Source organism: Oncorhynchus tshawytscha, linkage group LG26 (genome assembly GCF_018296145.1).
Source record: "Oncorhynchus tshawytscha isolate Ot180627B linkage group LG26, Otsh_v2.0, whole genome shotgun sequence".
NCBI classification, from domain to species: domain Eukaryota; kingdom Metazoa; phylum Chordata; class Actinopteri; order Salmoniformes; family Salmonidae; genus Oncorhynchus; species Oncorhynchus tshawytscha.
In genome coordinates this window covers 31,186,344-31,257,337 of record NC_056454.1, presented here as the reverse complement: position 1 = coordinate 31,257,337, position 70,994 = coordinate 31,186,344, and the positions used below count along the sequence as shown (strand labels likewise).

Below are 70,994 nucleotides of genomic sequence, written 5' to 3'. Positions count from 1 at the left end.
ATTCAGCAAGTACAAGAGAAGTTGTTTTGAAGGAAGTTGAGATATACTGTAACTGCATTCATAGAAAATCTCTCTCTGTGTGTGCATGTGGTCAGTCGTGGTGGCACTGCCTCTCCTCTACGGAGGGACACTGTCATGACATCACCTTATCTAAGCCCACCACACAGACACTGCACTGAGACAGAAAGCAGCGGGAATAAAAGCAGATATGGCAGTCCTCTCATGATGATGGACACTATAAGAGTAATGAAGTACCAGGGAGTGACTCAAACAGGCAGTAGGACCCCTCTGCTCTTCCCAGGTGATGACCAATATCCCCTTACTATCTTACTTCATCTCCCACAAGAAGTAGTCCTTATCGTGGCATAAGGATACAGGGCTGCCTGTGTAGCCCCGTACTATTGAGACACCTCTGGGTCTTAGTAGTGACCTCCTATCAACATGTGACCGATATCACCTTCATCTTAATGAGCCCCCAACACTGGCAGCAGAGAAGTCAACTGGTGGTGTAGAGGCACAGTCAAATAAGCCACGCTGTGTCTCCCTCTTGGCCAACCTGAACCACCTGCTTACCAGCAGGCTCCATGTTCCATTCAGGGGTCCCCATGGGCCAGAGCTTGGGGGGCCCTGAAGGGAATAATTGTGGACGGGTATCCAACTCGGATGCCCATCCACAATTAGGTAACCTTTTCAGCTGTCCTGATATGGCAGACTTTATACATCTTTACAGATACAGACTGGTGTACTGTATGTGAAATAGCTTATGAAAAGAAGGGAGAACACACACACACATTGTGCTATGAAGTTTTCAGTGCCTATCTAGGATAAACGGTCAAGTGATATTACACACTGCTCTGCAGACATCTTCAAGTCTGGCTGTTATCTGGACAAGGTAATAGACCACTCCAGCTAGTGTTTCCATATTGTGTGTTATAACTGGTCCTTACAACCCTTTCCCACCCTCTCTAAAAAAAGATATGCTTATTAATTATTTGTGAAGCATATAACTCTCTGTGTGACATTATACTTCATGTCTAGTGTGTAGGAGAATGCTAATTTCATAGTGGTGGACATGGTGCTGTAGGCCTTGGAGGGGGTCTGTGTCAGAAGAGCTGTGGGGCACTGGGGAACCATACAGGGACTCAGGGGCCAAAACCTGCATCCACCCCCCCCAAAGACAAACTCTGTTGTGTCCACTGACAATGGATATAAAGTGGGATGGAAGAGGGGTTATTAAAGTTGAAATTAAGATAGGCAAGATTTTTTTTTAAATGTAATACTCTTGTATGAATTTCTTTCATTGTCAACCTCTCTTATTAACTATTGTTATTTATGTGTAGTAAAGTCAACCAACCAACCCAGTCAGATTATATATGTGGTCATAGAGGATTTGGAGAGGAAACCATTTAGGGGTGTGGGAAACAAAGCCATGACAGAGAAGGATGTATCTGTGGGACCATGTGAGAGAAGAGTGTTCTCTGAGTTAATGTGGTTCATATCACATGTTTGTATTATGTGATGGGGATGCACTATATTATTGGGCAGACAATAGATAAATAACCAGGAGCACTAACATGTAATTTAAAAGTTAAAACAAACAAACAGCTACAACCCTATCACACATCTGATTAACCATGATAATATTCCTCATAGTCATCATACAACAGCCTAAAATACCATTCCTATTCATCTTGTCTTTTTAAAATTATGTATTTTATTAACCCATCCTCTTCAGAGGACAAAAATAACTTTTTTGTTATGTATACGCTACATAAATTTTACATATAAAATCTTACATACATGATACTTTTATATACAGCATTCACGTGACATACACAAAAAAATATATATACACACAGTATATATATATATATATATATATATATATATATATATATATATATATACACACACACATATACATACATACATACAGTCGTGGCCAAAAGTTTTGAGAATGACACAAATATAAATTTTCACAAAGTTTGCTGCCTCAGTTTGTATGATGGCAATTTGCATATACTCCAGAATGTTATTTTAAACTGCAAAACCCTTACGCACCACTGCACTTTGTATACCAGGGTTGGCTGGCCTTCTCTAGTCACTCGAAGGCTCAGTCACTGGTATACTTTTATTTACAAAGCCATTTTGGGTTTACTACCTTTTTATATGTGCATTTTTATTGTTCAGAAATGTGGTGGGTACTCTCTTCATTCGCTGGACTTTATCCTGCTAACTGTTCCAAATGTCCGAACTGAATTTGGTAAAAGGGCTTTTATGTACTCTGTACCATCGTCTTGGAACGCCTTACAAAATACTTTTAAACTGGAAGAACTTGTCACGATTGGTGTTTTAAAATCAATGATGAAGGATTTTGAGGCTGATTCCCTGTCCTGTCAATGTTTTTAATTTGCTGTTTTACTTGTAGTTTTTCATGTTGTCTGTCTGTCATTTTTTTTGTAATGACGGTGCTGCCTATCTTGGCCAGGGCGCTCTTGAAAAATAGATTTTAATCTCAAATGAGCCCTTCCTGGTTAAATAAAGATTATTTCCTGGTTAAATAAAAAATAAAATATGAAGAGTGATCAGATGAATTGCAAAGTCCCTCTGCCATGCAAATGAACATCATGCCAGTGATTCTCTCGTTAACACAGGTGTGAGTGTTGACGAGGACAAGGCTGGAGATCACTCTGTCATGCTGATTGAGTTTGAATAACAGACTGGAAGCTTCAAAAGGAGGGTGGTGCTTGGAATCATTGTTCTTCCTCTGTCAAAAGGAGGGTGGTGCATTCATCATTACTTTGCACAAAAAGGGCTTCACGGGCAAGGATATTGCTGCCAGTAAGATTGCACCATTTATCGGATCAAAAACCCCTAGTCGCGCCCTGACCTACCCTACCATAGAAAATACAGGCTTTCTATGGTCAGGACGTGACAGTATCCCCCCGCCCCCAAAGGTGCGGACTCCGACCGCAAAACCTGAAACAAAAAGGAGGGTTAGGGGGTGTCTAGTGTCGGTGGTGGCTCTGGTGCGGGATGAAGTACCGCTCATCCTGCGGATCCAGCCATGGACCCAAGCTGAACACTGTGCCTGGACTGGACCTAGATACCGAAGAAGACTCTGGCCTTGGAGCTGGACTGAACGCCGAGCTTAGACTGGGCATCGGCGCAGGGGAAGGCTCCGGCCATGGAGCTGGAGGTTCCGGACCGTGGACCGTCTCAGGAAGCTCTGGACTGGGAACCGTCGCCGGATGCTCTGGACTGAGGAGGCGCACTGGAGGCCTGATGCGTGGGGCCGGCATAGGTGGCGCCAGACTGGTGACACGCACTTGAGGGAGAGTCCGAGGAGCAGGCACAGGACGTACTGGGCTGTGAAGACTCACTGGAGACCTTGTGCGTATAGCCGGCATTAATTGTACCCGAACTTTAACACACTTCTCAGGACGATTACGGGGAGCCTACTCAGGTGGCACTAAACTGACAACACGTTCCTTAGGGCAAATGCCGTGCATCCTCCACCAACTCAACTCTCCCATTTCTCTCTCCTCCAAATTCTCCCTCTTCTCCCAGACTGGCTCTGATTCACTCCTCGGCTCCGCCGACTGCTCCATTTGCCCCCCACAAAAAAATTATCTTGGGGTGTCTGTGGCCTTCCTCCCCGACGTCGTCGCTGTCCTCTCATGCTCCTAGGCGACTCCCGCCAAGGAAGGCGATCCTGTCCTGCCAGGATTTTCTCCCAAGTCCAGGATCCCTTCCCATCCAGGATCTCTTCCCAAGTCCAGGATACTTCCTCCTCCTGGACACACTGCTTGGTCCTTTGTTGATGGGATATTCTGTCACGTTCGTTTGTAGAGATGGACCAAGGCGCAGCAAATGTAGAGTTCCACATGCTTTAATAATAGTGAAACTTAACAAAACAATAAACGAACAAACCGTGACAACAGAGGTGCCAAAGTGCACTAACTCCAAACACAGTAACATAAACAATATCCCATAACCCACAGGTGGAAAAATGCAATTTAAGTATGCTCCCTAATTCGAGACAATGATTACCAGCTGCCTCTAATTGGGAATCATACACAAACACCAACATAGAAAATTAAACCTAGAACCCCACATAGAAATAATAAACTAGACTAAAACCCCTTGTCATGCCCTGATCTACTCTACCATAGAAAATACAGGATTTCTATGGTCAGGATGTGACAGAAATGCTTGTAATTATACTTTAGTATTCCATAGTAACATCTGACAAAAATATCTAAAGACACTGAAGCAACAAACATTGAAAATTAATATTTGTGTCATTCTCAAAGCTTTTGGCCACGACTGTATATACAAAAGTATATGGACACCCCTTCAAAATAGTGGATTCTGCTGACAGGTATATCCACATACATATTTTTCAGCCATGCTGTGATGTTTTACATGAATGTTGAACCCTTCTAATCCCATAGTATCCACAGATTGTGAGCTAATGATGAAAACCTTTCCTACAATCATTACTAAATTGTTGATTGACTGTCTATGGCTTTCCAAATCGCCCTACTGATTTCATATTGAGTCTTGTGCCCACCCCCTCAAGTCCATACTAAGTTCCCTGTGCTCTCCCATAATGCTGTGCTCTGCGGAGGGCCTTGCCCAGCAGCTAGTGTGTGGCTTCAGGAAACAGTAGTTTCCCAGACAGGAGCTGAAACAACCATCAGAGCATCAGGACCTCGCTGCAGAAAGTGAGAATCACGGTGGTTACCAAATGCCCCCCTGCTGTTAAACACACATCAAAGGCCCATTTTAACAGAGTTATTTACAATCAAATCGAATGTTATTGATCACATACACATATTTAGCAGATGTTACTGCGGATGTAGCGAAATGCATGTGTTCCTAGCTCCAACAGTGCAGTAATATCTAACAATATACAACGTTACACACAAATCTAAAAAGTAAAACAATGGAATTAGGAAATATAGAAATATTAGGACAAGCAATGTCGGTGTCCTGAGTATAAATAAATATATATATATATATACAGTACCAGTCAAAAGTTTGGACACACCTACTCATTCAAGGGTTTTTCTTTATTTCTATATTTTCTACATTGTAGAGTAATAGTGAAGACATCAAAACTATGAAATAACACATTTGGAATCATGTAGTAACCAAAAAAGTGTTAAACAAATCCAAATATATTTTAGGTTCTTCAAAGTAGCCATCCTTTGCCTTGAGGACAGCATTGCACACTCTTGAAATTCTCTCATACCTCTTTACCTAGAATGCTTTTCCAACAGTCTTGAAGGAGTTCCCACATATGCTGAGCACTTGATTGCTGCTTTTCCTTCACTCAGTGGTCCAACTCATCCCAAACCATCTCAATTGGATTGAGCTCGGGTGATTGTGGAGGCCAGGTTATCTGATACAGCACTCCATCATTCTCCTTCTTGGTCAAATAGCCTTTACACAGCCTGGGGGTGTGTTGGGTCATTGTCTTGTTGAAAAACAAATGATAGTCCCACTAAGCGCAAACCAGATGGGATGGTGTATCGGTGCAGAATGCTGTGGTAGCCACTCTCCTGTGAGGATCAGAATGGGTCAGATCCGACTGGCGGGGGTTGACAGTAACAAGGCCTCTCTCCCACAGAGGGGGAGGGAGCTGCTGGATGGTCAACAGTTCACACCCTGTTGTAAATTACAGGAGAAGGAGACTTTCCCCCATCCAGTATTTAACCCAAGGAATGTTCTTACACAACCAAACTAAGCCGCGCTGCTTCTTGACACAATGCCCACTTAACCCGGAAGCCAGCTGCACCAATGTGTCGGAGGAAACACCGTACACCTGACGACCATGTCAGCGTGCACTGCGCCCGGCCCGCCACAGGAGTCACTAGTGCGCGATGGGACAAGGACATCCCTGCCGGCCAAATCCTCCCCGAACCCGGACGATGCTGGGTCAATTGTGCGCCGCCCCATCGGTCTCCCGGTCACGGCTGGCTGCGACAGAGCCTGGAATCGAATCCAGAATCTCTAGTGACACAGCTAACACAATGATGCAGTTCCGTAGACCACTGTGCCACTCAGGAGGTCCGGAACAATAATTCTAACATAAGAACGTGGGGAACGGTCAGTGGGGAGCTGTAGAAAACTGATGTCATATTGGTTTTCATTTTGTGATGTCATAAAACAAAGTATGGACAAAATACTGTTACTTGGAAAGTGTATATACCCTTTATCTGTCAAGTTTCCATCCAATATGTTGTGCATATGATATGAAAAAAATAATGAATGTATTTTTGTTAAGATAGGAATGCTATTTTAGGAGACAGAGAGATTACTTCCAATCATATCCTTTCACATTAAGTAGCCACACCCCAAGTGAGGTCAGAAGAGCGTGTCAGCCTGATGGAACCGTCCTTTTCTACCAGAGTGCTTAAAAGGACGGGCTAAAAATGAACATTGTAGACCAGGAAAGACGAGGAGTTGCAGGCCACACGCTGAATCTCAGAGACCAGGAAAGATGGGGAGTTGCAGCCCATGTCTAAAGTGGTTTAAATGCTTAATCTTGAATAATCAACACGAGGTGTAGGCGAGAAGCTCATCCCCCAGTCAATCACAGGACAGCTAATCAGCCGTACCAAAGTTAGATATCGAGAAGAGTGAATTTAAGTGAGACAATCCTACTATGCTCATCACCAATGGGAACATTGACATAGCTGGCTCTCTTCCAGACTGAACAACAGGAGAAGAGATGGGTCCAGACCCTTCCGGACAATCAGCGACAGAAATAAATGGCGAACAAAAGAACACACATAAATGCATTAATGATTTCTTATTCCAAACGGGCGGCAGTTCGTGTGCAAACTATATGATTAATGTTGTGTCTTGACTATCTGTAACGATTTTTGTTGGTGGAAGGAGAGGAGGACCAAAGTGCAGTGTGGTACATATCCATAATACTTTTTATCCAGAATGAATACACGAACAAAAACAACAAAACGATAACCGAACAGTTCTGACAGGTGCAACAAACACTAACCAGAAAATTATCACCCACAACTCAAAATGGGAAAACAGGCTACCTAAGTATGGCTCTCAATCAGAGACAACGATAGACAGCTGCCTCTGATTGAGAACCATACCAGGCCAAACACATAGAAAAAGAAAACCTAGACCTACAACATAGAATACCCACCCACATCACACCCTGACCAAACTAAAAATAGAAACATACAAAGCAATCTACGGTCAGGGCATGACACTATCATTGAGTTTGACTGTTATTTTATAAAATAATTACATACCACGTTAAATTATTACGCAATTAAATTAATCATATAACAATTCATTAAGTAGTAATCTGGGGCACCACAGGAAAAGTTATTTAACGAGTTACTATTGCCCGACTAAACTCTAAAGATAGAAATATATTTTACATCAGTCACAGTGTCACGTTCTGACCTTTTATTTCCTTTGTTTTGTCATTATTTAGTATGGTCAGGGTGTGAGTTGGGGTGGGCAGTCTATGTTTGTTTTTCTATGATTTGGGTATTTCTATGTTTCGGCCTAGTATGGTTCTCAATCAGAGGCAGGTGTCATTAGTTGTCTCTGATTGAGAATCATACTTAGGTAGCCTCGGTTTCACTGTGTGTTTGTGGGTGATTGTTCCTGTCTCTGTGTTTGCACCAGATAGGGCTGTTTAGGTTTTCTCACGTTTATTGTTTTGTTAGTCTATTCATGTATAGTTTTCTTTATTAAAGAACCATGAATAGAAACCACGCTGCATTTTGGTCCGCCTCTCCTTCACCTCAAGAGAACCGTTACACACAGTCAATTCATTAATTCTTATTTACCTTCGGTCTCATTCTGAATGACGCAAAACTCTTGGATATCTGCACGAACCCTAGCCTAAATGATGAATCAGCGATACACAAATTGGCTTAATTATTTATTTACGGACTAAATAATCACACAGAATTACATAAACAAACAAATAGGATAGCTTAAACATTGATTACTAACACGATGCAATGAAAAGTCCCTAGTGGGCTAAACCTATATTATGGCTTGTTACACAAAATGGCAGATTCAAAAGAGAGGGAAAGGGAGACGGAAAGGAATTCCACTAACGTACATATAGCTGATAACTATGCTCATGGAAATGTGAATACTTTACACATGAACGGCTGCTCATTCGAAATAATTGCAATGTATATTTTTATGTGTGTATGTCTTTGCTGTCTCTCTGTTGAAAACACTCAATCCATCTACGGGGGTAATCGACAGAAAGTCTGGTTGTGTAAGTCTCTGGTTGTCCACCAGAGATCACCATGTCTTTTGTAGTTCTATTTTGGAGTGTCTGTGAGAACGAATCTTCCAGAGGAAGTGTTTGTTAGAATGGATCTTTCAATGTACCACCCAGTGGTTCGCGGCAGAGTTTACTAAACTAAAGTACTTAAACAGCTGCAGACTGAATGTTCCTGTGTAGTCTTCTTCTTTCAGAGTTTCTTATAATTTCAAGATGCAGCCACGCTCCATGTTTTTCTGGTCTCATAGAGTCTGACCATTCATGACGTCCGGTTCAACACTGTCTGCCTGCTTGGTCTGATCTTGTAGTTTTCTTAACCACTTGTAATGTATTCAGCTGGCGCTGCAAGTAACTGGTCTATAGAGAATTCTTCAGTGGGTCCTTTTAAACACTTGGGGAAAAAGGGCGTTCCATTATGTTTGGCATAAAGTCTGTGCTCGCATGGTTACTGACTGGATAAACTTGACATGAAAAAACATTTTCTCATTTAGAAGGCAAAGATCACATTTCATCTTTTCACAAATAGTTTCGGATTTAATCCTATAAATTCCACAACATTTTGGATGTAAACCTGACAAATGGGAAATATTTAAGAGATTCAGTTACGTTGTTATACCGTCCTTAATGAGATCCCAAAACAACAACTGATCTGACGTAATTGTTCTTTAAGTACCCGCGGACCATTCCAACTGTTAGATTACAGAAATATTGTTTCATTATTCAACCTTTTTATGTTGTAGTTTTGGCAGGAGGAATCTCCTTGTAACAAAAGGTTTCTTTCCCAACCATCCTGCAGAGTATCTACAAGGTATTTACGACCGTCATCAAATGACCAACTTTACCCCTCTCCCTCGCTGTGGGAGAGCGAGAGAGAGAGCACTGTAGAGCAGACTGACTGTAACCTGATCCTTCGTATCCTCACAGGAGAGTTGTGACATTAATGTGAGAATAGTTCTAAAATGTATCCACAATAAGTTTCCCTCTTTCTCTCGCTCTCTCTCTCCCTCTCCATGTTGTTGCGTAAAAAGCCATATTGTGTCAGTCCGCTAGGGACATTTGTCTCATGTAGTAAGTGTGTGTGTTTATTCTGTGTTATTATTTAGTTAGCTAGTAAATAAATAATTAAACCAATTGGTGTAGTACTGAATCATGAGTAAGGCTGGGTTTTTTGCAGATGCATGAGGTTACGACTGTTCAGAATGATGACATGACTGTTTTATGGATGTGATAGGTAAAGACACTTAGAGTTTAATTCGGGAGATGGTAACTCTTTAAACAACTTCTTCCGTGGTGCCCCAAATCCTAATGAGTCAATTTTTACATTATTAATTTAATCGGGTAACAATTAAACATATTTAGTTGAATAAATAAACACGTCATCAGATTAATGAAAGTAAAGTCATGACACCATGCTGGTTAAATGTGCCTTGATTTCTAAATAAATCACTGACACTGTCACCAGCAAAGCACCCCCACACCATCACACCTCCTCCTCTGTGCTTCATGATGGGAACCACACATGTGGAGAAAATCCGTTCACGGTTGGAACCAAAAATATAATATTTGGACTCATCAGACCAGATTGGCACCTGTCTCATGTCCATTGCTCATGTTTCTTGGCCCAATCAACTCTCTTCTTATTATTGGTGTCCTTTAGTAGTGGTTTCTTTGCAGCAATTCAACCACAAAGGCCTGATTCACGCAGTCTACCCTGAACAGTTGATGTTGAGATGGGTCTGTTGGGATGCAATTTCTAAGAATTTATCCTCTGCAGCAGAGGTAACTCTGGGTCTTGCTTTCCTGTGGTGTTCCTCATGAAAGCCAGTTTCATCATAGCGTTTGATGGTTTTTACGACTGCACTTGAAGAAACTTTCAAAGTTCTTGACATTTTCATGACCTTCATGTCTTAAAGTAATGATCGACTGTCGTTTCACTTTGCTTATTTTAGTTGTTCTTTCTATAATATGGACTTTGTCTTTTACCAAATAGGGATATCTTCTGTTAATTAACTACTCCGATCTTGTCACAACACAACTGATTGGCTCAAACGCATTAAGAAGGAAATAAATTCCACAAATTAAATTTTAACAAGGCACAGCTGCCAATTGAAATGCATTCCAGGTGACCACCTCATGAAGCTGGTTGAGAGAATACCAGGAGTGTGCAAAACTGTAATCAAGGCAAATATTGGCTACTTTGAAGAATCTCAAATATATTTTGATTTGCTTAACACTTTTTTGGTTACTACATGATACCATATGGGTTATTTCATAGTGTTGATGTCTTCACTATTAATCTACAATGAAGAAAATAGTAAAAAAATAAAGAAAAACCCTTGAATGAGTAGGTGTGTCCAAACTTTAGACTGGTATGATACAGTGCCTTCAGAAATTATTCAGACCCCTTGACTTTTTCCAAATTTTGTTAGGTTACAGTCTTATTCTAAAATTGATTAATTTGTTTTTCTCCTCGTCAATCGACACACAATATCCATAATGACAAGCAAAAAAAGGTTTAGACATTTTTGCAAATGTATACAAATAAATATCTAATTTACATAAGTATTCAGACTCTTTACTCAGTACTTTGTTGATGCACCTTTGGCGGCAACTACAGCCTTGAGTCTATTTGGGTATAATATGATGTTACAAGCTTGGCATACCTGTATTTGGTGTCTCTCATTCTTCTCTGCTGAACCTCTCAATTTCTGTCCGGTTGGATGGGGAGCGTTGCTGCACAGCTTTTTTCAGGTCTCTCCAGAGATGTTCGATCGGGTTGAAGTCCGGGCTCTGGCTGGGCAACTCAAGGACACTTAGAGACTTGTCCCAAAGCCACCCCTGCGTTGTTTTGGCTGTGTACTTAGGGTTGTTGTCCTGTTGGAGGGTGAACATTTGCCCCAGTCTGAGGCCCTGAGAGCTCTGGAGCAGGTTTTCATTAACGATCTCTCTGTACTTTGCTCCGTTCATCTTTCCCTCAATCCTGACAAGTTTCCCAGTCTCTGCCCTTGAAAAACGTCCCCACAGCATGATGCTGCCACCACCATACTTCACTGTAGGAATGGTGCAGGGTTTTCTCCAGACGTGACACTGCATTCAGGCTAAAGAGTTCAATCTTGGTTTCATCAGACCAGAGAATCTTGTTTCTCATAGACTGAGAGTCTTTAGGTGCCTTTTGGTAAACTCAAAGCTGGCTGTCATATGCCTTTTTACTGAGGAATGGCTTCTGTCTGGCCACTCTACCATAAAGACCTGATTGGTGGAGTGCTGCAGAGATGGTTGTCTTCCTGGAAGGTTCTCCCATCTCCACAGAGGAACTCTAGAGCTCTTTCAGAGTGACCATCGGGCTCTTTGTCACCTCCCTGACCAAGGCCCTTCTCCCCTGATTGCTCAGTTTGGCCGGGTGGCCAGCTCTAGGAAGAGTCTGGTGGTTCTAAACTTCTTCCATATAAGAATGATGGAGGCCACTGTGTTTTTGGGGACCTTCAAAGCTGCAGAAATGATTTGGTACCCTTCCCCAGATCTGTGCCTCAACACAATACTGTCTTGGTGCTCTACAGACAGTACCTTTGACCTGGTGGTTTGGTTTTTGCTCTGACATGCACCGTCAACTGTGTGAACTTATATGGACAGGTGTGTGCCTTTCCAAATCATGTCCATTCAATTCAATTTATCCCAGTTGGACTCCAATGAAGTTGTAGAAACATCTCAAGGATGATCAATGGAAACAGGATGCACCTGAGCTCAATTTCGAGTCTCATCGAAAAGGGTCTGATTACACATGTAAATAAGGTATTTCTGTTTTTTATAAATTTGCAAACATTTCTAAAAACTGGTTTTCGTTTTATCATTATGGGGTATTGTGATGAGGGAAAAAATTTATTTAATCCATTTTAGAATAAGGTGGAACGTAACAAAATATGGAAAGGGGGAATGGGTCTGAATACTTTCCAAATGCACTTTATGTGATGGGATGTATAGATATTATGGACAGTATATGGATAGAATATGTAGAATATCTGAAGAATACATAGGATAGAATAGTATATGTACAGCAATAGTTAAATAGGATGGCCTTGACTAGAATACAGTATATCCATATGAAGTACTGTAAGTAGAACAGTATGAAAACATTATTAAAGTGACCAGTTGTCCATAACTATCTACTGTACATAGAGGCTGCTGCCCTAAGGTGTGTGGTAGAGGAACCGGGTGGTAGCCGATAAGTGACAGTGACTAAAGTTCAGGGCAGGGTGCCAGCTAGTGGTGACTATTTAACCATCTGATGGCCTTGAGACAGAATCTGTTTTTCAGTCTCTCGCTCTCAGCTTTGATGCACCTGTACTGACCTCGCCTTTTGGATGGTAGTGGGGTGAACAGGCCGTGGCTCGGGTGGCTGAGGTCCTTTATGATTTTCTTGGCCTTCCTGTGACATCGGGTGCTGTAGATGTCCCGGAGGGCAGGCAGTATGCCCCCGGTGATGCATTGGGCAGACCGCACCACCCTCTGGAGAGTCCTGTGGTTGCATTCGATGCAGTTGACATACCAGGCGGGGATACTGACTTCACTGATTATGACTATTCCTACAGGGGATGGGCGTGTGCACAAATTGAACATGGTTCTCATTGAGTCATGGTATTACTCCTCTCTGCTCTCTGTAAAGTACATTTGTTATCTTTATTTCAATGTGAATCAATCTAGTGTAACAGTCTATATATCAATTTTCCTCACAATTCTGTCTCCTGCCCAGGCGGAGGAATGTTGCTCCCTCCCAGAAACCTCCCCTGTATAGGCTGTGGAACTGAAGTAGAGCCCAGTAAGTAGACAATTTACATTTTAATTCCCTAAGCATGTCAAATGAAAGAAGCAGGTACTAAGTCAGGTACAGACTCTCCCCATCCTACCAAAAGCCATCATGGGCAGAAGAGAAAATGCTGTATAGATCTAATACCAGAACAGGTTGTTTAAATCAAACTACTGTAGGATTGTTTTAACCTGTATTTACGTTTCTTAGAATTTTAGAAATACAGTGCTCTATCTGCTGCTTGGTATCACCTAAACATTGGAACACAGTGACATCTATTGGAGATTTGAGTGAATCACCTCACATTCTAATTTCACATAAACAATTAGTAGTCTACTACTACTTATTATTGGCAAAGGCCATAAAGCAATGTCACTCACTTTGATATCAGAGTGAAAACATTTCGACCACTGAGCAATCATTATGCTGATTCCCACATCTGTAATATTTGTATTGGTTGAAATAGCCTAAGCAATCTGCTGAATAACCCCAGTTGACGAGGTTTGAAATATCATCCATTTTACATTTGTTACTGTCTTATAACTAACTTTCACAATTCACAATAAGACATGTGTATTTCTATACTCACCTACATTAAAAAATGAAAGCTCCAAAATTATTGTCAGAAGTGGGATTCGAACCCACGCCTCCATTCGGAGACCAGAATGCCCTTTCCAGGAAGGATTTTCACCTTGAGTCTGGCGCCTTAGACCGCTCGGCCATCCTGACAACTCCGAGTATTCCTGAGAAAAAAGAGCATTTCTTCATATGATCGGGTGCGGTACTACAGTTTTCGATTAATTCACAATATGAAATGTATGATATCGTGAAATGTATGATATCGCTAGTTGGGAATTTCCATTTTGTTAGCAAATCTAGCTAGTTCACATTTTGTTAGGAAATAGCTAGCTAACGTTACTGGTAATATTGCAAACATCTCACAGCTAGCGTTAACAATTTGCTCAATGGAAATTAGGAAATAATACATAACTTTTCTTGTGAAAATTAAGATTTATGGCTTTGTCAGTGGCTGAACATCATACCAGATATGGCACTTTACCGGCTTTGCTTTCCTCTGGAGTGTTGGGATATATTTTCGTTTGTTGCTATTTTCACTAATTTAATCTACCCCAAAAAGTTTGTCAGAAGTGGGATTTGAACCCACGCCTCCATTCGGAGACCAGAAACCCCATTTCTATGGAAGGTAGAACCTTGAGTCTGGCGCCTTAGACCACTCGGCCATCCTGACAACTGAAAGGAAATGAAGTCACACCAGTTATAAAGATAGACGTAGCAGTGCCCATTTTATAGGTTTGTTGATGATGTTAACTGTTTGGGTAGTTAGTTTCACTACTAAGTGTACTTTACTATACACCAAACACTTGCCAATATGAACACATTTGTCATTTTTAGCAGTAGTTTAACAAGCTGAAGAGAGAGTCGTGTTGCACCACGTGACCGTGTGTTTTCACCACCAATTGGACGACGAGTCATTCATTGTTATTGTAAAAAGAGGCGTGTCTTGTTAGTGTCGTTATGACATATTACACTAGTCGTTTGGCTCGTTAAAGGACTTTAAGAATACACAAAGTGAGTATAGGTATTTGGTAGAAGGCCTATTGCGCATAAATCGAAGGTTGGAATTGTAGAGGTTCTGACTGACACTCACGTCTTCACAGAGACTAATTGACAGACAGGGATGGGCAAAAATTACATTACAAAAATAACACAAAGATCATGTATCAAAATTAACTAAGAAATACATGTATTTTGTAATGTATTTAATTAAAACGTTTGGAAGTAGCTGAACAGCAACAATGTCTCAGTAACGGTTCCAGAAACGTTTTACTTGCTATGTGATATGTTGTTGTTTACCTAGCTTAGTGGAATGCATTGACTGTAAGTCAGTGTTTGGTAAATAACCAAAATGTATATATGAAAATGTACATTCCAAAATGAACTGCAAAGCACACTGGGTTTTATTATTTGCCTTGTTTCGGTCAGAGCTCATTTCAATAATACACAACATGCTTTGGAATTGTTCATTTTTACATATTCATATCTAGTTAATTTAGCAGACACTCTTATCATACTATAGTGCCATCATACTTCTGATACGAATGTAGCGTGAAAGTGTTATACAAATGATTGAATGCATATTTAAAATACATGTAACAGAAATACTGCCCATCCAGTTTATTTTATTAGCAGTCATGCAATTACTATTTCGACCATATTTTTTTCTTCATGGTAGTGGTGGGTGTGTGCTCTGTGCTTTGCATAATCTTTGGCTAATTTCGTATCCAACAGTAATCTATCTCCGTTCCATAATCCCCAATAATGCCAAGGACCTTGTTGAGATGTGTTGTTCTTGTGTTCTACAGAAGCAGCAACTAAACATTTTAATCCTGGGGACCTGGATGTGAACCTGAGTGGCAGATATTTTGTGATCACTGGGGCCAACAGCAGCGTTGGAAAAGCTACTGCCCATGAAATAGCCAAAATAGGTACTGTATAGGCAACATTTAATGCCCTAGAGTTGGATAAATTCATACAACAGTGAGTGAATAGATGTTTTCCATCATAAATGTATGGTACCATTTCACCATACAGGATGTCTATACAGTCCACCTTAAGATTCCTTACAGTCATAGTGGGTGATAGGGTAGATAATGATTAATTGTGGAGTTATGAGTGCGCCCCAGTCCAGATGGCACCAAACCGCAATGTGAGGTCTCATAAAGGTTTATGTAGACATACAGACTGACAGACCAATCATGAGGGACAATATGTTGTTAGATTCCCCCTCAGGTGGAAGAGGTGCTTTAAGGTAATTATAGTTTACACCGTTTTTGATATAGGATTGTGTAGTTAACATTGGGTTCTTTTGGGTTTTATTGCTCTACAGGTGGGACGGTCCACCTAGTGTGTCGTAACAAGGGACGAGCAGAGGAGGCAAAAGAGGTCATTGTGGAACAGAGTAAAAACCAGGTCAATCAATCAATCAATCAAATGGTTTTATAAAGCCCTTTTTACATCAGCAGATGTCACAAAGTGCTATACAGAAACCCAGCCTAAAACCCCAAACAGCAAGCAATGCAGATGTAGAAGTACGTGGCTAGGAAAAACTGCCGGCTACTCACAACTGCTGTTCAGGAGTTGCATCCAGCGGGCTAAATTGTCATGATCAGTGGCTTCAAGTTTGTAGCCTTACATTTTTTACGAGCTGATCATAGTGAAAATGTAAAATTCTTCTGCATTTCCCTCTGTGTAAACACATTGCAAGTAGGCTCAGAATAACTCCCCCTGATAAAGTTGGGTAGCTGACATACATTTAATATTTTAAACTTTCATTCAGACCTGAAAATAATCCCGATTTCAACATCTGGAAAATATATATTTTAAACATTTTTGCTTACTGGGACTATTCTAGTAGAGGAGGCAATTTGATTATTATCGGCAGAATGTCCAGCACCAGTCCCAGGTGAGTAGGAGTAAATGACCTGTCAGTCATCAGTCTGCACACTAAACAAACACCACACACATCTGTTCATGCCCAGTGACTGCCTGGTGAGGTATGAAGGGCCATTGAGTGGAGTGTGAACAGGTTCTTCAATTTGTGGCTTGTTCATGGGGTCATCCTGAGCTACGTGCTGCACAGATTAGCTAATGTTTCCATGATAAGGATCTAAGGACCCAGCTGGGTGGAAGTTGATATATAGATCAGATAATCTGCAGAATGCAGTCTGTTTTGATAGTTCCTGCAAGTCATATGTTTTTATGCCTCCGGTTTGTTAGATAAATAACCACTGTTTATATACTTAAGTCCTGGCCAAGATTCTTCCATTTTTTTCAAGGCTATCACTCCCACAGAATTACATGTTTGATTTCTTTGTAATCCAATTTTAATACTATAATTGATCTTGCCAACTGCCAGCAGAATAGTGCGGACTTATTTTGTGGTTCTTCTATGTTGCCTTATCTTTTTCTTTGACATTTTCTTTCTCTCTGCAGAATGTCCATGTTCATATTGTTGTCATGTCCAGTGCAAGACAAGTGTGGGAATATGGCTGAACGTTTTGCAAAAAGCAACATCGTACATTTACTGGTAAGTATCTGTTGGGTGGAGGTATCCCTCCAAGCCTTACACATGTGTCAACCAGTGGAGGCTCCTCAGAGGAGAAAGAGAAGAACCATCCTAATCAGTGAATAAAAAAATTGTGAAACATTTTAAACAGTTTTATTTAAAACTATACTAACTATATGAACATGTCACCAAATAACTGATTAAAACACACTGAGGTAGCACCATGTTGTAGCCGGAGGAGAGCTATTTTCCATCCTCCTCTGTGTACATAGACTTCAATACAAAAGCTAGGAGGCTCATGGTTCTCACCCCCTTACATGAACTTACACAGTAATTATGATGACTTCCGGAGGACAGTCTCCAACCTATCAGAGCTCTTGCAGCATGAACTGACATGTTGTCCACCTAATCAAAGGATCAGAGAATTAATCTAGTACTGAAAGCATAAGCTACAGCTAGCTAGCATACAAACTGGTGAGTAGTTGACTCAGAGATATAAAATAGTTGAACAGTTTTGAACAAATTAATTTATTCTAAATTAAGGAGAAGCAACAGAGAGAGAGAGAGAGCTAGCTAGCTATATTTTGTTGTATTTTTTTTCTCACTTTCACTTTCTTAGCTAGCTAATGGAGCTAGCTAATTTAGCCTACTCAAACACCCTGCTCATAAAGAGAGGAATTCTATTTATGCTAGCTAGCTGGCTAAGGCTATCCAACACTGGAACTCTTCCAAGTCAAGGTAAGCTTTCGGTTTCCTTATTTTATTGCCACTGGGGCCCGCCGGTGTAATTGCTATACTGCTTGCTGTACACTACTGTGTCAGTGTAGTGGGTTTACTAACTCGTTAGTTCCAGTAGCTATGTTGACAATGATGTTAGCTAATATGGTGACAATAGCACACACAACAGTATCATCGGCATACAAGTGCAGGTTACAATTTAACAGACAAGTTGATATTGTTCATGTGAAAAGTACAGGACCCAGAATTGACCCCTGCGAGACACCTTTCATAATATCCAGGAAACCTGATTTAACACCATCAGTAGATACACATTGAGTTCTATCTGTCAAGTCATTTTTAAACCAGTTACATGCAGGCCAATTGAGGAAAGCCTCTAAATTAGCAGTGAGTGATCAACAGTATCGAAAGCTTTTGACAGGTCAATGTTGCCTATTAGCCATACAGTTAACCACATAATTTATAACTATGGATGCATAACTATAACTAGGGAAGCATGTCTGGTGCAATAACAAATGCACCTCATCAAACTAAACTTCAAGTAGATCATTTAGGCACTGATCAATCTTTCAATATTAGAAGGTAATAGTAAAAAAAATAACTGCAAAAACGTCTTTAAAGCTTTCCTTTAATTTTTTTGTATTGTAGTCTAAACTAACATAACACCAAAGAAATACAACCTTACTTAAGTGCTTAATCTAAAGTAAGTCAGTCATTAACTTAAATAAATACTGATTGAATCAATGAATGATTAAACTTGTCTATGAGAATAATACTAATTTGATAGTTTATCATTCTCCTTGAGAACTTTCATCAGAACAACTTTGAAAATAATTTCAAAGCTATTCCTCCAATTTTGGGGAATATTCCTGGTAGGAACATTGTAGCTGCAGTCCCAACAGAATCTAGAATCAGCTTCCTATTTAACAACAAAGCATCCTTCATTCCTGCTGCCAACATACTATCCTACCGATCCTTGACTTTGGTGATGTCATTTACAAAATAGCCTCCAACACTCTACTCAGCAAATTGGATTCAGTCTATCACAGTGCCATCCGTTTTGTCACCAAAGCCCCATATACTACCCACCACTGTGACCTGTATGTTCTCGTTGGTTGCCCTCGCTTTATATTCGTCGCCCAAACCACTGGCTCCAGGTCATCTATGTCTTTGCTAGGTAAAGCCCCGCCTTATCTCAGCTCACTGGTCACGATAACAACACCCACCCGTAGCACGCAATCCAGCAGGTATATTTCACTGGTAACCCCCAAAGCCATCTCCTCCTTTGGCCGCGTTTCATTCCAATTCTCTGGTGCCAATGACTGTAACAAATTGCAAAAATCACTGAAGCTGGAGACTCATATCTCCCTCACTAACTTTAGGCATCAGCTGTCAGAGCAGCTTACAGATCATTGCACCTGTACATAGCCCATCTGTAAATAGCCCACCCAACTACCTCATGCCCATATTGTTATTTTTATTTTTTGCTCCTTTGCACCCCAGTGTCTCTACTTGCGCATTAATCTTCTACACTCCATCTATCACTCCAGTGTTTAATTGCTCAATTGTAATTATTTCTCCACTACGGCCTATTTATTGCCTTACCTCCCTAATCTTACTTCATTTGCACACACTGTATATAGACTTTTGTATTTTGTTCTTGACTGTATGTTTGTTTATTCCATGTGCAACTCCGTGTTGTTTGTGTCGCACTGCTTTGCTTTATCTTAGCCAGGTTGCAGTTGTAAATGAGAGCTTGTTCTCAACTGGCCTACCTGGTTAAATAAAGGTGAAAAAATAAAAAATGTATTAATTAATAAACAGAATATTCCTCATTTAAATTCATATGGGTTAAATGGAATAGTAACTGAAAATCTGGATACTGACTCTAGGCCTATACCACTCACATGTAGTGTAATATAATATTAACACCTACTGAATTATGCATTTCTTGCAGTAAAATGATACAATAAATGTTAGTTTTGTCTTGGGAACAGGAGGGGAGAAATATTTATTTCAGCATCTCTTGAGAAAATTTGAATGTGTTGTTATGACATTGTTCTGCAACCAGACAGTATTTCAAACACATGAACACATAAATACAAACACCAATAGTTCCACTGTTTTGGAGTTATTGCGTTTTCTCCCTGGTTCCTAAACCAAACAGACAACTATACCGGTGTTAACTACATTAATAATGCATTCATGCTATCTATGTAAGACATTATTCTGGTGAACACTACAATATTTAGTCATGACAGACGAGAAGCTGCATGGATCTAACTATAGTTGACAAACAAATGGCCAACCAAATCTCAGAAATTATAGGCACAAACTTGTCTAAATTAGGGGTGAAAGTAGCTAGTAGGCTATACGGTCCAGTACGGAGTATCAGCAAAATAAACTATCATGGTGGATTGAATTGCACTGGTAGCCTACTTTTTAAAGTGATTTCTTTGACAATCAGATGAAAACATAATCACACAACACCAATGATATGTGATATTGAGCCTGTGCAGACCGTGGAAAACAGTAAAAGGAAGAGGATGTTTACATGCCACAGATTACCGTCTAAGATCAGCATATCCCAGGCATTTTATATGGGATTCTCATAACCGGGATAGAAGCTTTTTCAGGTTATTGTAAACGGAATATGACATTTATATGCATCAACTCAAAAACAGAATACTTGAGTATCCCGAATAATAACAGGATATTGGTGTGCATGTAAATGTTGTCAGTGTTAAAAAGATGTAGGCCTATTTGGTAATCGTAAAACAACTGAAAAATATTTTTAAATGTCTACTTCATTATGATTAGGCATGCTAATTACTTATTCAAATGACTTACAAAAAAACGAACATCAAATAAAACCTTGACTGAGTGATTAACTTAAATCCATGAATCAACTATCAATACATACAGATTCAATCAATCCACGTCTATAAAAATAATAGCCCGTCATCCTTCTCGGGAACCTACTTCAGAACCACTTAGACAGCCATTTCACAGCCATTCCTCCTACTTTGGGAAGTATTCCTGGAAGGAACAATGCAGCTGCAGTCCCAACAGTATCCAGAGCTGTGCTCATAAATGAGGGTTTTTTCTCTTCCTCTTGTGCCTTCGCACCCTTAAGGGCATCTATCTCTCTTTGCATTTGGTGTGCTCTGTCATCAAACCCTTGCTGGAGAAGGTCATTCTGCTCCTGAAATTACAAGGTTTGTTTTTACACATCACGGACTGTGTCATTAAAATAAAACACATACATAGTTAATCTTACCGCTAGAGTTACTGTAGTTTTAAAGTGTACTTCTCAATGTTTGTGTTTTTTTTATTCCTACCTTGAGCCTAGCCTGTAGAACTCTATCGTGCTCTGCTATGGCATTTCTGCTGTCTCTCTCCATCCTCTCCATCAGCTGGTTCACATTCTCCTCATACGTCCTCTGCTGGTCCGCTCTCAACCTCTCCTGGACAACCAGCTGCTCCTCCATGGCTCGATTCTCCCGCTCAGATGCCTCCCTTCTTGCTTGCTCGGCTAAAGAGGGAGAGAGTATGAGTGACAGAGCGAGACCAAGGGAAAGAGAGAGTGATAGGTAAGCCTTCATGTGGTGGTCATTAGAATGTTGTCGTCAGGTTGTGTGTTGTCATTTTAGCACACTGATTTGGCAGATGTTAGTTTTATTTTTATAATATCACCTTCTGCTCTCTGCTCAGCTTCAGTGAGAGACTGGTCTGCTGACAGGATGGCCTCACCAATGCTGGCCTTCCTTTCCAAGTACTCATTCAGTACCTCTTCACCCTGGAACCACCACACATAATATATAACTTTCAACATCACATCAGTGCATTCATAACTCCTTTGACAAGCATCCACAAAACATGATAATTACATAATATTCTAAAATAGCTGAAGCACCACCTCCCCAAAATACCTTCACTCCCCTGCCTCCCTCAGATCTGTATTCGCTGGTGGCCAGTTTCAGGTTGTTGCAGTACTCTTTGTATCCTCCAGGGGTCATGTAGGAGCCATCCCTTATTTTCTCCTCCAGGAGGGCAAAGATGCATTCGATTTTGGACTCGCACGACTTCTGGGACTCCTTGTAGTTCCTCTGACAGATCTTCTCATACTCCTCTTGAAGCACTTTCTATAGAAAGAGGTTGGTTCAGAATGTACCAGAACAAACCAGAATGTCTTGGTTGAGTTGAGGTAATAAAATGGTACCATAAAAGGGATAGTTCACCCAAATGACAAATTAACCTAATCTTGTCAAAGAAATGTATCATTAAATGTAATATTGACTCATTGAATATAGAATCTATATTCCCATACCATGAGCTCCAACTGGTACTTCTGGTCCTCGTCTTTGAAGGAGTTGTTGATGAATATGGCCACAGCCTCCTTCTCCATGACAGCATGCACTTCAGACAGCTCCTCTTGGGTCTCTGTGGGGTAGGCTACCCAGTCAGCCATGCCCTTCTGGTAGTGGGCCCTGGCCCTCTCGATGGCACTGGAGTTCTCAATTTGGGCCAGCGCCAACACAGCATTGTCCAGGCAGGGGATCTGCCCGCTCCGGATGGCAGACACATATGTCTCTGCCAGGTTCCCCAGAACTGCAGGAGAGAGAGGGAGAGAGTGATTGAGCAGAATCTGCATATATACACTCAGTGGCCGGTTTATTAGGTTCACGAAAATACACTGCTCAAAAAAATAAAGGGAACACTAAAATAACACATCCTAGATCTGAATGAATGAAATATACTTATTAAATACTTTTTTCTTTACATAGTTGAATGTGCTGACAACAAAATCACACAAAAATGATCAATGGAAATCAAATTCATCAACCCATAGAGGTCTGGATTTGGAGTCACACTCAAAATTAAAATGGAAAACCACACTACAGGCTGACCCAACTTTGATGTCATGTTCTTAAAACAAGTCAAAATGAGGCTCAGTAGTGTGTGTGGCCTCCACGTGCCTGTATGACCTCCCTACAACGCCTGGGCATGCTCCTGATGAGGTGGCGGATGGTCTCCTGAGGGATCTCCTCCCAGACCTGGACTAAAGCATCCGCCAACTCCTGGACAGTATGTGGTGCAACGTGGCGTTGGTGGATGGAGCGAGACATGATGTCCCAGATGTGCTCAATTGGATTCAGGTCTGGGGAACGGGCGGGCCAGTCCATAGCATCAATGCCTTCCTCTTGCAGGAACTGCTGACACACTCCAGCCACATGAGGTCTAGCTTTGTCTTGCATTAGGAGGAACCCAGGGCCAACCGCACCAGCATATGGTCTCACAAGGGGTCTGAGGATCTCATCTCGGTAACTAATGGCAGTCAGGCTACCTCTGGCTACCTCTGGTTATCCTGACCTGGTGTCCAGGTCAGGATAACCAAAACATGTCTTTATTAAAAGGCTATCAGAAAGAATGTTGGTACTTATTTATTTTGATCCAAAGCCATGAATGAGTGAGTTACTCAGCTTTATGTAGGTGCCGCTAGATGAATGTGCCATCAACTTGATAATATACAACGATATTTATCCTTGGGGTCCCTTGATACCAATTGGGCAATGTTTGAACGCCACACTTTGTGGAATCAATGCCCCAAAGAATTTAGGCTCTTCTGGATAAAATTGGGGGTCCAACCCGATTCCTGATGGGCATACCTAATAAACTGGACACGGACTAACTTATATACAGTGCATTCAGAAAGTATTCAGACCCCTTGACTTTTTCCACATTTTGTTACATTACAACCTTATTCTAAAATTGATTAAAGTTGTGTTTTTTTCTCTCATCAATCTACACACAATACCCCATAATGACAAACCAGACCAGAGAATCTTGTTTCTCATAGTGATTGCTTTTATTAAATATGTTTATTTTGGTTTATTATGTGCTGAATTATATTGTTTTATTACACGTGATGTTTTTATTGTAATGTATACAGGGCTCTCTTGTAAAATTGATTTTTAATCTTAATGTGACTCCTTGTTTAAATAAAAGTTAAATAAATAAAAAAAATCTGATTGTCTTTAGGTGCCTTTTGGCAAAAACCAAGCAGGCTGTCATGTGCCTTTTACTGAGGAGTGGCTTCCGTCTGGCCACTCTTCTATAAAGACCTGGTTGGTGGAGTGCTGCAGAGATGGTTGTCCTTGTGGAAGGTTCTCCCATCTCCACAGAGGAACTCTAGAGCTCTCTCTCTCAGAGTGACCATCGAGTTCTTGGTCACCTCCCTGACCAAGGCCCTTCTCCCCTGATTGCTTAGTTTGGTCGGGTGGCCAGCTCTAGGAAGAGTTTTGGTGGTTCCAAACTTTTTCCATTTAAGAATGATGGAGGCCACTGTGTTCTTGGGGACCTTTAATGCTGCAGAAATGTTTTGGTACCCTTCCCAGATCTGTGCCAACACAATCCTGTCTCTGAGTTCTATGGACAGTTCCTTCAACTTCATGGCTTTTCCTCTGACATGCACTGTCCACTGTGGGACCTTATATAGACAGGTGTGTGCCTTTCCAAATCATGTCCAATCAATTGAATTTAAATCAAATCACATTTTATTTGTCACATACACATGGTTAGCAGATGTTAATGCGAGTGTAGTGAAATGCTTGTGCTTCTAGTTCCGACAATGCAGTAATAACCAACAAGTAATCTAGCTAACAATTCCAAAACTACTACCTTATGGACACAAGTGTAAGGGGATAAAGAATATGTACATAAAGATATATGAGTGAGTGATGGTACAGAGCGGCATAGGCAAGATACAGTAGATGGTATTGAGTGCAGTATATACATATGAGATGAGTATGTAAACAAAGTGGCATAGTTAAAGTGGCTAGTGATACATGTGTTACATAAAGATGCAGTAGATGATATAGAGTACAGTATATACATATACATATGAGATGAATAATGTAGGGTATGTAAACATTATATTAGGTAGCATTGTTTAAAGTGGCTAGTGATATATTTGACATCATTTCCCATCAATTCCCATTATTAAAGTGGCTGGAGTTGAGTCAGTGTGTTGGCAGCAGCCACTCAATGTTAGTGGTGGCTGTTTAACAGTCTGATGGCCTTGAGATAGAAGCTGTTTTTCAGTCTCTCGGTCCCAGCTTTGATGCACCTGTACTGACCTCGCCTTCTGGATGATAGCGGGGTGAACAGGCAGTGGCTCGGGTGGTTGTTGTCCTTGATGATCTTTATGGCCTTCCTGTGACATCGGGTGGTGTAGGTGTCCTGGAGGGCAGGTAGTTTGCCCCCTGTGATGCGTTGTGCAGACCTCACTACCCTCTGGAGAGCCTTACGGTTGTGGGCGGAGCAGTTGCCATACCAGGCGGTGATACATCCTGACAGGATGCTCTCGATTGTGCATCTATAGAAGTTTGTGAGTGCTTTTGGTGACAAGCCGAATTTCTTCAGCCTCCTGAGGTTGAAGAGGCGCTGCTGCGCCTTCTTCACGATGCTGTCTGTGTGGGTGGACCAATTCAGTTTGTCTGTGATGTGTACGCAGAGGAACTTAAAACTTACTACCCTCTCCACTACTGTTCCATCAATGTGGATAGGGGGGGTGTTCCCTTTGCTGTTTCCTGAAGTCCACAATCATCTCCTTAGTTTTGTTGACGTTGAGTGTGAGGTTATTTTCCTGACACCACACTCCGAGGGCCCTCACCTCCTCCCTGTAGGCCGTCTCGTCGTTGTTGGTAATCAAGCCTACCACTGTTGTGTCGTTCGCAAACTTGATAATTGAGTTGGAGGCGTGCGTGGCCACGCAGTCGTGGGTGAACAGGGAGTACAGGAGAGGGCTCAGAACGCACCCTTGTGGGGCCTCAGTGTTGAGGATCAGCGGGGTGGAAATGTTGTTGCCTACCCTCACCACCTGGGGGCGGCCCGTCAGGAAGTCCAGTACCCAGTTGCACAGGGCGGGGTCGAGACCCAGGGTCTCGAGCTTGATGACGAGCTTGGAGGGCACTATGGTGTTAAATGCCAAGCTGTAGTCGATGAACAGCATTCTCACATAGGTATTCCTCTTGTCCAGATGGGTTACGGCAGTGTGCAGTGTGGTTGAGATTGCATCGTCTGTGGACCTATTTGGGCGGTAAGCAAATTGGAGTGGGTCTAGGGTGTCAGGTAGGGTGGAGGTGATATGGTCCTTGACTAGTCTCTCAAAGCACTTCATGATGATGGAAGTGACTGCTACGGGCGGTAGTCGTTTAAAAAAAAACACAGGTGGACTCCAATGAAGTTGTAGAAACATCTCAAGGATGATCCATGAAAACAGGATCCAACTGAGCTCAATTTCGAGTCTCATAACAAAGGGTCTGAATACTTATGTAAATTAGTTTTCTGTTTATTGTAATAAGTTAGCAATAAAATAAAATAAAATGTTTTTGTCATTGAGGTATTATGTGGAGATTACTGAGAAAAAAAGTATATATAATCAAATTTAGAATAATGCTATAACATAACAAAATGTGGAAAAGGGAAGGGGTCTGAATACTTTCCGAATGCACTGTATACATACATATATACATACATACAAAACATTAGAAACTGCATGGGTCGTACTCTTATTATAATAATTAACTGTGTACAGAACATTAGGAACACCTGCTCTTTCAATGACAGACTGACCAGGTGAATCCAGGTGAAAGCTATGATCCCGTATGGATATCACTTGTTAAATTCATTTCAATCAGTGTAGATGAAGGGAATGAGATGAGTTAAATAAGGATTTTGAAGCCTTGAGACAATTCGAGACATGGATTGTGTGAGTACCATTCAGAAGGTGAATGGGCAAGATAAAAGTTTTAAGTGCCTTTGAACAGGGTATGGTAGTAGGTGCCAGGCGCACCAGTTCGTGTGTGTCAAGCAAGAACTGCAATGCTGCTGATTTTCTCAAGAGTTTCCAGTGTGTATCAAGAATGGTCCACCACCCAAAGCACAACCAGCCAACTTGACACAACTGTGGAAAGCATTTTGAGTCAACATGGGCTAGCATCCCTCCCTGAGGAATGCTTTTGACACCTTGTTTATTCCATGCCCTGACGAATTGAGGCTTTTCTGAGGGCAAAGGGGGTGCAACTCAATATTAGGAAGGTGTTCATAATGTGTTGCGCACTCAATATATAGTTGTGGTAGTGATGGATGTAGTAGCGATGGAAGTAGTATAAATAGTAGTACTACTTGTAGAAGAAGTAAATTAAATTGTAGTAGTTGTAGTGATGCTGGTAGTAGTAGTGGTAGTAGTGGTGGCGCACTGGTGGTAGTAGAGGAATTGGTTGTAGTATCAGTGGTAGTAGAGGAAGTGGTTGTAGTATCAGCTGTTGTACTTTAGTATATTTGTTGTATTATAATAATTATACTCACGTCTGCCGGTAACTTTCAGGCCCTGTTTCAGGGTCTTGGTCTTGGCCTCATTGAAGACGTGGTCACAGAACTCCTTGGCTTGCTCCACAAAGGCAGGCTCCAGGTCAGCGTCGGTCAGCTCCTCCATACGTCTCATTTTGTCTCCGCTGGCTGGCCTCTCAAACACAAAGCACCAGCGAGGAGAGAAATAGTTCCGCAGGCAACTACGAGGCAGGTTGTACTGCTGAACCTTTGCACTTTGACCTTTTGGAAAAAGAAAAAATATTCATATCAGCCTAAATGAACAACTTCTATGTGCGCAACAACATTTTATGTTTATGTATGTATTCATATATTCATATTTACTATCATCAATCCAGTTATGTGCTAGTTAGTATTCTCACCTGTTTTCAGTTTAAGAGCGTTCTCCAGGTACTCATGGGCTGTGATGGGTCTCCCATCAACCTCCAGGGTCAGGGTAAAATCTCTGACTGTCCACACAAAGGAAGGAAAGTAACGCAAGTACTCTGAAGATTCCTCCCCGTCTCGCTGGTTGGACTTCACCTTGATGTGCTCTGTCAGTTCTGTCACATAGCTGTAGAAGGCGGTTTTGAGGACAAAATTAAACCAGATATACTAACATACATTATAGTGCTGAGTGATTAGTGCTTTTTGAAGTCGGTTCGGTTGTTGGGGATGAAATGAACCCAGACATACAACACTACACTATATTTCTTTATAGGCCTGCTGAAGGATACTGTAGTTTCTCCAGGGCGTTGTTGTCGATGGTTCCAAGGCTGTTGTACACCAGAGTACTGCTGAGCAGGACAGCCAGGGAAAAGATCCAGTTGTCATTCTTCTCGTCACCCTGCAGACACAACAGAAGGAACACATTGGTACTCTGTTCATACTAGAGTGAAATTAAGTCAGTAACTAAATGTCTACTCCATACGCCGTTTTATGGGCTCCCTACCTAAATAAAGGTCAAAGCTGGAATCCTTAATTGAAACATTAACCAAGCCACACCATGCCTCAGTTTTGGTTAAAAAAAAGCTAACAAAAAAAGAGCTGAGGGATGGGCCTGAAGAAATGTAACCACTCAAATTCATAGAGCTATGGGTACAATGACTCACCATCCGTGACATCATAATTGTAGTTAACCATGATGTTATACAGAGTTTAATTACATTTACAAACATTGGAGTAAAACAAGCTTATATTTTGGGTTCTGATGGGGTATGACAGTTGAACTAAGCTCATGGGTCCTTATTTATTTGTTATACTCTTTAGAATCAATGGGTATACATCATACATTTGTAAGTCAGACATTATATACAGATGATGACATCAGCTATCAGTACTAGACACAGTTTATTGAGATAGCATGGGATTTTACCCATAGCAATGTTATATTCTGTCATTTAAACAATCTGAACCATAAAAGGTTTTTGATAGAGAGTGACCTCCCACCTTCTCCACGTCCCCCAGCCCCTCTGTATCCAGCAGCACCAGGGTGTGGTCTCTTTTTTCAGGGTGAGGCACACACCACATCCAGATGCCCTTAGTTTTGGACTGGATGGTGGCTCCCAGGGCAAAACCTTGAGGACAGAGGACAAAAACGGTTCTTAGGATGGAATCTGTAAAGAGGCAGCAGGATGTAAAGTGTTAACTCAAGGCTGCTGGTTTTCAGATGAACATGTTTGTCTAGTTATACTGTATATCATACTGACAGACTGAAAGTGAAACTAGCAGTCAGTGCAAAACGGCACCCTGATCTACACAACCCACCTAGAACAAATGTGGTTGGAACAAAATGTGTTTTTGATGTTTGCTCTGCTGTCTGGTTGTACGTTATAGTGTAAAACTGAAAGAGAAACTGTAGTTTCCACAACGCAATAACAGGATGTGTCGAATTTCCAATTTTGGAGAGAAAAAAACATCAAAGCATAATGTGTTTAGAACAGGACAAATCTGTACTTTGGTGCAGCATATCTGTCTCTAACTCTGAATGAGAAATGCAGTACATAAGTTAACACTTTCTGTTTCACATTTCTATTACCCTATCTTTATGAGAAATAATTATCTTATACATAATCATTCCTTAACCATATAACAGTGTTCGGACTTGTATGCGGACTTCGGATAAAAAAATGCTTGAGTGGTTCACCTTTCCTCTCTCCAGCCAGCTTGTTCATGAGGTAGGACTTGCCGGTGCGGTACAGCCCGACCACCGACACCACTACCACATGCTGGTCAATCTGGTCCAGGATGTCCAGTGCACTGCGGACCACACGCAGCTTCCCATGACTGTCGTTCTCTATCAGACATACTGGTTCCTTCATGGATACTCTCTGGCCTGTCATGATGCTGACCTATAGAAACAATGGCAACAACACACAATAACTTTTAATTGGGTAGGGTACTGTGTGTGTGTCACAGTCCCTACAGACTTTTTTATTGCAATTAAATGTAATGTGATAAAGGAGGCACAGGAACAGGTGATAAAGAGTGAATCAAGGCTTATCAACAGATTGGGTGGACAGTGACAAAAAAATTATAATAAATTCAGGCCCGGTCCTGGCCGTTCTGTCGCCCTAGGCTAGACAAAATAAATTGCCTCTCCTATACCCCACAAAGCAAGAATAGTCCCAGAAAGCACAAAGACGTTGAAAATACATCTAACATACTATTTTCCAGACATAAAAAATACATGTAAAAAAAATTGGATCATTTTTCGGTTCTGAATGAAAGTTGAAAATACCATCTATTTTTCGACCAAATCAAGGCCGGTCCGGACTGGACAATGTCTGAACCAAACAGACGTCTATGATTGATTCAAGACATCCAAAAGACATCGGTGTTTGTCTGTGTTTACTGGGATGTAGCCTACAGCAGTGGTTCCCAAACTATGAGGGCGCAAGGGGTCGGCAGAAGGGGTGCGGGGGTGTGGATTTGGCTATTTCAGCTACACCCGATTCTGATAGGCGTATCAAATCGAGCACACAGCCATGCAATCACCATAGACAAACATTGGCAGTAGAATGGCCTTACTGAAGAGCTCAGTGACAAACAAGTCAGTTCGTCAAATTTCTGCCCTGCTATAGCTGGCTCGGTCAAATGTAAGTGCTGTTATTGTGAAGTGGAAACGTCTAGGAACAACAATGGCTCAGCCGCAAAGTGGTAGGCCACACAAACTCACAGAATGAGACCAGCAAGTGCTGAAGCACGTAAAAAATCATATGTTCTCGGTTGCAACACTCACAACAGAGTTCCAAACTCCCTCTAGAATCAATGTCAGCACAAGAACAGTTAGTCGGGTGCTTCATGAAATGGGTTTCCATGGCCGAGCAGCCACACACAAGCCTAAGATCACAATGTGCAATGCCAAGCGTTGGCTGGAGTGGCGTAAAGCTCACCGCCATTGGATTCTGGAGCAGTGGAAACGCGTTCTCTGGAGTGATGAATCACACTCCCTCATCTGGCAGTCTGACAGACAAATCTGGGTGTGGTGGATGCCAGGAGAATGCTACCTGTCTGAATACATAGTGCCAACTGTAAAGTCTCTATATACAGTTCCTTCAGAAAGTATTCAGACCTCTTTACTTTTTCCACATTGTTACGTTACAGCCTTATTCTAAAAGGGATTTTTTTTTAATGCTCAGCAATCTACACACAATTACCCCATAATAACAAAGCGAAAACAGATTTAGACATTTTAAATAAGTGAAATACCTTATTTACATAAGTATTCAGACCCTTTGCTATGATACTAGAAATTGAGTTCAGGTGCATCTGTTTCCATTGATCATCCTTGAGATGTTTCTACAACTTGGAGTCAATCTGTGGTCAATTCAATTGATTGGACATGATTTGGAAAGGCACACGCCTGTCTATATAAGGTCCCACAGTTGACAGTGCATGTCCGAGCAAAAACCAAGACATGAGGTCAAAGGAATTGTCCATAGAGCTCAGAGACAGGATCGTGTCGAGGCATAGATCTGGGGAAGGGTACCAAAACAATGTTGCAGATTTGAAGGTCCCCAAGAACACAGTAGCCAAAACTCTTCCTAGAGCCTACCGCCAGGCCAAACTGATCAATTGTGTCTCTTTTTTATGGTAGCTATCTAACATTGTTAGCTACATTTTCACCTGTCATTGTTAGATGGTTAGTCTGATGTTGGTAGCTACTTGTCATTTCGTTTCAGTCATTGGATTATTATAACAGATGAAAGCTGTATATCTCGTTCTGTTATTGCTAAATGAATGTGCCTTCTTAGTATTGATGCCATTGTATTCATGTTTATTATTTCCAGACCACATCTTGTATGGATAAATGGACAGTTAATTGGATTTTTAAAAGCTGAGTGGCATGTCACAGACTTTAACCTCCAATCAACATTAAAGAACCCTAAACTGAGGAACTGTCTTTCTCACCGTCACTCTATTAGGAGTACAATCTCCATAACTTTACCTACTCAATCAGTGTATAAATTCCAGAGAGATCACCCTCTAATTCAGTCTCAATGCAGTACGTTGTCATACATTTTATGTCCAGCATGTAGACTACAGACAAATTCACATACTGTTTCTACTGTAGGCTAAATCATGTGGCAGATATAGCCTTTGTCAGAAGATTTTTTCTGGTTATCTAATCAATGAATTAACCGCAAACGCCTACATTATTAAGGATGGATCAAGTATTTTTCATATAACCAGTCAACTTGCAAATCAATATGTAAAAAAATAAAAAATAATCCTAAATGTAAGTAGTGCAAGGGAGTTTACCTCGGCAAAGCTGTGGGTTATTATTCAGTCTGTGGTCAGCGTTAGGATAGTTAAAGAAATATGTGATTTATAAAAGTCCCTGCTCTGCGCAGTTATTCATTAAATGCCGTGATCACGTGCTAGTGGGAACTAGAACATTCCGAAATGTCAGACTTCCTTCCTAACTGGTTGAATCGCACGTATATAATGGTGCGTTGACGACAACTGGGAACTCGGTAAAGAAAAAAAACGAGGTCAAATCATGTCATGATGTCAGTTATCTTCATGTCGGAAAGTAGGAGCTCTAGAAAGAGGCACGATTTCCCGATTTGGAATTCCGAGATGGAAATATATCTCAGTCGGAGCTCGTTTTTTACTCCAGATTTCCCAGTTTACTTGAACGCTCTGAAGTCAGAGATTTCAGAGTTCCGTGTTTTTTTTCTCTCCAGTTTCTAGTTCCGACTACCACGTGAAAGTGGCATTAATTCCTAGTTGAACAATAGCTCGATAATAGGCTCAATAACGCCATTCACAATTGAATATTTCTTTTGCATTTCCTTCTGACATTTTGAAAGATTTTGTTGATGATTTTAAAAGTAGTTTGCGTCAGTTCAATCTCATATTGGACTGGTGAAAAAAAGTGAACAGAAAGAAAGCCTAGGCAACTTTCACTTTCTGTTTCGTAGCAAATATATAGCCAGCAGGACATTGTTCCTCTGCGATTAACCTCAGTTGGTTTGGAGAGGATTTGTGGATGAGTCGTTTATGTAAGTAGGACCGACGAATGCTGTACCATAGCAGGAAACCGTTACATTTTTGCAGACGAATTTCATAATGAAATTGAAGCTGTCATTGGACAATAATTTAACTTCACTTTAACTAAATGTTGGTATGCATATGGCTAAGCTGTTTCATGGTGCAGATCTTTTTAATAATATATTTGCATGGCATATGCAGTAGACTATATTCACATTGTGAGCTTAATTTCTAGAAGGAATCGATAATAAACGTATATAAATATTTCACCTGAACTATATTTAATTAATATTTTTATTAAAGATTGACTATTTCTGGGAGCTGTAGGCTAATCATCCTGTGAAATCATTTGACGATGGATTCCCCAATGTGCCTGGTCGAAAACGCCGACGGCGAGCTTCATGTAGTTCCTGGTGCCATCAAGTACCTGATGGGACTCAACCAGCAAGTCGTAGTGGTGGCGGTGGTCGGGCTGTACCGCACCGGCAAGTCCTACCTCATGAACAAGCTGGCTGGAAAGAGACAAGGTGAGACTGATGCTGAGAAACAAATCAAAATGTACAGACTGGTTTGACCATCAGCTGTACCTCAATAGTCAATGCCCAATTAAATGTTTATTTTCATCAGTACACACACTGGTTTAGAAATAAATTGTATTACATTATTTTTTTTCTGAAATTGGTCTTTGAAATATTAATTTAGGTTTTGCCCTTGGCGCCACCATCCAATCTAAGACTAAGGGAATCTGGATGTGGTGTGTGCCTCATCCTGAAAAAAGAGACCACACCCTGGTGCTGCTGGATACAGAGGGGCTGGGGGATGTGGAGAAGGTGAGAGGTCAAAGTTCAGTCTCTTTACAATTCACATTACTAATCAGCACAGTGAACACATATCTAAACACACACATATTTTAAATAATTTCATTACATTTCGCCAGATCACAAATTCATGTTGCGGTTGTCATACTTGTTTCAGGGAGATTCTAAGAATGATGCCTGGATCTTCTCCTTGGCCATTCTGTTAAGCAGTACTCTGGTCTACAACAGTCGAGGGACCATCGACAATCAAGCCGTGGAGAACCTCCAGTATCCTTTAAACCAATATCAATTTGCCCATGGCAATCCTCCCAGTTTTCTTTCCTATTGACTTTAAAAGATGGACAGGTCACATGGGTAGGGGATATTTCCCCCAACCAGACCATTTCTTGGAAGTCCCTCTCATATTGAAAGTGAAAGTGCTGTATGTTTGTATATCTATTGGATGCTGAGCAACATGTCCTTATAGACCTGGAGCAATATATTGTGTTACTGACAGTGTTTAATTATGTGTTTGCAGAATGTTCAACACACTGTACTTTGTTGTATCCATTCCCTTAGGGGTTACTCAGTGCACGTGGACACAGTCCACTCAAAATGAAACTGAAATGACTTGTATGCTATAACTGTTGAAAAGCAAGTCCTTGTACAACTGTAGCAGCTACTTTGGTAGATTTTATCAGTCAATCCTCAACCGGCCCTAAAGATATGTGAGTGAGCTGACAGAGCGGATCAAGGTGAATTCTTCCAGTGCAGCTTCATCCTCTCATGATGACGAGGAAGGAGGAGACGCCCAGTTTGTGCAGTTCTTTCCAAATTTCGTGTGGACCATCAGAGATTTCACTCTACTACTCGAGATCGACGGTAGAAACGTCACCGAAGATGAGTATCTGGAGCATTCCCTGGAACTCAGAAAAGGTGACATTAGCACTAGCCACCGCCCCAATGATCAACTGTGCACAATGTCTCTAGAATAGTGCTCCCCATGAACATTTATACAATTGGAACAATCATTCTCACAAGAACAAAGAGGTTGAAAAACAAGAAGATTGATATTTGCTCTGACACTTGCTAAATTACACGTTATAAAATCATTCCTATGAAAATGTATTGTAGGATTACACTCATAATCAAACAGACTCAAATCAAGTGACACAATTATTTTATCCAGTTTGTTTATTGGTCATAAAGTCTTCTACCTTAAGTTCATTTATGCATATCTCTATATATGCTTGTCTGTTAATGATTGTGTGTTTGGATGGTGAACTAAGGGCCAGTCTCCCAGACACAGATTAGGCCTCCAGACGAGATTCTCCATTGAACACACTTTTGTGTCCAGGACAAGGCCTAATCTGTGTCTGGGAAACTGACCCTAAAAATAGACTAATGTCAACTGTAATGGTGAATGCTGACTATCATTCAGGTGGGGGTAAAAAGAACCTGATGTACAACCTCCCACGAGAGTGCATCCGGAACTACTTCCCCTCACGCAAGTGCTTTGTATTCCCCACTCCTACAACTCCTGCCAACATGCCCCATCTGGATTCCATGGACGAGGCTGATCTCTGTGGAAGCTTCCGAAAGGTTGCAGACACTTTCTGCTGCTTTATTTTCCAGGAGAGCCGTACAAAAACTGTCAAAGGGGGACACAAAGTAACCGGGAGAAGTAAGTCAAAAATCAGCAGATTCTGCACAGATGCATTGAATGTTTCAATAAGCATTTCTCTACGGCTGGCCATGCTTTCCTCCTGGATACCCCAACCCCTGCCAACAGCTCCGCACCCCCCGTAGCTACTTGCCCAAGCCTCCCCAGCTTCTCCTTCACCAAAATCCACACAGCAGATGTTCTGAAAGAGCTGCAAAACCTGGACCCGTACAAATCAGCTGGGCTAGACAATCTGGACCCTCTTTTTCTAAAATTATCCACCTCCATTGTTTCAACCCCTATTACCAGTCTGTTCAACCTCTCTTTCGTATTGTCCGAGGTCCCTAAAGATTGGAAAGCTGCCGCGGTCATCCCCCTCTTCAAAGGGGGTGACATTCTAGACCCAAACTGTTACAGACCTATATCCTTCCTGCCCTGCCTTTCTAAAGTCTTTGAAAGCCAAATTAATAAACTGATCACTGACATTTTGAATCCCACCGTACCTTCTCCGCTGTGCAGTCCTGTTTCCAAGCTGGTCACAGGTGCACTTCAGCCACGCTCAAGGTACTAAACGATATAACCGCCGTTGATAAAAGACAGTACTGTGCAGCCGTGTTCACCGACCTGGCCAAGGCTTTCGACCTTGTCAATCACAGTATTCTTATCGGCAGACTCAACAGCCTTGGTTTCTCAAATGACTGCCTCGCCTGGTTCACCAACTACTTCTCAGACAGAGTTCAGTGTGTCAAATCGGAGGGCCTGTTGTCCGGACCTCTGGCGGTCTCTATGGGGGTGCCACAGGGTTCAATTCTCGGGCGACTCTTCTCTGTATATATCAACGATGTCGCTCTTGCTGCGGGTGATTCCCTGATCCACCTCTACGCAGACGACACCATTCTGTATACATCTGGCCCTTCTTTGGACATTGTGTAAACAAACCTCCAAACGTGCTTCAATGCCATACAACACTCCTTCCGTGGCCTCCAACTGCTCTTAAACGCTAGTAAAACTAAATGCATGCTTTTCAATCGTTCGCTGCCCGACTAGCATCACTACTCTGGACGGTTCTGATTTAGAATATGTGGACAACTACAAATACCTAGGTGTCTGGCTAGACTGTAAACTCTTCTTCCAGACTCATATTAAACATCTCCAATCCAAAATTATATTTAGAATCGGGTTCCTATTTGGCAACCAAGCCTCCTTCACTCACGCCGCAAACATACCCTCGTAAAACTGACTATCCTACCGATCCTCGACTTTGCAGATGTCATTTACAGAATAGCCTCCAACACTCTACTCAGCAAACTGGATGCAGTCTACCACAGTGCCATCCGTTTTGTCACCAATGCCCCATATACCACCCACCACCGCGACCTGTATGCTCTCGTCGGCTGGCCCTCGCTACATATCCGTCGCTAGACCCACTGGCTCCAGGTCATCTATAAGTCTTTGCTAGGTAAAGCTCCGCCTTATCTCAGCTCACTGGTCACGATAACAACACCCACCTGTAGCACGCACTCCAGCAGGTATTTCTCACTGGTCATCCCCAAAGCCAACACTTGCTTTGGCCGCCATTCCTTCCAGTTCTCTGCTGCCAATGACTGGAACAAATTGCAAAAATAGCTGAAGCTGGAGACTTATATTTCCTTCATTAACTTTAAACAACAGCTATCTGAGCAGCTAACCGATCGCTGCAGCTGTACATAGCCCATCTGTAAATACCCATCCAATCTACCTACCTCATGCCCATATTGCTTTTATTTACTTTTCTGCTCTTTTGCACACCAGTATTGCACATCATCATCTGCACATCTATCACTCCAGTGTTAATTTGCTAAATTGTAATTACTTCGCTACTATGGCCTATTTATTGCCTTACCTCCTCATGCCATTTGCACACAATGTATATAGACTTTATTTTTTTCTATTGTGTTATTGACTCTACGCTTGTTTATTATTCCATGTGTAACTCTGTGTTGTTGTTTGTGTCGCACTGCTTTGCTTTACCTTGGCCAGGTCGCAGTTGTAAATGAGAACTTGTTCTCTCTTAAATAAAGGTGAAATAAAAAAATAATAATTTAAAAAAATGTAGCCTATGTTATTGTACCACCAAATGTATACACTTATATTTTTCTTCCCGCCTCTATCTGATTGCAGTGCTCGGCCACTTGGTTAAAACCTATGTGGAGACCATAGCAAAAGGCTCTGTGCCCTGTCTGGAGAATGCGGTGCTGGCCATGGCTCAAATTGAGAACCAGGCTGCTGTGGATGAGGGCCAGGCAGTATACCAGAGGGGTATGGAGGAGGTGAAGGCCTTATTCCCTGTGGCCATGGGTCAGATTTCAGCTCATCACCTCCGCTCAGACCACCAGGCCACGCAGGCTTTCATGAAACGATCCTTCAAAGACGAAAATGGGGATTTCTTGAAAGCGTTGGCGGTAAGGGTCATCATTTCAGATCTGTGCCTGGTACAAACACTGCCTTAGTTCTTAACTCTGTCAAGGACCACTTTTTCAAATGCTTCCCTAAAACAGTCTTGACTCCTGCAGGTGGCCATTGCAAAGCACTACGCTGACCTTCTCATCCAGAACGAGGATGCCTCAGAGAAGAAGTGTGTGGCCCTTCTGGAGAAGCTGTCTGTTCCGATGGCCCAGAAGATTAAGGAGGGGATCTATGCCACACCTGGAGGGTATGAGCTTTACTGCAGTCACCATGACAACATGGTGGCACAGTACCGGGCCGAGCCTGATAAAGGAGTTAGGGTAAGAATCCTTGCTAGGGCTGAAACATTCATAAAAAAATCCATATTAGACACGAGCTGTTCTCATCTTTCAGGCCGATCCACTTAGTTTCAATTTCGTAGATGGATTGCTGTTTCTATCAACCTCTTATGATTAGCTTCCATGTTAGCTTCCACCTGCAGCATCATACCAGAAACAGATTGCCATCAACCAATTATAAAACATGTAGCCTTTGGGGGTGTTTTCTACAGGCTGAGGAGATTCTTGAGCAGTTCCTGAGGGATAAGAGTCTAGAGAAGAATTCCATCCTGCAAGCTGACAAAAAATTGACCGAAAATGAGAAAAAGATCCACGGTAAGTCCAAATTATAGCATCGGGATGTTATTATCTGGTTGCATTCAGTTCTCTGGTTGGAGTGACTTCTCACAATAAATTGATGATAATCTTGCACGAAGTCAACATAGATCTGGGATGTTTGAAAGAGTAATCTAAAAGTTATGGCCTACTCCAGAACATGGAAAAGATCAGGGGCTGTCTGTTGACTCCATATGAGAGAGAACATGAGTAGTCCAGAAGCTAGAGTGTTTTCCTACCTCAACTCTTCCTTTGGACCATGCAGAGGAGAAGGAGAGATCAGCTGTGCTGGAGCAGGAGAAGAAGGCTGCTGAAGAGAAACGGTTGGAGATGGAGCGCACCATGGAGGACGATCGCAGAAGCAAAGATGAGAAGTTGAAGCAGATGGAAGAGAAGATGAAGGAGGAGATGAAGCAACAGGAACGGGACTTCCACAGGGCCTTGGAGTGCAAGATGCAGGAGCAGAAGGATCTGCTGGAGAAGGGCCACAAGGAGAAGGCTGACTTAATGAGACAGGAGATAGAGGAGTTCAAGAATAGCAACAAACCTGAGAAGGAAGGAGGTGGTTTCCTTGAGTCTACAGTCATGCCTGTTCTTCGACTTGGATTGGACGCTGCCAACACTTTCTTTCAATATAAGCTCATGAGGGGAGCTTTTATGAAGTAGAAACATTGTGTATTACTTGAGCATGTACACATTTGTTTCCTTTTATCTATCAATGTAAAGCGGAAAGTCAAATTGATAGCCATGCTTAGTATCAGTATAAGCTTTATATGCAAGAGCAATGTATTATTTTTTCTCATACAGTATATGTATTTACAGATTTTGGTGAAATTATCACTGTACTAGTATAGCACTTAAATCTAGAGGCTTTAATGAAAACATTTCTAGACTAGTAACTAAGACTTTTCTTTAATCATAATATACACTGAACAAAAATATAAACGCAACAATTTCAAAGATTTTACTGAATTACATAGGAAATCAATCAACTGAAATAAATTCATTAGCCATAATCTATGGATTTAACATGACTGGGAATGCAGATCTGTTGGTCACAGATACCTTAAAAAAGTAGGGTGTAGACCAGAAAACCAGTCAGTATCTGGTGTGACCACCATTTTCCTCATGCAGCACAACACATCTTTGCATAGAGTTGATCAGTCCATCATTGTTGTCCCACTCCTCTTCAATAGCTGTGTGAAGATGTTGGCAGGAACTGGAACACAATGTCGATCCAGAGCATCCCAGAACTGGGACATTTTCAAATTTTCAAATTGTGTTCAGATCCTTGCGACACGGGGCCGTGCATTATCATGCTCAAACATGAGGTGATGGCCGCGGATGAATTGTACGACAATAGGCCTCAGGATCTCGTCACAGTTTCTCTGTGCATTCAACTTGCCATCGATTAAAATGCAATTGTGTTTGTTGTCCGTTGCTTATGCTAGCCCAAACCATAACTCCACCGCCACCATGGGGCACTCTGTTCACAACGTTGACATCAGCAAGCCGCTCGCCAACACGACACCCTACATGCTGTCTGCCATCTGCCCTGTACAGTTGAAACTGTGATTCATCTGTGAAGAGCACACTTCTCCAGCATGCCAGTGGTCATCGAAGGTGGCCAAACTGCAGTCAGGTCAAGACCCTGTTGAGGACGACGAGCATGCAGGTGAGCTTCCCTGAGACAGTTTGTGCAGAAAGTGGATGTGGAGGTCCTGGGCTGGTGTGGTTACATGTGGTCTGCGGTTTTGAGGCCGGTGAGACATACTGAAATGAACATTCAATTGGTGGATATTCCTGCAATAAGCATGCCAATTGCATGCTCCCTCGACTTCAGACATCTGTGGCATTGTGTTGTGACAACTGCTCATTTGAGTGGCCTTTTATTGTTGCCAGCACAAGGTGCATCTCTGTAATGATCATGCTGTTTAATCAGCTTTTTGATATGCCACACCTGTCAGGTGGATGGATTATCTTGGCAAAGGAGAAATGCTCACTAACAGGGATGTAACAAATTTGTACAAACAAATTGAGAGAAATAAGCTTTTTATGTGTATGGAACATTTCTGAGATTTTATTTCAGCTCGTGAAATATGGGACTAACACTTTACATGTTGCGTTTCTATTTTTGTTCAGTCTTGTTTTTATGGTCTTATATTATTTGAGAACGTTGTCTATTGAAGCAAAATATGAATCATTTGGATATTATCATTTGAAGTTGTATATAAAATGCATATCAGTTTATAAATAAATTGTTTTGAATCCACTTTGAATCTTTTAGTGTTTATGTAAGTAGTAGTAGTCTGTTACTGACTCGCATCTGGAAAACCCCATTTATACCTTCGGGGCCTGACGCACCTCTTTTTGTTATTATATATTTTTCATTGTATGTTCACTCTACCTGCAGTGAGTCGCTCAACATTTAAATTACATTCAGTCATCTAACAGACTCCCATCCACAGCGACCCACAATATCAACCAGGGTGCTTTGGCACGTCGGCAGATCTTCCACTAAGTCCAAATGGGGACCCAAACCAGCCACCTATCGGCCACTGGCCCAAGTTCCCAAACGCTAACCCTCCAAGTTCCCCCCCAACATTTCCCCGACAGCTGCCTCTTAACCATCCAAGACATCACCCCCCCAAGCCACCAACAAAATTAACAAAAGAGAAAAACAAAGGAAAACAATGCAAAAATGAAATACATCAATCCTCTTACTTTTATCTCAGATACTGGGTCACATTTTGGTGTTCAAATGGTTTTCAGACCATGAATCAATCAGTTTGCACTTGAGAAATAGCCATTGGCTACTGTCTTTTCTGACACAGAGGAGCAAGAGAAGAGAGCCCTGGCTGAACAGGCAGTGAAGATGGAGGCAGAGAAACAGCACCAGTTAGAGAAACTGATCCAGGAGAAGGAGAGGAGTCATCAGGAGGGAATCTGTCAGCTAGAGGTATGTATGAACACTGGGAACCTATAGTATACCATATCTCATAAAATTATATTTTATATTTTTTAACTATAACCACAGATTGTAGTAACTGAGGGAGGTAAACACAGTAGTCTTTGAGAAGATGCAGATTGCTTTTTATGTTGTCCCTCTGTGATTTTAGACTAAGATGGTCCAGGAGGCGAAGGAGAAGCAACATGAGTTGGAGAGAGCGCTAGATAGCAAGCTCCGTGAGCAGGAAAAGCTGATGGCTAAGGGCTTCACAGAGAAAGAGGCAGCCATGAAGGAGGAGATACAGAGCCTGAGAGAGAAGGAGGAGGCCAAGCGTGAGGAGAAGGAAGAGCAGTCTCGTAACTTCAGAGCCATAGCACAGGGTGTCATGGAGAGTGTCAGCAATGGCTTAGGTCACTACTTTAACTATAAGAAAGCCCGTGAGCAACGCAAGGCACTTGTGTTCAAGGAGCAGGTCAGATTCAATCTCAAATCAGGTGCGGTTGGCAATATCCCTGATAAGGAGGGCATGACACTCAAGCAAGACAAGACGGCCACGCCCAAACTCGAAACAGGAGCAGTTGGCAACTCTAAAGACACAACTCTGCCCAAAGTCAACACAGGTACAACTGACAAAAGCCCTGGCTCAGAGGTCTAAAGGATTCACCAGAGATTGGTCAATGGTCCAGATCAGCAGCCACACCTTTCTCCAGTCTCAGCATTAACCAGAAGAGCTACTAGGAAATGCAACAGAAAGACTGCTGTGCAACAACAGCACAATTTGGCCAAACCAGCTGTGACTTCACAGACGTCAGTTCCTCAGTTTATAACCATTGATTTCTCATTCTGATAATATTACGTCATATTTAAAAGTTATTATAGATCAATCTTTAAATTGGAGAGTTAATTTGTGTTTTGTTCTTGGATGTAGTGTAAAATAAATGAGCTTGCTGAACTTGTTGAGGTCAAATGTGTTCTATATTATACGTAAGGCTAGAATGGAACTGCTCATCTTCAATGAGCGTTTCACTTCAGGGTTGACCATTATGTTTTGTAATTGTGATTTCTGTTTGAATAAACCTTGCTTCATCTCTATTCGATAACTTTTCACATTTTCTCTGATAGGGTTAAGGATGACGCTAAACCTGTTTAAATAGAGATATTGATCAATGGGGAGAACTGATGAACTGAACACCAGCTGAATCTCTACATGGAAACAAAAGCACAAGCATTCACATGAAAAAGAGACATCCTGTCTTTCAGTCACCTCATATCAATTTAATCAAATACAAACATGAGTACATCAGCAACAGGACAACAAGAGGAACTGTAATTAATTAATTATGTCTCTACTCAGATGATCAGTACCCAGATCAGCTTTAGGGCACGGACGAGACATGCAGGAATGATTTTCATATAAACTACTGATCTTCATTAATCTGCTGCTTGGACACACCACACACATCAAGACCTGAGGGGAATGTCACAAAGAAGGATCAAGGAGTTATCCACCTTACTTCGATAAACAGATTTTTTTTTTTCTTTTGGAAAAGTTTTATTAACACATTTCCTTTAAAAACAGCTCATACATTTTTTACATCATTTATACACATAAAAACGGCAACAAAGCATAAAACACAGCATTTGAAAGTTACATTTAAATTTGTTAAAAAGTATGTGTTGTTAAAATCAATGAAAACAACCATGAATAAAAGTACTTTCCTTGTAAAAATCAAATCTGTAAAAGCCATTTAAAATGTGTACTAATGATCTAACAAAGGTAAAACATTTTTAAGACATGAAAAAACATGTTAAAAAGTCACTTTGTATCCTTACATTATTCTTACTACCATACCATTTATTTATTGCTTGCAGGGGACTGGAGGTGATGGTTGGGAGGGGGCAGACGCAGACACCTGGTTAGCAAGTTGATGTTTTGTGCCATTCTGCCTTTGTCTAGCCGTAGGCCGCTCTCCCGACTAGTTCCACCAGCCCTCTGTAGTGCTTATGTCTGTGTAGGTGTGCGTACATATAATTACTATTTGTACTTTATTACTATTTTCTCTTAGCATTTTAGTATTATGTATGTGTTATATTTTAAATCAGTGTAGATTGTTATTCTGGGGTATGAATGTTTGTATGTGTATATGTGCATATGGATGTATATACATATTTTTTAAATATATATATAGTGCCTTGTGAAGGTATTCGGCCCCCTTGAACTTTGCGACCTTTTGCCACATTTCAGGCTTCAAACATAAAGATATAAAACTGTATTGTTTTGTGAAGAATCAACAAGTGGGACACAATCATGAAGTGGAACGACATTTATTGGATATTTCAAACTTTTTTAACAAATCAAAAACTGAAAAATTGGGCGTGCAAAATTATTCAGCCCCCTTAAGTTAATACTTTGTAGCGCCACCTTTTGCTGCGATTACAGCTGTAAGTCGCTTGGGGTATGTCTCTATCAGTTTTGCCATCGAGAGACTGAAATTTTTTCCCATTCCTCCTTGCAAAACAGCTCGAGCTCAGTGAGGTTGGATGGAGAGCATTTGTGAACAGCAGTTTTCAGTTGCAGGGGGAGGGGTGGGTTGGATACTGCTCGGGTGTAGGTGCTACATATGCTGATCAAGTTACATGTTATGCAGGCCACCATAGGAACTACAAACGAGAGGAGGGCGGGGCTTACATTCACTTCCTGGAATGTCAAGGGTTTAAACGAACCAATTAAGAGAGGCAAGGTCCTAGCCCACTTGAAAGCACTCGTCTGATATTATATTTTTGCAAGAAACCCATCTGAAAATAACTCTCATAGCAGACTTAAGTGTAGGTGGGTGGGGCAAGTGTATCACTCTAACTTCTCTGTCAAAACGAGAGGCACAGCGATTCTGGTACGGAAAGGAATTCCCTTTCTACATAAAACCACTATTGCGGATAAAGAGGGTCGGTATGTGATCGTAATAGGAGAAATCCACTCTACCTCAGTAACTCTACTAAATATCTATGGGCCAAACATGGTGAACTTAAACTAAACGACGTGAGAGTTTTGACTGTGTGATATTAGATTGCTTCTTGTGTAAATATTTTCTGTCTGGATTTTAATGATTTGTATAACCCCTCTTTTTTCAAAAGAGTCCTTGCCCTGATTCCAGATATCTCCCATACTAACCTGGTCATTGGAGGGGACCTTAACTGTGTGCTAGACCAATATTTGGATAGATCCTCTACCCGGAGAACCCCTACCTCCTATTCAAGTGAATTCTTGAATACCTACATAAAAAATTCTAACTTATTTGATATATGGAGGATCGCTAACCCTACGGGTAGGGAATACTCCTTTTACTCTCATGTTCACAATGTTTGCACTCGAATTGACTACTTTTTGGTGGATGCTAGACTACTCCCTATACCTGTAATGTGAGGTATCATGATATTATAATCTCGGACCACAGTCCACTCACCTTCACCCTGAGATTGGGTGACATTGTACCAAACGAGAGGGTCTGGAGGTTGAATCCTCAGCTCCTCACAGAACCAACATTCTGTGAATATCTTAAAAGACCAAATTACATTTTTCTTTGATACCAACGACAACACAGAGACTTCCCCAGCATTATTGTGGGAAACACTGAAGGCTTATCTGAGAGGCTGTATCATCTCCTTTCAGGCTGCCAGGAGTAGGCAAAACAGAGGAAAACTGGAAGAACTGGAGGGACAAATTCACTTACTGGATAGGGAGAATGCTAGCCATCCATCTATGGAGAAACATAAAAAAATTACCTCTTTAAAATTTGAATATAATCAGATTCTCTCAGCTAAAATTGCTAAATATTTTCTCTATGCCAAGCAAAAATATTTTGAGTTTGGTGACAAACCACACAAATTACTCGCCAGACAACTTCGAAAAAATGTAAGTGACAGAATGATTCACAAATTTAAATCTGCATCTGGGGAATTACTCTCTTCCCCCAAAGACATCAATGACAGATTCCGGCAGTTTTATGAGACTCTATATACACATCTAAAGCGGATCCTAACCCCTTAATTATGCAAACATTTTTGAAGGACTGTAATCTTCCCGCCCTGAACCAGGAAGATTCTAACTTCCTGAATAAGGAAATATCTCAATGAAATTCGAGAAACAATTAAATCTCTAAAGAGTGGCAAGACCCCGGGCCCAGATGGATACCCTGGTGAATTCTATAAAACATTCAGCAACATGCTCTCTCCCTACCTGCACAAAATGTTGGTTCAGGCCAATGAGGATGGAGCTCTCCCTTCTACTTTGGACGAAGCGTTCATTACAGTTATACATAAGAAGGGTAAAGATTCAGAAGAGGTAGGGTCATACAGACCAATATCTCTCCTTAATACAGACCAAAAGATTTTAGCAAAAACTCTGGCTAACAGGCTTAGCACTTTAATTGGCAAATTGGTCCATTCGGATCAGACCGGCTTTATCCCTAACAGAAACTCATTCTTCAATCTCAGGCGCCTCTTCAATATTATGTATTCTCAGAGGTTACCCAACGTGGACCTTGCCGTCATATCTCTTGACGCCGAAAAGGCCTTTGACCAAGTTGAGTGGCCCTATCTATTCAAGGTCCTACAGAAATGTAATATTGGAGATGGGTTCATAAATTGGATCCAGCTTTTATATAGGAACCCCTGTGCCAGAATACTCACTAACCAATCATTGTCGCCCCGATTTAACCTTTACAGGGGGACAAGGCAGGGTTGTGCGCTGTCGCCTATGCTCTTCACCCTAATTATCGAACCGCTCGCTCAGACGATTAGATCTCATGCAGCAATACACGGCTATAATACTAAAGATACTCTAAATAAGATTTCCTTATACGCAGATTACATCCTCCTCTATGTAACAGAACCCCAGGCTAGTATCCCAGCTATTCTTGATGTGATCAATTTGTTTGGTACATTCTCGGGATACATAATAAATTGGAACAAGAGTGAATTAATGCCCATACATACGGTCACAAAACACCTCCTGGCTAGAACATCTCCCATTTAAGTTATCTTCAGAAAAATGTACCTACCTAGGAATTGTAGTTACCAAACAATACTCCTTACTATTTAAAGAGAATTTCCCCTCTCTGATACAAAATCTCAAGGCAAACATACTATTTTGGAGAACTCTCCCAATTTCTCTGCTCTGAAGAATTAATGTCATTAAAACGGTCTTCCTCCCACAACTGCTCTACCTATATCAGAACATCCCAGTATTCATACCTAAATCCTTTCATAAACAACTGGACTCAATTATCAATCCTTTCATCTGGGATTATAAAACACACAGGATAGGTAAAAAACACCTCTGTAAATCCAAGATGGAAGGAGGATTGTCTCTCCCAAATTGTACATTTTATTACTGGGCCGCTAACCTCTGCGTTGTTACGTTTCTGCTGGATGACGCACTTCCGTCATCCAGCTGGCTTAGTATGGAGTTTGAGGAATGTCACCCCTTCTCTATTGGCGCTGTGATTTTGTCGCCTGTCAATCTGGAGACGTCACTTTATTGTAACAATCCTATTATACATAGCACAGTCCGAATCTGGAAGCAAATTAAAGTCCACTTTGAGCTTAGACCGATGTCATTCATGCTCCCTGTCGCCAGGAATCCCTCCTTTTCCCCTCTAACCTTGATAATACCTTTGCGCGATGGGGAGAGTTGGGGATAAATACCATAGGGGATTTATACATAGAAGGGACCTTTGCTTCCTTTGAGTTGCTGAGGGAAACTTATAATCTTCCCAGAAGTATTTTTTTCAGATACCTACAAATTACAGACTACATTAGAAAACACCTCCCAACATTTGGGAATGCTAAACCTTCCATGTTTGACGGATACATAAAAATATGTCCCACCTCAGATAAACTGATATCGCGTCTATATTATGCTTTTCAATCTGTTAGCACACCTTCTACAGATGCCATTAAGGCAAAATGGGAGGAAGAACTAGGGACTGACATCTCGGTGGCAGACTGGGAAGAGAGCTTGGAGTATATCCACACATGCCCATTAATTCCAGACATCATCTCATACAATTCAAGGTATTACACAGATTACACTATTCCAAAACTAAACTGCATAGGATATTTCCTGATACATCCCCTACATGTGATAAATGTCAGGCTGCGCAGGGTACACTACTCCACTGCTTTGCCCTATGCTCTAGCTTGCATGGTTATTGGTGTGGAATTTTTGGGATCCTCTCTGAAGTTTTGGAGACTTCAATAGATCCAGACCCGCTTCTGATAATCCTGGGAGTATCTGAGTCCCTAAACGGATTAACCAACCCCCCAAAAACAACTAATCTCTTACGGTCTCATTTCGGCAAAAAAACTAATCTTGTTGTTTTGGAAAAGGAGGGAAGCGCCCTCTAACAAATTATGTCTCAGTGAATTGGCAAACACTGTACACTTAGAAAGAATTAGATATATTCTGAACAACAATAAATTATCAACATGGCCAGAGGGGTGGGGGGGGGACATCTACCCTCTTTCTTTCTACATGTCCTTGTTTTGTATGTCGTGTTTTGTATTATTTGTTTTGCACCCAGAACTCTGGGTCTTATTGTTCCTGTATGCTCTTTTATGTTTAGATAAGAATTGTATACCTCTCTTGTATACCTATACACCATTCTTGTGTGTGTTGAATAAAAAATATTTGAAACAGAAAAAGTCACTTTGTTAAAAGGCTGTCTTCGGTTCCTTGTACAGGAGCGGGGTAAGTCCTTATCAAACTCGCCTCATCCTGCTTCTCTGAATAAATGACCGTCCCTTCCTTCGGGGCCCAGAGGAGATCCCTCCCCTAGGCGCATCGCCCTAGGCGCCGCAGCGCTGTCAGGCCGTGGCCGCCGGGACCTAGGGTGTTGTGGGGGACCCTTCGCCTGGGGTCGAGGCCCCCTTCCTTCCGTACCACCCCAGGGCTTCCGTGGCTACCATGGCCACTGCCTGGGGGGTGGTCTCTACACTTTTCCCTACCAGCAGGTGGCGGGAGGACCACAGTGCTTCCTTCAAGCACGTGAGGGTGGGCCAGAACTTGGTGAAGGCCTTCGATGGAATAGGCCTTCGGCCCACCCCATACAGCACGAGCTGAGGTGTTAGGTCCTCCCCTGCTGGCAGACACAGGGTGATCAGGGGGCCTGCTTCCTTCCACAGGTCCCTGGCAGCTCTGCACTCTTCTTGGCCGCAGCCTGGTCGGGGGCACGCGGATTTGTACCAAATTATCAATCCTCCAGAGTCTCTGCCTCTTTTGACAGAGTTGTGTTTCTGTGATGGCACAATTACCTCTCTGTAGCCTGTGGGACAGTGAGTGACAATGTCAGCCTTACACCATGTCTCCTACAGAATGGTGACGTCAACATCTTTAAGATTATTGTTGAACTTCAGTGCTAAATTCTTCAGTCCAAAGAATGATGAGTTTAGGCTCTGAATGTTCCACATGCTAACTGATAGTGATTTCATATTGCAAAAAGAAAGAATAGTAGTCACAAATACAGTAACTACTAACTATTGTTAAGAGTGAGATAAACAGGATAACAGCAAAAAATATATATGTTATATACAGTTGAAGTTGGAGTTTTTTACAATTCCTGACATTTAATCCTAGTAAAAATTCCCTGTATTAGGTCAGTTAGGATCACAACTTAATTTTAAGAATGTGAAATGTCAGAATAATAGTAGAGAGAATTATTTATTTCAGCTTTTATTTCGTTCATTACATTCCCAGTGGGTCAGAAGTTTACATACACTCAATTAGTATTCGGTAGCAATTCCTTTAAATTGTTTAACTTGGGTCAAACATTTCAGGTAGCCTTCCACAAGCTTCCCACAATAAGTTGGGTGAATTTTGGCCCATTCCTCCTGACAGAGCTGATGTAACTTAGTCAGGTTTGTAGGCCTCCTTGCTCGCACATGCTTTTTCAGTTCTGCCCACAAGTTTTCTATGGGATATAGGTCCAATACCTTGACTTTGTTGACCTTAAGCATTTTGCCACAACTTTGAAAGTATGTCTCAAGAATGTCTCAAAGATGTTGCTTCAATATATCCACATAATTTTACTTCCTCATGACGCCATCTATTTTGTGAAGTGCACCAGTCCCTCCTGCAGCAAAGCTCCCCCACAACATGATGCTGCCACCCCCATACTTCAAAGTTAGGATGGTGTTCTTCGGCTTACAAGACTCCCACTTTTTCCTCCTAACATAACGATGGTCATTATGGCCAAACAGTTCTATTTTTGTTTCATCAGACCAGAGGACATTTCTCCAAAAAGTAAGATCTTTGTCCCCATGTGCAGCTGCAAACTGTAGTCTGGCTTTTTTATGGCGGTTTTGGAGCAGTGGATTCTTCCTTGCTGTGCGGACTTTCAGGTTATGTAGATATAAGACTCGTTTTACTGTGGATATAGATACTTTTGTACCTGTTTCCTCCAGCATCTTCACAAGGTCCTTTGCTGTTGTTCTGGGATTGATTTGCACCTTTCGCACCAAAGTACGTTCATCTCTAGGAGACAGAACGCTTCTCCTTCCCTGAGCGGTAATGGCGGCTGTGTGGTCCCATGGTGTTTATACTTGCGTACGATTGTTTGTACAGATGAACTTGCAGGTTGTTGGTGCCGGTGTGAATAATAATGTGGACTGGTGTGCCAAAGTCAGACTGGGACAGGATGTGGAGTGCATCCTGTGTTTTTGGACACCATATTTTGGACACCTTGTGGTGGGGTAAGAGTTTATCCTCTTGGATGAATTTCCCATTTGAGTCAATGAGGATGGCCAAATCAGTGGGTTTTACGGTCTGGGGCTGGGGTACACAGGGCCTCTGTACAAGGAGGGGTGTGTGGGGGTGTGTCAAGGGGGGGCCAGAGAGCTTCTCACTGCAGTAGGTGTCCCAATGTGAGCCTCCGGGAGGGGGGTTGTGGGTGAAGGTTGGTCAGTGGGGTTGTTAGGGGTGATGAAGGGCTGCAGCTTCTCTCTAGGAGTCTCTACAGTTTGCTCTCTCTGCTGCAGCACCCTCTTGATGACAGAAAACTCCTTTGCCATCTCCTCCTTTACCTGCACCAGCTCTCTCCTCCTCATGGTGGCCTTTGCCTCCTGAAGAGCTGTGGTAAGGCTCTCTCTCAGCTCCTGGACAGAGTTCTTCAGCTGCGTCCTGCACTGGTTGATCTGGTTCTGTAGTAGCTCTGTGTCTGGGCTCGAGGTGGTGTAGCTCATTAACCCATACCTCTAACAGAGCCAGCTGTCTCTCAGCAGGCTTATGGTAGTGTGGTCTTGGTTCTGGTGGTGGTAGGCAAGCAGGGGGGAGGATATACCTGTTGTGTGGGTGTAGGTGTGGGCCTGGGCTCCTGCTGTTCGGGTGCCTGAGGTGAGGGGAGAGGTCGGGGTGCTGTCCTTGTCTTTTTTTGTTTCCGCTATCTTCCTTAGGGTGGGGAAGTCTTGCACAAAAGAGCTGAGTGCAGCCTCACTGCCCTGGACCATGACAGTGCCGTTCTGGTACATGTTTACCGTCAGAAACCTGTTTTCCTGATCCTTCTCCCTGTCCTCAAAAATGCCTTCTCTTGCAGATGCCTTTCTTTGTCGTATAGCTGAAATGTCTGGTTACAGCTGTATGCCAGGAAGTAGTGTGGTCTGTGTAAAATAACAGGTTTGCAACAGTCCTGTTGTGTGAGCAGTCGGCAAATAAAGTTTCCAGGTACTCCCTCAGAATGCTGCGTCTAAAATAGATTCTTCCCTTCTCTGATTTAATTCTATTGAGAGTTTTCCAGAACATGTGTGGTCATTATACATTTCAGGATAGTCAGCAAAACTAGTGCACTCTATATGTGCTCTGGGTCATTAGACACCATTAGACATGCACCTGTTGGGGAGTGGACATGACTGGTTATTCCTGTAACTGTGTTATGGCCTGATATAATGTTGCTATGGTTACACCGCTTGTGTCTTTTCCAGAACATGGGTGTCCCTTTCAGAGGAGTTAGCAGGATGACATGTCTGGTTATTTCTGTAAAGTGCCAAGGACTGGTCCTACATGCATGCAATTGTCTTCGTCGAGAACATATGTATTTTTGAACTATTGTCTTTTTGAACTACTTTTTGAACTATTGCTGTGGCTCTACTGTTTCCATGCCCTGATATAAAACCAAAATAAACTTAGTGCAAGGCAATAAGATAATGGTGGCTAAATGCCAGAGGGGATGAGTCATTAAGAGGAGTTTACTATGGGTGTGATGGAGGTAAGGAGGAAAAATGTATAAGAAGTATGTGCCAAGACTGGAAAGTTAGTTGTTTTCATGAACCAGCTCAGCTTTTCTTATGTCATAATAAAAGTATATTTGAACTCACAGGCTCCGTTATTTGAGAAATATGATTGACTGAATATCTCCACAACAATTCCTGCTGGAATTTTTTTTTAAAAAGGGGGGGAAGTCTATCAGTCCCTGCTTCTGCTGGTGCTGCCAGCACTGCCTCAGTGGCCATGTTGCTATGGTTACCACCAGTAAACAGTTGGAACTAGACAGTAAGCTAGTTGACAAATTTGAATTTGGCTAGCTAACACGATTAAAGTTTTTTTTTTTAACTCACTCTCTGTCAATCTTTTCCTCCTGTGTTGATCTTGAGTTCTAAAATTTGATTACCTATACATTTTTTTGCTAATTTAATCATGTTAATCTCACTCTTAACAATCAGAAAGGTATAACAAGTCAGAAGTTGTTCTTCTGCATGACTTCTCTCTCTCCCTCTTCTCCCCATTGCTAAGGCCAAGGATTCTCTCTCACGCATTGTGTGTTTCTGAATAACAAATGACACACCTGAAGTTCCCTTGGAGAAAATGCAGTGCGTTCAATCAACTGTTGCCCCACCAACATTTCTCCTATTTACTGAGTCGCCTTGTAATAGCAGTGGGACAATAGCAGTGAGATGAGTCATTCAAACAGGTTGCTGAAAATGTTATGAAGGCAATTTCTACAGTAGCTATTCCTTCAGGTCCTAGAATATATACTTTGGTCTTTGGTGTTCATGTGGATGTAAAACTGGACTTTCTGGTCAATATGTAAGCAGCCACAGGAAGACACATCCACAATAACAGAAAACGCTCTCTCGCTCTCTCAACACATATGGATAACCTACCCATAATAGCCCTTGCCTTTGGACCCACTATTAAGGGGTGTGAATGTGTGGACTCAATGAAAATCCGATGACCTTTGTAATGTCTACAACACTGTACAGTACACTAATGGTAGGAAAATGAAATGGCATTCTCTCAACCATAGGGTCACACTATTAAGAAACAGATTATGTTCGCCTTGGTTTTAATTGACACTTTTCTAGATGAAGCCAAACCTTATGGGGCGGTTTCTCAGCCACAGATCAAGCCTAATCCCATGGACAAGAAAAACATACATACAAATGTTGAATGGAAAATCTCTTTTTAGTCCCGGACTAGGCTTAATCTGTGTCTGGGAAACTGGTCCCATATGACTTTATTGGGTGATTATGTAACTTCGGGCACTTTGGCCATGCAAAGTTTAGAAGTTAAAACTTATTCAAACACCATTTTACCAGTATTCTACTTGTCCTTGATTTGTCTAGAAACTATATCTGATAATGGCTGCGATCGTACTATTCAGGAATTTATATATTTTTGTCAATTTCCCAGACAGCCATAGACAAATGTAATTTCCATCACATCATTAAAAATCAATTTTAGTTGAAAATGAAATATCATAAAATTGATTTATAACGGATTTCTTATACATTTGTACATTAACTTGTATTGAATATTATTTCAAGTGATTTTTAAGGTTTTCCTAATAATAATAATTCAACACGACGACTGAATGTATAAACTTGCCTTGGCGACAGCTGAAAACATTTATTTATCATAAAAAATAAGATATTTCCACCCAACCTTTTAGTGAGATTGTGATGACAACCATATGATTTCCATGTCTAAAACAAATAAATGTATGTAAATTATACATAATATACTCATTTACCTCAAAATATGGGTTGTGATGGAAATTACAAGGTGTGGTGGAAATGACAAGGTGTGGTGGAAATGACATCTATGTAACAAAAAACATATGAAAACAATATTTTATTGCAAACATTTTGAACAACAACCATTGTTAAACATTTCAGACCTATACTGGGTTGTAGGCCCATCACTCACAAAGTGTACAGCAGTACCCGATGGACAGAGCTCAAGGAAGTAGGCCAGTGTTTTTGAGAGATGGGCCCAGATAGCAGAGGGGTCATGCCGCATAGAAGAGCTCAGTGAGCAAAGTGAAACTGTATCATTTGTGGTATATCCAACACAGGTGTGGAGGGTCACCTGCTTGTGAGAATCACCAAGTGAACTGCCTGGATTTCACTGGTGTATTTACTCAGTTAGTGTAAAGTCTGCAAAGTCAATATGCACAATGATCTCCTCTTTCCCCAGATTCTCTTAATTCTCTCAGTTTGGAGTATTGGTGTGGAATGTTGTACACGTGTTTCCCCAACTTCTCTTTCAATCATTTGAAGAAGTCCTCCAATAGAATCTGCAGTGCGCCACATATCTTTTCTTTTACTGTCAAATGTACAGTGAACAGCTTTGTTTTTCCACTCAAACCACCATGTCTGCTCACCAGCATCAAAGTCAGATGTTTTAAGCTATTTTGCTTGGCAAAGGGAGCACTCTCTATACATGAGCTCTTTCTTCAGGTTCTCACAGCACAAAGACTCAAAAACTTTCTCAATGTTGCTGCAGCTGGTCACTTTGTGATACTGTAGTTTGTCCGCCATGAACTGGAGGGTGGCGTGGGTTTTGCAGAGACATGTGTCCCTATCCTGGACTGTTGGCTTGACAACCCAAAAAGGACGTCTTTTGCAGAATTCACAGTAGGAAATTGGAATTTCTGAATATTCCCTCTTAAACTTCTGATAAAAGTTCTGAATTGTGCCATTCAAGAAGCGCTTCTGCTTTTTCTTCTTGTTCCTCGTTAGTGTGTCCCTTTTCCCTGTTGCTGCTCTGCTGTTGTCATCACGTTCATAAAATTTGGTGATTTACTCTTCTGTGGCTGTGCTAATTCTGTTACACTGATTTTTCCTGGAATATTGAAGACTTGATGGCCTGTTTTCATTTGCCCTCATTGCTTTTGCTGAAAATCCAAATTCTCTGTTTGCGGCTTTGACCAGGCCATACTTTCTCAGGTGTTGCCTCTGAGCATTTTTTAAGTAACTTGTTTGTCCTTGGCACAGCACATTTTTTTATACTTTTGTTTTAACTCTGCAATGATGGCATTTTTGCTGTTTTGTCTTTGTTTTTGGGGAATCTTGTCTCTTCCTTTTGTTCAGTCGATCATACCTTTTTTTGTATATCTCAGCTTCCCGTAAAGCATTATCAAGTTTGACATTTGTCATACAATGATCTCTGTATGCTTTTGAGCGACCTCTTCCAACCTTCTTCCTTCCAGCAAGTATTCGACTTCTCATTCATGTTGCAGACGATGAGGAAGGGGTATCAGGGTGTGCATCAGGGCAAGTAAGTTGGGGGCAGGTATGTTAGTCTCATGTTCTGGCTGCAAGTCATCTATCTGGTGACTGAGGTGGTGTGTTTCCTGATAGGTAGGTCTGCATTGCAACTGTTCTCTTTAAAGTCTGTCTTCTATTCCGTTGGTTACATTTCCATTGCCATCTCTTGTTTCTTTGTTCTCGCTTTGTAAGCTCAGAGATAGATTTCACTTCTCCCTTCTCTTTTTTCTTCCAGTATCTCTCCCTATCTTTTTGCAGATGTTCCTGGTATCGTATAGGATCCGTTTTCATTTTGTTTCTATATGTCTGTGACCTCTGTGCTGTTTTATGTGGCATCTTCTAAAAATAAACACAAATACTACTTAGTTTTCAACTTGTGCACACCTTGGAGCATTTTCTAGATTCAATTAATTTAAAACATGATTAAATAAGCCTAAAGTAAAAAATAAAAAAAGTAAAGTAAAAACGAATAAGATAATGGATTTGTGTCATTTCCACCACACTTAAGTTTGTGATGGAAATGACATTTCTACAGTTTAAAATATTAATATTAAAATATAATTAAAATATTCTCTATACAAGCAACATTTACCTCGATTTTTCTTCAACTTCTGGACATCACATCTGGAACAACTGTCCACTGCAGCCATGTGTCACAATATGTTTCCATGATAACTAAATTAACATTCTCTTGAAAAAACTTTATTAATGAGGAATTTGTCCTCAGTGGTGGAAATGACACCAGGTATATTTTGTGTAAAAAAACATTATAAAGGGCATACTCACAATAAATATTGATGTAGATTTTATTTAATTGACTCTTTCTGTTGTACATAACATTATATAATGTGTAATTATTAATAATCTTGATACTACCCATCCCGGATCCGGGAGCGTAATCATTGCCTGAAACGAATTAGCATAACGCAGTGGACATAAATATCCCTAGAAAAATGTTCTATTCATTAAAATCACAAGTGAAATATATTGAGACACAGCTTAGCCTTTTGTTAATCACACTGTCATCTCAGATTTTCTAAATATGCTTTACAAATCAAATCAAATTTTATTTGTCACATACAGCCACATACAGCCAACGCTAGACAAGCATTTGTGTAAGTTTGTCATAGCCTAGCATAGCATTATGCCCTGCTAGCAGCAGGCAACATTTTCACGAAAATAAGAAAAGCAATCAAATTAAATAATTTACCTTTGAAGAACTTCAGATGTTTTCACTCACGAGACTCCCAGTTAGATAGCAAATGTTCATTTTTTCCCAAAAATAACATTTTTGTAGGCGAAATAGCTCCGTTTGTTCTTCACGTTTGGCTGAGAAATCGACCGGAAAATGCGGTCAGTACAACGCCAAACTTTTTTCAAAATTAGCTCCATAATAACGACAGAAACATGGCAAACGTTGTTTAGAATCAATCCTCAAGGTGTTTTTCACATATCTGTTTAATAATATATCCACCGGGACAATTGGTTTCTCATTAGAAGCGATTGGAATAATGGCTACCTCTGTACTTTACGCAAGATTTTCTGCGGGAGCCATCATGTGACCACTTGCTGGGGCACTTCCTGACTGGATTTTTATCTGGGTTTCGCCTGTTTCGCCTGTAACATCAGTTCTGTTGCACTCACAGACAATATCTTTGCAGTTTTGGAAGAGTGTTAGAGTGTTTTCTATCCAAAGCTGTCAATTATATGCATAGTCGAGCATCTTGTCATGACAAAATATCCCGTTTAAAACGGGAACGTTTTTTATCCAAAAATGAAATACCGCCCCCAGAGTTTCATAGAAAAACATAGTAGAAGCTTAAAAGTCAGGAACAAGGGCAAAATAGTGAAATTGAGGTATAAAATGCATCTGAACGTAGGTACAATATTTGATAGGTATAGGTATTTAAAAAAGTATGGGGTGATTCCAGTGTGAACTTAACATACAAATATTTGTATTTGTTTTATTTTTTATAAAATCCCCAAAATTAATCAGAGGACACGGAAGTGCCCATAGTTGCAGACTCACTTTATAAAGTCAATCATCAAGGGCAGATTCAGACTCAGGAAATGTACACATATTCATTGCCTTTTCAACACAAATTGGTACTCACAAAACATACTCTGATCTTGTCTATCATTTAAGGTTAGAAAAGTATTTATAAATAATAATTTAAAAAATGGTTTGGAGAGCTTTTACGCACAAAATATATTGGTAAATAAAAAATACAGTGATTTGATTAATACTGAAAGTTGCCATATTCAATAGTTCAATCCATGAAATATTGGAATGGGAGAAAGGTTTATAATCGGAATAGAACAGTAGTCCTATAAATCTACCCTAATAATCCTCACTAATCATTGAACTGTGATGATAACGGTCCAGTCGTGGTGAACCGTGCTCCAGGTTTAAACTGCTACTGTATGGTCTGCGTCCCATAATGATTCAAATAGGCTACATGTCCCAAATTATTGCCCAATTTGTAATACGTTAGCCAAATATGATCCACTATTGCTAGCAATGCTCAGGAACAACCACACAAACATGACAAAGTAAAGAAAGGTAAACTAACAATGTCATGGAATGATGTAAGGAAACGTAAGTAATGTAAGGAAACAAACACCAAAGTCACTGTTATAAATGTCTGTGGTAAGTGACAGTGGCTACCGTGATATGTTGATATGCTTCAGCTTGCCTTCATATGACTCATTTCACATTTGTCTCCAGCCATCATAAGGTAAATAGATTGTCATTTATACTTACAATTCCCTTATCCAACGGATTAGTTGTTTACCTAGCTCTTATCAATAGCTCTTATCAGCTCAACGAGTAATCTGACTCTGGGGAATTAAATAAAGGGCCTAATAAAGGGTATCCATGATGATAATCACCCCTCTCCTCCAAATCACACTGTCATCAGGAAGCACGCTGGTCCAGAAGATGAACGTGGACAACCTGCAGTCTGAGAAGGGGACGTTCGAGAACACTATGTCCTACTCCCAGAACAAAGTAAGAATATGGAGCGTCTTTACTACCCACTCATCACCCATGGTGCTGGAGATCAGAGGTGAGAGAATGGCAGATTGAGGTTGCCAGGATCAGAGTAGTGTAGAAGGTGTTGTTTGCTGAGGCAGTGAAAAGAGTAGTAGAGGAAGATGGGTCCAGGGTGATGGATCCTAAGAGGAGGTCGAGGTCAATAGAGAGCTATAGGAATAACGTACGGTAGGTTTTTTGGCGTTCATGGCCATGGTTGTCAGTTGTACCGCAGGAATGGAACATAAATCACAGAGGATAGATGTTGTAGTGGCAGCTGCAGAGAAGTACTTGGGGTATGAGATTTTACTGCAGAAGTTGCAAGGTGTTTTGAATGATAGTGCCCATACTCCCAGGTTGCAGGCCTGGTGTAGGATCAGATAGGGCCAAAGTATTGGAATAGGGAGGAGGTTTTGATGGGTGTAGGGTGAGTCGGTAGGGCAATTTGTTCATAAAGTGTTATTCAACAGAATAGAAGGCTAATACACAGCCTGTACAGTAGGTGGCGGCATGCACCTGTAACTTTTGTTTGCAGACCGCCATTTTACCAAAGAAGAAGAAATTCCCAAACAATTAAATGTAAACTGTACAAAAGAATAAAAGCAACATGTAAAGTGTTGGTCCAATGTTTCTTGAGCTGAAATATAAGATCCCAGAAATGTTCCATATGCACCTAAAGCTTATTTCTCTCAAATATTTTGCACAAATTTGTTTACATCTCTGTAAGTGAGCATTTCTCCTTTGGGGTTATAGCTGTGTGCTCGCCCACACAGCTATAACCCCATGGTGGGTTTCTGGTATAGGCAGACATAAGCTACGGACAATGAACACAATTGCATTTTATCTATGGTAATTTGAATGCACAGAGATACCGTGACGAGATCCTGAGGCCTATTGTCGTGCCATTCATTCGCTGCCATCACGTTATGTTTAGCTTTATAATGCACGGCCCCATGTCGCAAGGATCTGTACACCATTCCTGGAAGCTGAACATTTCCCAGTTCTTCCATGGCCTGCAAACTTTCCAGACATATCACCCATTGAGCATGTTTGGGATGCTCTGGATCGGCATGTACAACAGTGTGTTCCAGCAATATCCAGCAACTTCGCACAGCCATTGAAGAGGAGTGGGAAAACATTCCACAGGCTACAATCAACAGCAGGATCAACTCTATGCAAAGGAGATGTGTCGTGCCGTATGAGGCAAATGGTGGTCACACCAGATAATGACTGTTTTTTTGATCCACGCCCCCTACCTTTTTTTAAGGTATCTGTGACCAACAGATGCATATCTGTGTTCCCAGTCTGTGAAATCCATAGATTAGGGCTTAATGAATTTATTACAATTGACTGATTTCCTTATATGAACTGTAATTCAGTAAAATGTTTGAAATTGTTTTATGCGGCGCCAATTTTTTTGTTCAGTGCATATAGAGGACAGATCAGAGTGGCAGCAAGTTTCAAACCTTTTATGGTTGAGTGGCTAGCCATGTCCTTTTGATCTATTTCACCCTGTAGTCATTACTAGTTTAGAAGCCTTTGTTTAGGCCTCTAAAAGTGCAAGTGATATAAAATAGAAAAATATATGCTGTAATATACAAATACCTAGCAGCCAACCTGCTTGCACTAATTCCATGTAATTATAGTAAAATACCAATAGTAGCATATCCTTTCTTACAGTATAGTACAGTATAGTACGCTAATTTTATAGTATTGTAGTGTCATTACTCCACATTTTCCTGTACATTATAGGAAGCTACTGGTAAGTTACCGTGAAAATTACAATAATGCACTTTGCTGTAGCCAGATATGGGTAAAGACACATCCACAAGTTATCTTGTTTAAATAGAGGATATTTTGAAGACCAATGTATCCTTAACTACACCAACATTCCCAGTAATAGTTACAGAAATGGTTTGCTATGACTGTGATATAACTGTAACATAACAAAATGTGTAAAAAGTCAAAGGGTCTGAATACTTTCCGAAGTCACAGTACATGTCAGTACCAATAGAGCAAATACTGGCACCCAGTGTAATTTTGAGCACCTTAGAACTTTTATTTGACATTGTACCTTCTGTTTTAGAATGTGCTCTTGTTGCCTACTTTAGATTGATTGATGAAGAAATCACATTTTACTAGATTCAGCAGTGTATACATTTTACCGCATTTCAACAAAGGTCTTCATCAGAGTTTAACAATGGCCCATGTTCAAAAGGTACTGCTTGCTACATTGTGATTACAACTATTTTGAACTGCAGAATATTTTGTAGGTACATAAAGATAAAGTTGAAGTCGGAAGTTTACATACACTTAAGTTGGAGTCATTAAAACTCGTTTTTCAACCTCTCCACAAATTTCTTGTAAACAAACTATAGTTTTAGCAAGTCAGTTGGGACATCTACTTTGTGCATGACACAAGTCATTTTTCCAACAATTGTTTACAGACATTATTTCATTATAACTCACTATCACAATTCCAGTGGGTCAGAAGTTAACAAACACTTAGTCGACTGTGCCTTTAACCAACAGATCACTGACCATTTCGGATCCCACCGTACCTTCTCAGCTATGCAATCTGGTTTCCAAGTGGGTCATGGGTGCACCTCAGCCATGCTCAAGGTCCTAAATGATATCATAACCACCATTGATAAAAGACAATAATGTGTATTCATTGACCTGGCCAAGGCTTTCGACTCTGTCAATCACCGTATTCTTATCGGCAGACTCAACAGCCTTGGTTTCTCAAATGACTGCCTCGCCTGGTTCACCAACTACTTCTCAGACAGAGTTCAGTGTGTCAAATTGGAAGGCCTGTTGTCCGGACCTCTGGCAGTCTCTATGGGGGTACCACAGGGTTAAATTCTTGGGACGACTCTTTTCTCTGTATACATCAATGATGTAGCTCTTGCTGCTGGTGATTCTCTGATCCACCTCGACGCAGACGACACCATTCTGTATACTTCTGGCCCTTCTTTGGACACTGTGTTAACAAACCTCCAGACGAGCTTCAATGCCATACAACTCTCCTTCCGTGGCCTCCAACTGCTCTTAAATGCAAGTAAAACTAAATGCATGCTCTTCAACCGATTGCTGCCCGCACCTGTCTGCCCGTCTAGCATCACTACTCTGGACGGTTTTGACTTAGAATATGTGGACAACTACAAATACCTAGGTTTCTGGTTAGACTGTAAACTCTCCTTCCAGACTCACATTTAGCATCTCTAATCCAACATTAAATCTAGAATCAGCTTCCTATTTAACAACAAAGCATCCTTCATTCCTGCTGCCAACATACTATCCTACCGATCCTTGACTTTGGTGATGTCATTTACAAAATAGCCTCCAACACTCTACTCAGCAAATTGGATTCAGTCTATCACAGTGCCATCCGTTTTGTCACCAAAGCCCCATATACTACCCACCACTGTGACCTGTATGCTCTCGTTGGTTGCCCTCGCTTTATATTCGTCGCCCAAACCACTGGCTCCAGGTCATCTATGTCTTTGCTAGGTAAAGCCCCGCCTTATCTCAGCTCACTGGTCACAATAACAACACCCACCCGTAGCACGCAATCCAGCAGGTATATTTCACTGGTAACCCCCAAAGCCATCTCCTCCTTTGGCTGCGTTTCATTCCAATTCTCTGGTGCCAATGACTGTAACAAATTGCAAAAATCACTGAAGCTGGAGACTCATATCTCCCTCACTAACTTTAGGCATCAGCTGTCAGAGCAGCTTACAGATCATTGCACCTGTACATAGCCCATCTGTAAATAGCCCACCCAACTACCTCATGCCCATATTGTTATTTTAATTTTTTGCTCCTTTGCACCCCAGTGTCTCTACTTGCGCATTAATCTTCTACACATCTATCACTCCAGTGTTTAATTGCTCAATTGTAATTATTTCTCCACTACGGCCTATTTATTGCCTTACCTCCCTAATCTTACTTCATTTGCACACACTGTATATAGACTTTTGTATTTTGTTCTTGACTGTATGTTTGTTTATTCCATGTGCAACTCCGTGTTGTTTGTGTCGCACTGCTTTGCTTTATCTTAGCCAGGTTGCAGTTGTAAATGAGAGCTTGTTCTCAACTGGCCTACCTGGTTAAATAAAGGTGAAAAAATAAAAATGTATTAATTAATAAACAGAATATTCCTCATTTAAATTCATATGGGTTAAATGGAATAGTAACTGAAAATCTGGATACTGACTCTAGGCCTATACCACTCACATGTAGTGTAATATAATATTAACACCTACTGAATTATGCATTTCTTGCAGTAAAATGATACAATAAATGTTAGTTTTGTCTTGGGAACAGGAGGGGAGAAATATTTATTTCAGCATCTCTTGAGAAAATTTGAATGTGTTGTTATGACATTGTTCTGCAACCAGACAGTATTTCAAACACATGAACACATAAATACAAACACCAATAGTTCCACTGTTTTGGAGTTATTGCGTTTTCTCCCTGGTTCCTAAACCAAACAGACAACTATACCGGTGTTAACTACATTAATAATGCATTCATGCTATCTATGTAAGACATTATTCTGGTGAACACTACAATATTTAGTCATGACAGACGAGAAGCTGCATGGATCTAACTATAGTTGACAAACAAATGGCCAACCAAATCTCAGAAATTATAGGCACAAACTTGTCTAAATTAGGGGTGAAAGTAGCTAGTAGGCTATACGGTCCAGTACGGAGTATCAGCAAAATAAACTATCATGGTGGATTGAATTGCACTGGTAGCCTACTTTTTAAAGTGATTTCTTTGACAATCAGATGAAAACATAATCACACAACACCAATGATATGTGATATTGAGCCTGTGCAGACCGTGGAAAACAGTAAAAGGAAGAGGATGTTTACATGCCACAGATTACCGTCTAAGATCAGCATATCCCAGGCATTTTATATGGGATTCTCATAACCGGGATAGAAGCTTTTTCAGGTTATTGTAAACGGAATATGACATTTATATGCATCAACTCAAAAACAGAATACTTGAGTATCCCGAATAATAACAGGATATTGGTGTGCATGTAAATGTTGTCAGTGTTAAAAAGATGTAGGCCTATTTGGTAATCGTAAAACAACTGAAAAATATTTTTAAATGTCTACTTCATTATGATTAGGCATGCTAATTACTTATTCAAATGACTTACAAAAAAACGAACATCAAATAAAACCTTGACTGAGTGATTAACTTAAATCCATGAATCAACTATCAATACATACAGATTCAATCAATCCACGTCTATAAAAATAATAGCCCGTCATCCTTCTCGGGAACCTACTTCAGAACCACTTAGACAGCCATTTCACAGCCATTCCTCCTACTTTGGGAAGTATTCCTGGAAGGAACAATGCAGCTGCAGTCCCAACAGTATCCAGAGCTGTGCTCATAAATGAGGGTTTTTTCTCTTCCTCTTGTGCCTTCACACCCTTAAGGGCATCTATCTCTCTTTGCATTTGGTGTGCTCTGTCATCAAACCCTTGCTGGAGAAGGTCATTCTGCTCCTGAAATTACAAGATTTGTTTTTACATATCACAGACTGTGTCATTAAAACAAAACACATACATACAGTTAATCTTACCGCTAGAGTTACTGTAGTTTTAAAGTGTACTTCTCAATGTTTGTGTTTTTTTTTATTCCTACCTTGAGCCTGGCCTGTAGAACTCTATCGTGCTCTGCTATGGCATTTCTGCTGTCTCTCTCCATCCTCTCCATCAGCTGGTTCACATTCTCCTCATACGTCCTCTGCTGGTCCGCTCTCAACCTCTCCTGGACAACCAGCTGCTCCTCCATGGCTCGATTCTCCCGCTCAGATGCCTCCCTTTTCACTTGCTCCACTGTAGAGAAAGGTAGACAGAGTATGTGTGTGAGAGAGAGTGAGATAAATATCAAAGAGAACGAGAGGTAAGCCTCCATTTGGTGGTCATTAGAATGTTGTTGCCAGGTCACGGAGTGCATATTCATGGTGACCTATATCACCTTCTGCTCTCTGCTCAGCTTCAGTGAGAGACTGGTCTGCTGACAGGATGGCCTCTCCAATGCTGGCCTTCCTTCCCAAGTACTCATTCAGTACCTCTTCAGCCTGGAACCACCACACATTGTATTTCACTTTCAACATCACATCAGTGCATTCATAACTCCTTTGACCAGCATCCACAAAATATAATAATTACATAATATCCTAAAATAGCACCACCTCCCCAACATACCTTCACTCCCCTGCCTCCCTCAGATCTGTATTCGCTGGTGGCCAGTTTCAGGTCGTTGCAGTACTCTTTGTATCCTCCAGGGGTCATGTAGGAGCCATCCCTCATTTTCTCCTCCAGGGGGGCAAAGATGCATTGGATTTTGGACTCGCATGCCTTCTGGGACTCCTTGTAGTTCCTCTCACAGATCTTCTCATACTCCTCTTGAAGCACTTTCTATTTTTGTGTTTGAGAGGTTGGTTCAGAATGTACCAGAACAAACCAGAATGTTTTGGTTCAGTTGAGGTAATAACTGGTGAATAATCTGTCAATGTGACCTTGAGTAAGGCACTTAACCCTAATTGCTGCTGTAAGTCGCTCTGGATAAGTGTCTGCTAAAGGACTAAAATGTACATGTAAATGTAGCATAAAGGGGTAGCTCACCCAAATGACAGATTATCCTCATCTTGTTAAATACATGCATCACTGAATTGAATATTGAATATAGAATCTACATTCCCATACCATGAGCTCCAACTGGTACTTCTGGTCCTCGTCTTTGAAGGAGTTGTTGATGAATATGGCCACAGCCTCCTTCTCCATGACAGCATGCACTTCAGACAGCTCCTCTTGGGTCTCTGTGGGGTAGGCTACCCAGTCAGCCATGCCCTTCTGGTAGTGGGCCCTGGCCCTCTCGATGGCACTGGAGTTCTCAATTTGGGCCAGCGCCAACACAGCATTGTCCAGGCAGGGGATCTGCCCACTCCGGATGGCAGACACATACGTCTCTGCCAAGTTTCCCAGCACTGCAGGAGAGGGTAGGAAATCAGCATATCTGGTAGATGTGGTAGTGATGGTGGTAGTACTGTGGTGGTCAGTGGTGCTTGTATAGAAGTAAAGTAAGTAGTAGAATTAGTAGTAATTTAAGTACTAATGGTGTTGTTAGTTGTACTGGTCATGGTACTTGTAGTAATCATAATTATAATAATAGAGGAAGTGGTAATAGTAGCAGCAGTAGTTTAGTTGTATTATCAAACATCATGACCCACTTTCATAACTGCTTTCCATCCTCAATATCAGTGTTGTAATACTCACGTCTGCCGGTAACTTTCAGGCCCTGTTTCAGGGTCTTGGTCTTGGCCTCATTGAAGACGTGGTCACAGAACTCCTTGGCTTGCTCCACAAAGGCAGGCTCCAGGTCAGCGTCGGTCAGCTCCTCCATACGTCTCATTTTGTCTCCGCTGGCTGGCCTCTCAAACACAAAGCACCAGCGAGGAGAGAAATAGTTCCGCAGGCAGCTACGTGGCAGATTATATGCCTGATCTTTCTTGCTATGACCTTTGTAAATGAAAGGAAAAGTACATCAATCATTAATTAATTAATTGTTTAATTAATTGAAATTTTTTGTGGAAGAAAAGCATTTCATATTTTTATATCCAATGTGTCTTTTGTAAAAGTATTGTCAACATTGGTACATTCTATCTAACCATAGTTTATATTCAGAGATTAAGTTAGCTGTGCTAGCTGGTGTTCACCTGTTCTCAGTTTAAGAGCGTTCTCCAGGTACTCATGGGCTGTGATGGGTCTCCCATCAACCTCCAGGGTCAGGGTAAAATCTCTGACTGTCCACACAAAGGAAGGAAAGTAACGCAGGTACTCTGAAGATTCCTCCCCGTCTCGCTGGTTGGACTTCACCTTGATGTGCTCTGTCAGTTCTGTCACATAGCTATAGCAGGTGGTGTTGAGGACAAAATGAACCCAGATTTACTAACATACAATATAGTGCTGAGTGATTAGTGCTTTTTGAGGTCAGTTCGGTTGTTGGGGATGAAATGAACCCAGAAATACAACACTACACTATATTTCTTTATAGGCCTGCTGAAGGATACTGTAGTTTCTCCAGGGCGTTGTTGTCGATGGTTCCCATGCTGTTGTACACCAGAGTACTGCTGAGCAGGACAGCCAGGGAAAAGATCCAGTTGTCATTCTTCTCGTCACCCTGCAGACACAACAGAAGGAACACATTGGTACTCTGTTCATACTAGAGTGAAATTAAGTCAGTAACTAAATGTCTACTCCATACGCCGTTTTATGGGCTCCCTACCTAAATAAAGGTCAAAGCTGGAATCCTTAATTGAAACATTAACCAAGCCACACCATGCCTCAGTTTTGGTTTTAAAAAAAAGCTAACAAAAAAAGAGCTGAGGGATGGGCCTGAAGAAATGTAACCACTCAAATTCATAGAGCTATGGGTGCAATGACTCACCATCCGTGACATCATAATTGTAGTTAACCATGATGTTAAACAGAGTTTAATTACATTTACAAACATTGGAGTAAAACAAGCTTATAACTAAGCTCATGGGTCATTATTTATTTGTTATACTCTTTAGAATCAATTGGTATATATCATATATTTACAAGTCAGACGTTACATACAGATGATGACATCAGCTATCAGTACTAGACACAGTTCATTGAGATAACATGGGATTATACCCATAGTAATGTCATATTCTGTCATCTAAACAATCTGAGACATAAAAGGTTTTTGAGAGAGAGTGAACTTTGACCTCCCACCTTCTCCACATCCCCCAGCCCCTCTGTATCCAGCAGCACCAGGGTGTGGTCTCTTTTTTCAGGGTGAGGAACACACCACATCCAGATGCCCTTAGTTTTGGACTGGATGGTGGCTCCCAGGGCAAAACCTTGAGGACAGAGGATAAAAACAGTTCTTAGGATGGAATCTGTAAAGAGGCAGCAGGATGTAAAGTGTTAACTCAAGGCTGCTGGTTTTCAGATGAACATGTTTGTCTAGTTATACTGCATATCATACTGACAGACTGAAAGTGAAACTAACAGCCAGTGCAAAACGGCACCCTGATCTACACAACCCACCCAGAAAAAATGTGGTCGGAACAAAATGTGTTTTTGACGTTTGCTCTGCTGTCTGGTTGTACGTTATGGTGTAAAACAAAGAGAAACTGTAGGTTCCACAATGCAATAACAGTGTCGAAATTCCAATTTTGGAGAGAAAAAAACATCAAAGCATAATGTGTCCAGAACAGGACAAATCTGTACTTTGGTGCAGCATATCTGTCTCTAACTCTGAATGACAAATGCAGTATAAGCAATAAGTTAACACTTTCTGTTTCACATTTCTATTACACTATCTTTATGAGAAATAATTATCTTATACATAATCATTCCTTAATTAACCATATAACAGTGTTGGGGTCATGCATATTGTTATGTACACAAAAATACATGAAACAATTTCAAAGTTTCTACTGAGTTACAGTCCAAAGAAGGAAATCAGAAAACATAACATAAAAAATAGGGGGGTGGATCAGAAAACCAGTCAGTATCTGGTGTGACCATCATTTGCCTCATGCAGCCTGACATATCTCCTTCGCATAGACTTGATCAGGCTGTTGATTGTGGTCTGAGGAATGTTGTCCCACTCCTCTTCAATGGGACATTTTCAGGAGTTGTGTACAGATCCTTGCGACATGGGGCCGTGCATTATAATGCGGAAACATGAGGTGATGGTGGCGGATGAATGGCACTACAATGGGCATCAGGATCTCGTCACGGTATCGTTGTCAGTAGCTAATGCCTGGCCATACCATAACGCCATTGAAGGTGAGCATTTTCCCACTGAAGTCGGTTAAGACATCGAACTGCAGTCAGGACAAGATCATGGCGAGGACGACGAGCACGCAGATGAGCTTCCTTGAGACGGTTTCTGAGAAACCGAGACGGTTTCCGTTTGTGCAGAAAATCTTCGGTTGAGCAAATCCACAGTTTCATCTGCTGCCCGGGTGGCTGGTTTCAGACGATCCCGCTGGTGAAGAAGCCAAATATATAAACTCAGCAAAAAAAGAAATATCCTCTCACTGTCAACTGCATTTATTTTCAGCAAACTTAACATGTGTAAATATTTGTATGAACTTAACAAAATTCAACAACTTAGACATAAACTGAACAAGTTCCACAGACATGTGACTTACATAAATATAATAATGTGTCCCTGAACAAAGGGGGGGTCAAAATCAAAAGTAACAGTCAGTATCAGGTGTGGCCACCAGCTGCATTAAGTACTGCAGTACATCTCCTCCTCTTGGACTGTACCAGATTTGCCAGTTCTTGCTGTGAGTTTCTCATGCTGTCCGGTCCTCTGGCAGTCTCTATGGGGGTGCCACAGGGTTCAATCCTCGGGCCGACTCTTTTCTCTGTATATACAGTGCCTTGCGAAAGTATTCGGTCCCATTGAACTTTGCGACCTTTTGCCACATTTCAGGCTTCAAACATAAAGATATAAAACTGTATTTTTTTGTGAAGAATCAACAACAAGTGGGACACAATCATGAAGTGGAACGACATTTATTGGATATTTCAAACTTTTTTAACAAATCAAAAACTGAAAAATTGGGCGTGCAAAATTGAAATAAAAAATAAATAAAAAAATGTTACCCCACTCTTCCACCAAGGCACCTGCAAGTTCCCGGACATTTCTGGGGGGAATGGCCCTAGCCCTCACCCTCTGATCCAACAGGTCCCAGACGTGCTCAATGGGATTGAGATCCGGGCTCTTCGCTGGCCATGGCAGAACACTGACATTCCTGTACATAGCCCACCTATAATTTAGCCCAAACAACTACCTCTTTCCCAACTGTATTTAATTTTAATTTATTTATTTATTTTGCTCCTTTGCACCCCATTATTTTTATTTCTACTTTGCACATTCTTCCATTGCAAAACTACCATTCCAGTGTTTTACTTGCTATATTGTATTTACTTTGCCACCATGGCCTTTTTTGCCTTTACCTCCCTTCTCACCTCATTTGCTCACATTGTATATAGACTTGTTTATACTGTATTATTGACTGTATGTTTGTTTTACTCCATGTGTAACTCTGTGTCGTTGTATCTGTCGAACTGCTTTGCTTTATCTTGGACAGGTCGCAATTGTAAATGAGAACTTGTTCTCAACTTGCCTACCTGGTTAAATAAAGGTAAAATAAATAAATAAATAAAACTGACATTTCTGTCTTGCAGGAAATCACGCAAAGAACGAGCAGTATGGCTGGTGGCATTGTCATGCTGGAGGGTCATGCCAGGATGAGCCTGCAGGAGGGAGGATGATATCTTCCTTGTAACACACAGTGTTGACATTGCCTGCAATGACAACAAGCTCAGTCCGATGATGCTGTGACACACCGCCCCAGACCATGACGGACCCTCCACACCCAAATCGATCCTGTTCCAGAGTACAGGCCTCGGTGTAACACTCATTCCTTCGACTATAAACACAAATCCGACCATCACCCCTGGTGAGACAAAACCGCGAATCGTCAGTGAAGAGCACTTTTTGCCAGTCCTGTCTGGTACTGCGACGGTGGGTTTGTGCCCATAGGCGTCATTGTTGCCAGTGATGTCTGGTGGGACTTGCCTAAAAACAGGCCTACAATGCCCTCAGTCCAGCCTCTCTCAGCCTATTGCGGACAGTCTGAGCACTGATGGAGGGATTGTGCGTTCCTGGTGTAACTTGGGCAGTTGTTGTTGCCATCCTATACCTGTGCCGCAGGTGTGATGTTCGGATGTACCGATCCTGTGCAGGGGTTGTTACACGTGGTCTGCCACTGTGAGGACGATCAGCTATCCGTCCTGTCTCCCTGTAGCACTGTTTTCGGAGTCTCACAGTATGGACATTGCAATTTATTGCCCTGGCCACATCTGCAGTCCTCATGCCTCCTTGCAGCATTCCTAAGGCACGTTCACAGAGATGAGCAGGGACCCTGGGCATCTTTCTTTTTGTGTTTTTCAGAGTCAGTAGAAAGGCCTCTTTAGTGTCCTAAGTTTTCATAACGGTGACCTTAATTGCCTACCGTCTGTAAGCTGTTAATGTCTTAATGACCGTTCCACAGGTGCATGTTCATGAATTGTTCATGGTTCATTGAACAAGCATGGGAAACAGTGTTTAAACCCTTTACAATGAAGATCTGTGAAGTTATTTGGATTTTTATGAATTATCTTTGAAAGACAGGGTCCTGAAAAAGGGATGTTTCTTTTTTTGCTGAGTTTAGGTCCTGGACTGACATGGTTATGCGTAGTCTGTGTTGTGAGGTCGGTTGGATGTACTGTCAAAAGGACGTTGGAGGTGGCTTATGGTAGAGAAGTTAACATTCAATTCTCTGGCAACAGCTCGGGTGGACAATCTTGAAGTCAGCATGCCAATTGCACTTTCCCACAAAACTTGAGACATCTGTGGTATTGTGAGACAGAACTGAAAATTTTAGAGTGGCTTTTTATTGTCCCCAGCACAAGGTGCACCGGTGTAATGATCATGCAGTTTAATCAGCTTCTTGATATGCCACACCTGTCAGGTGGATGGATTATCGTGGCAAAGGAGAAATACTCACTAACAGGGATGTAAGCAAATTTGTGCACAGCATTTCAGAGAAATAAGCTTTTTGTGTATGTAGAAATTGTCTAGGATCTTTTATTGTAGGTTCATGAAACGTGATCGGAACATAGATCAAAAAAATTATTTAGTAGATGGGCTTACCTTTCCTCTCCCCAGCCAGCTTGTTCATGAGGTAGGACTTGCCAGTGCGGTACAGACCGACCACCGACACCACTACCACATGCTGGTCAATCTGGTCCAGGATGTCCAGTGCACTGCGGACCACACGCAGCTTCCCATCATTGTCGTTCTCTATCAGACATACTGGTTCCTTCATGGATACTGTCTGGCCTGCCATGATGCTGTCCTATAGAAACACTGGCAAGGACACGTATAATGACTTTTGATTGAGTAGGACACTGTATGTGTGTATGTGTGTGTGTGTGTGTGTGTGTGTGTGTGTGTGTGTGTGTGTGTGTGTGCGATTGTG

General features: G+C 41.4%; 3 protein-coding genes and 2 non-coding genes across 10 annotated transcripts in view; 1 reads left to right on the top strand and 4 right to left on the bottom strand.

The window, feature by feature from the left end:
* Nucleotides 1–13,720: 13,720 nt before the first annotated feature.
* Nucleotides 13,721–13,829, bottom strand: trnal-caa. Its single transcript has 2 exons — nt 13,792–13,829; nt 13,721–13,766 (listed from the first exon to the last, which is right to left on the bottom strand). It is a non-coding gene; the product is annotated as a tRNA-Leu (tRNA).
* A 411-nt stretch (nt 13,830–14,240) lies between these two features.
* trnal-caa lies at nt 14,241–14,349 on the bottom strand. The gene is made up of 2 exons: nt 14,312–14,349; nt 14,241–14,286 (listed from the first exon to the last, which is right to left on the bottom strand). It is a non-coding gene; the product is annotated as a tRNA-Leu (tRNA).
* A 5,568-nt stretch (nt 14,350–19,917) lies between these two features.
* On the bottom strand, nt 19,918–32,197 carry LOC112234755 (guanylate-binding protein 1-like). 3 transcript variants are annotated; one of them, XM_024403043.2, is made up of 11 exons: nt 32,062–32,197; nt 29,444–29,648; nt 28,747–28,913; nt 28,035–28,144; nt 27,681–27,871; nt 27,298–27,540; nt 22,256–22,536; nt 21,858–22,070; nt 21,622–21,724; nt 21,267–21,460; nt 19,918–21,130 (listed from the first exon to the last, which is right to left on the bottom strand). In XM_024403043.2, the coding sequence occupies exons 2-11, from the start codon at nt 29,637–29,639 to the stop codon at nt 20,909–20,911; spliced, it is 1,920 nt and encodes a 639-aa protein (XP_024258811.1). In that variant the 5' UTR covers nt 29,640–29,648; nt 32,062–32,197; the 3' UTR covers nt 19,918–20,908. The 3 variants fall into 3 exon arrangements, with proteins under 3 accessions (XP_024258811.1, XP_042162391.1, XP_042162392.1); XM_042306457.1 differs by lacking the exon at nt 32,062–32,197 and adding an exon at nt 30,693–30,713; XM_042306458.1 differs by lacking the exon at nt 32,062–32,197 and adding an exon at nt 30,693–30,713 and having other exon boundaries at nt 28,747–28,874.
* Nucleotides 32,198–32,667: 470 nt separating this feature from the next.
* On the top strand, nt 32,668–42,396 carry LOC112225525 (guanylate-binding protein 1-like). 4 transcript variants are annotated; one of them, XM_024403040.2, is made up of 11 exons: nt 32,668–32,807; nt 33,124–33,323; nt 33,499–33,626; nt 33,772–33,881; nt 34,318–34,529; nt 35,035–35,277; nt 37,417–37,697; nt 37,809–38,021; nt 38,252–38,354; nt 41,189–41,313; nt 41,474–42,396. In XM_024403040.2, exons 2-11 carry the CDS (start codon nt 33,152–33,154, stop codon nt 41,957–41,959), a joined length of 2,073 nt encoding a protein of 690 aa, XP_024258808.1. In that variant the 5' UTR covers nt 32,668–32,807; nt 33,124–33,151; the 3' UTR covers nt 41,960–42,396. The 4 variants fall into 4 exon arrangements, 3 of the variants coding, with proteins under 3 accessions (XP_024258808.1, XP_024258810.1, XP_024258809.1); XM_024403041.2 differs by having other exon boundaries at nt 32,671–32,807; nt 33,100–33,323; XR_006080024.1 differs by lacking the exon at nt 38,252–38,354 and having other exon boundaries at nt 41,474–41,617.
* A 19,805-nt stretch (nt 42,397–62,201) lies between these two features.
* The window catches only part of LOC112225523 (guanylate-binding protein 1-like), a 12,524-nt gene continuing 3,731 nt past the window's right edge, over nt 62,202–70,994 (bottom strand). Inside the window, exons 2-11 of the mRNA XM_024389552.2 lie at nt 70,667–70,882; nt 66,676–66,803; nt 65,985–66,094; nt 65,631–65,821; nt 65,191–65,433; nt 64,621–64,901; nt 64,120–64,332; nt 63,890–63,992; nt 63,554–63,747; nt 62,202–63,414 (exon numbers count right to left, since the gene is read on the bottom strand). Coding sequence (XP_024245320.1) covers nt 63,193–63,414; nt 63,554–63,747; nt 63,890–63,992; nt 64,120–64,332; nt 64,621–64,901; nt 65,191–65,433; nt 65,631–65,821; nt 65,985–66,094; nt 66,676–66,803; nt 70,667–70,862 — 1,881 coding nt within the window. The 5' untranslated portion in view covers nt 70,863–70,882 and the 3' untranslated portion in view covers nt 62,202–63,192. The remainder of the gene's footprint in view (nt 63,415–63,553; nt 63,748–63,889; nt 63,993–64,119; nt 64,333–64,620; nt 64,902–65,190; nt 65,434–65,630; nt 65,822–65,984; nt 66,095–66,675; nt 66,804–70,666; nt 70,883–70,994) is intronic.

Coding starts and splice junctions, on each gene's coding strand:
- LOC112234755 (XM_042306457.1), bottom strand. Junction 28,145..28,746: donor GGCTGGGGGACGTGGAGAAG/GTGGGAGGTCAC, acceptor TTGTGTCTGCAG/GGTGACGAGAAGAATGACAA. Junction 27,541..27,680: donor CGCTCTTAAACTGAAAACAG/GTGAGAATACTA, acceptor TTTTTCCAAAAG/GTCAAAGTGCAAAGGTTCAG.
- LOC112225525 (XM_024403040.2), top strand. CDS start 33,152: ATGGATTCCCCAATGTGCCTGGTCGAAAACGCCGACGGCGAGCTTCAT. Junction 33,882..34,317: donor CAAGCCGTGGAGAACCTCCA/GTATCCTTTAAA, acceptor CCGGCCCTAAAG/ATATGTGAGTGAGCTGACAG. Junction 38,355..41,188: donor AAATGAGAAAAAGATCCACG/GTAAGTCCAAAT, acceptor TTTCTGACACAG/AGGAGCAAGAGAAGAGAGCC.